We start from the raw sequence: 72089 nt of genomic DNA, 5'->3' as shown, positions 1-72089 counted from the left end.
GAATTTACCTGTTGAAATAAAAGGTCATATATTCATTACTTTAGAAGTCCAAATCCGAAAATAAATATTCTTCAAGACACAAAGTTCTTAGAAACTACCTCGTTAAGAAAATCTTATAGTTTCCCTGACCACCATAAGGGATTTGGATCTTCACATAGCATCTGTTTGGGTTACAGGAAGGGCATGCGTCAATCTAACCAATGTTTGTAAAGTGACCTAGTCTAACCTGTAAGAGATCTGATACCCTCTTGAAATGTGCCCTTACAAAAAGTAAGGTGGTAAAACGGATGATTCCTTAAATGGGCTAAAGGAAGCGAGCTGATGGGAAATAAAGAACTCTGTGACTGATGGTATCACAAGAATCAGGGTATTCTAGGTATCCAAACATCTTAGCTTGAGCTAAGATGTGCTAAGAGCACTACTAGAGCAGAGTCTCTGCCAAATTGACAGACAGATGCTCCTAATGTGCTGTCTGCCCGGGTCAAGACAGGCTCGGGAGCTAGGGCAGGACTGTGCCCGCAGTTGGAGAATGTGGACCTGGAAGAGGTAAGGCGGTGGTTAACAGCAGGGGATTGCTTAAACTCATTCGAATTGAGATAGGAGCTAGAAATAAGAGCATCGTCTCACTCATTACACACTTTTATATCCTTGTCGATAGTTTGTCTTTTAAAATTATGTGATTTGCTTTACAAAAGCTAAAGTTGTGCATTAAACTTTCTTAATTACTACCACTTAATTTTTCTGTTAAGTATAGACTTCACTTAGTGTAGCCACAAGACCAAATGTGTTCAAATTGTAGGGGATATGTCTTTGATTTTTTTTAAAGTTATTATTTTTCTTCAAGAGGAAAGATTAAACCAAGCCATATTTAGAAAATAAAGTCAGACATGGAGCACACAGTTATGAATGCAAGCAGCTGAAAAGGGAAAAGTCATTTTGGTTGAAAGGCTGGTGTTGAAGAGAAATATCTGCTAATGAGAAGCACAGTGTTTGGAGGCTGCATCCAGCTCACACACTTGCACGGGGAGAGCGAGGAACCAGGTTGCACAGCTATCTCCTCCTCTGGCCTTGCCACAAATTCCTGTCCCTTTAGAAAAGTCATTTCATTTCTGTGCACTCAGACTTTGCTAATATAAAATGAAAGGATTGGGATAGATTTTCTCTTTAGACGTCTTCCCACTCTAAATTTCCAACCTAAATTCGATGAAAATGAAAGCCTGGTCCATAGCCATAAAAGTGTACCAGGGGATTTAGATGACAGCCTAGCCAAAGCCTACATTATATTTGATTTCTTCAGTAGCATTGAGGCAACAGGAACATATGATGCACTCCTCATGGGACTTGTGATAGAAGTGACTCTTGTTCTTATGATGAAAATGACACTAATTTTTAATTCCATTTTACTGTCCTGGCTGTCACTTCTGTGTGCTCTTTAATGAAGTAATACATACTTAAACTTCACTCCTGAAATACAGAAGTCTTTCTAGTCCTTATTATAAATGTGCAAATGCTATGCTGACCAGTCTTATATTGTTGTGTTCTAGAGACCGTGTAATTGGTTTAATGATGACTGCCTGTGATCTTTGTTCTGTGACAAAACTGTGGCCCGTTACAAAATTGACGGCAAATGATATATATGCAGAATTCTGGGCTGAGGTATGTCCTTGATTCTTATATTGACATAGATAGTGAGGAGAAATTAAATGTATGGATAAATTGCTAGGAATACTTTAGTTGTTCATGTTGATAGTTATTTCAGAAAACTGTGGTGAATCACATACTGAAGGATTTAGCAGTTATGCAGATACAAAGAGAGAATGATCATTCTTTTACATATTACTTACATATGTGTCTAATTCTCTGAGCTCAACTGAAAGAGTTTAGGAACTTATTCACTGAACAGTGGTATAACATTTATCTTACTTAACAGCTGATCTTTTGTTCATTCATTCAATAAACATTACTGGCCATCTACTTTAGATAGGCACTGGACAAAGTACTCAGAGAGTCCCATGATACAGGATGTATCCACCTGCTGTTAAAAATTCAGGAGAATAATTGTTTTGCACCATAGACATTGAGAATATGTAAATATAACCAATAGCTCACCTGCAAATTATGTGTTCTGCAGAATGTGTGGAATATTCATTCATAATACTCCTGAAACAACACATAAATGACTTTTATTAACACCTTTTCTTGACTGACTTATCTAATTTATCAATAATGTGCATTGTACCACTCAATTTGCTTATGGAATTGTATGTAAGTAAGTAGAATATAATTCTCCAATCCAAATGAGTCACGAATATCTAGGCCTTTGCATATTCAAAAGTTACTCTATGAAGAAAGCTATAAATCTTTTGAGTACCTCTTCTGGTTTGAATAAATAAAAGTAAATTTGGAGGACAAAGCAGCTGATAATTCAGTCGTATATCTCATTCATACAGAAGAATGCATGTAAAACATAAACAGCAAATCATTCAGCCACAAGTTTAGGGGGAAAAGTTTATCACGTTGAATTATTTCATAATAATAAAGCCAAAGTATGTTTACTGTATGAGGATCACAGACCTTGAGTTGATTATACTCCTGGCATTGAGTTCTCCGGAATGCTTTATACATCGCATATGTGTAGTCTCGCATGAGCTTTTTCTTTATTTTATTGTGTATGTGTCAGAACCTAGTTACCATCAGACTTAAGTAGGAAGATTGATTTCGATGCACAGTTGACCCTTGAACAACACGAGTTTGAACTGTGTGGATCCACTTATATGTAGATATTTTTCAATAAATATATTGGAAGATTTTTTGGAGATTTATGACAAAAATACAGAACAAAATATCCTAGAAATATAAAAAAATTTAATTTAGGTATGCCATAAGTGCATAAGAGATATGTAGATGCTAGTCAATTTTATCATTTACTACCATAAAATACACAAAAATCTATGATAAGTTAAAATTTATCAAAACTTACATACACACTTGTAGACTGTGGAGAGAAATGTAAACAAACAGATGCCGTGTTCAATCGTAACTGCATAAAGTTAACTGTAGTACATATGGCAGTCCTGTAATAATTTTGCAGCAGCCTTCTTTTGCTGTTGTGGTGAGCTCAAGTGTTTCAAGTATCCACTTAAAATGCTGTGTTTAAAACACTCTGTGATGCTAATCGTCTCTGAGCAATTCGTCTCTCCAGTAAATTGTGTATCACAGTAAAAAGTGATCTCTTGTGGTTCTTGCATATTTTTCATTGTGTTTAGTACAATACCGTAAGTCCTCCGTAACACCATAGCACCTATACAGAGTTACACTAGGATGCTGGAAGTGCTCCCAAGAAGCAGAGAAAAGTCATGACATGACAAGAAAAAGTTGAGTTGCTTGATACGTTCCCTAGATTGAAGTCTGCAGCTGTGGTTGCTGACATTTTAACATAAATGAATCCCGTGTAAGGATCATTGCAAAAAAAGAAAAGGAAATTCATGAAGCCATCACTACAGCTGTGCCAGCAGGAGCAAAAACCTTGCACTGTTTGTGAAATATCTTTTTATCTCATACTAAAAATGCACGTTTTGTGTAGGTACAGGATTGCTATGAGAAAGGCATAACTATAGACTGTAATATGATTTCTATATTCTAGATGAATGTAGAAAACGTGCAGTCATTAAATGACAACTTAAAGCAAAAGGAAGGTGCAGGATTAAAAGCTGGAGAATTTAATGTCAAAATGTGACCGATATGTAATGGAGATGTTTTTCCTTTGTATTATTCACTGGTTATTCAGTCCACAGATAATGATTCAGCTCTCTGCACGCTCTTAGGTAAGCCTTCACCAACCTCAGTAGTCCACAGGAAGAAGCAGGAGTATATTCACCAAGTCCTGACAGTTGGTCCCAGTATCTATAAAGTTCTGTCTCTTCTCTCCATCCTCACGATCATTCCCCTCTTCAGATCATCACCAACTCGTGCCTTGAGTACTGCAACTTTCTGACTGAATTCGTTGCCATTACCTTTTAGAATTTGTGCAAAAGTAATTAATAATGTGGTCTTTGGTGCCAGGTTGCTTGAGATTAAAATTCCGCTTTGGCACTTGGTATTTAACCTCAGGCCAGTTTATGAGATAGGGATGATAATAATTTGGATTCCATCCGTACCCTGCTTCTGATTCTCTCGTTGTAATACAGACCAAAATCACGACCTCCGTGTGGAGAGCCCCACATGGCTGGCCCCCTGCCCAATGCCTGTGCAGGCGTATTCCCTGTCTCAGCCTCTAGCTGCCATTTAGGTCTTTGTTCCCTGCAGTCTCTGCCTGGAGGATGCTCCTGCCCTCTGCATTCTGTGAAAGCCTCAGATTGGCCCAGCCCTCCGTTAGAGGCGTGATCCGTAGCACTGGGTTCTTTTCCTTTTCAGCATTTTTGTTTCGAGTACATATTCAAATCATTGTTTGTTTAAAAAGCTGTTCCCTTGTTGGACTTGTCAAGTCTTTGAGAGCAAGGGACTTAGTATGTCTCACTCACTTTGGATAGAGAAGCAAAAAGTTTGAGACCACTGATTTTAAGTTTAAAGTGGTAACAATGGAATAGCAGCTATGCTTGAAGTGGCTTTGCTTTGTCGGGACAAGTGCTTTGGTCCTGTACATAAAAATACCTAATTATGGTTATAGTAGTTTGTTTGTAGACCCTATTTTAGCAAGTCTGGGAAGTTTCTAGGCTGTACTTCTGATTTCTAAAAACATGACTAACGTTATTAAAATAATAAAGAATATGAGGGAAGAGTGGGAAGTTAGGAAAAATATTAGGAAATCTTAAGGGAGAAGATTGTAACAAGTTTTACCTTTAACAAATAAATAAAAAGCAAGATAATTTCTAAAATCTTTAAAATGGGAACAACATATCCTAGAGTATTTCATGAGGATTAAATGAAATAATATTTACAAATTATTTAGCTCAGTGCCTGCATCATAGTGAAGGTTTAGTAACTATACCTATAACTGTAAGTGAATCTTCAGTAACTAACATAGTGAATCTTTAGTAACTATTACCTAGAATTGTAAATTAGATGATATGTGTAGTTTGTTGTACTGCATCTTTACTAGCACATTTTAGCCGACTGTTGTTGTTTATCTTCCTCTGTAAATATTCCTCTGGAAAGCCAAACTTCACTGAGTTCCATGCACTTGGAAGATCATTTGAAAGAGAGAAGGGCCTGGAGGTTATTCCATATCTTGTTATTGTTATTTCTCCTCACTGTTTACTGTATCTCCTCTTATTATAACATTTATTTACTAACTTCTGCAAAATGAAACCAGTAATGATGACTGGGTTTCTGGTAATTCAGTAGTGGAGAAAATCAGGATAAAGTACAAAATAATGATACATTAAGTTTTTCCTTATTTTGATATATTTTTCTTGGGTTAACAACCACAAACATTATTTGTTTTGAAGAAAATCAATGAATAAAGGGAATAATTCAATAATATCAAAATAGTATAGCAATTTGAAATTTGAGAAAGCATGATTTTCTCCCCATTCATCTTAGGGTGATGAAATGAAGAAATTGGGAATACAGCCCATTCCTATGATGGACAGAGACAAGAAGGATGAAGTCCCCCAAGGCCAGGTATGAATCATTAAAGTAAATTATAATTGCTAAAGCCAAATAGTTTAAGGTGGGCATAAAATCATACATAAATGGAAAGCATGTCATCATATATTAAGGGAATGGGTTATTCTGGGCAGATCTGGTGATTAATGTAGAAACTTCAGAAATTTATCTTACACGATTGAGAACTAGAAAAAGAAAAACTGTATACCCTGAATAATCATCTAGTCAAATGAGCCTTCACTTGCTAAGACACTCAGGAAAGTAGACTCTAAAAGAGTTTATACTCTTAATCTGGGTTTGACGGCCAACTCCAAACACTGATTTTGGTCCCAAGGCTAAAAGCCACAGTGAGGAATCCTGAGGGTCTGGCTGCCTTGTGGGCTGGAAGGACTTAGTGCTCCGAGGACAGAAGCTAGAACCACTTGAAACCTTCTCCATTTAGATGGAGTAAGACCAAGATTAGGAAATCTCTGTGGACTGAAAGAATTCATACTACCTTGGCCACGACTTCTTTCTACAGCTGCCATTGCAGTAAATAGGCTTTCTTTTCTGGCTTGAAATAGAGGGGGTGGATGAATTTGAATTGTTTTATTTTTAACAAGCAGAAAATATTTTGTCATTGGCTAAACAAAGATATTTTTGGAGAGTTACATTATCGATTTTGATTCAGGTTCATTTTTTTTTTGACAAATAATGCTTAGTATTTTAGTACATTTTGTGTTTTGTCTCAACATAAATTGACATTAATTATCCTCTTTTCAGGTCATACTACATAATTTATGTTTGCTTTTGAATGTTTTGAGAGGTCTTGTGCCTCGCTAGTTTTGCATGTGTGTATGTGTGGTGTAATGTATTTCTGAGAGTATGGCTTTCGTTAACTGTCTCATCTTCTAATGGCATAACAAGGAAGTTAGTTGTGGGCAAATAATTATGATACAGATAAGTTTAGAAAATGTTTCAAAAAGTCCACAGGATGGTGGTTTTTGATAAGTTCTCAAATTCCTCTACTTTATTTAAAATTGATTTATACAAAATTTAGGCAAGTCCACAGCTCACAGAGGGCACCAGCACAACAAAGAGGCTGAATGAATGGCCATCGCTTCCACTTATGTCCCTGGCTAGGTTTTCTGATGGCATGGTCGCTTTTCCCTCTTGATTTGAAACGGATCCTGAATATCTATCATGTTTACTGCAGGTGTATTTTGCAGTTTTTGTCGCATTTTACCACTGTTCATGGAATTTTCCCATACATGGAGTCACAGCTGTTAGTCATTCCTGTTTGGTGTCTGCTTTTCATACTGTATTTGAATTCTTTCCCATCTTGAGAGTAAATATATTTGCCTATATTTTCTTTAGTTTCTTCTTTATTACTTTACATTTGATTCATTAACTTGTTTGGAATGTATCTTGTTATGTTATTTAAGATAGGGATCTAAAATTTTTTTCCTTCCCAGTAGTTAACAGTCATCCCAACAGAATGCATGGCATAGCTGGAAATTTCTCATTGATGCTGTCAGCATATGGGTTTTGCTCTAGTGTTTTTAATTAAGATAATAGTTTGTTTTAGAATAGTTTGATTTCCATTTACAGCCTAACAAAGATTTAAAGAAAAATTTCTATGATCAGTTCATATTTTACCAGCCATATTGCTTCTAAATAGTTGATGACTGTGAAATTATTTGCCATAATAATGAAATACTCTAATTTCTAATATTAATATCTTTTCTGGGATCTTCTGCCCCGTGACATCTGTTAAATATTAGAATAAGGAAGTCTGTGCATGAGCCATAAAGTTAAAAATGGAAATAACACAGGCGCTATTCTAGTAAGAGTGCTGTGACGATAGACTTTATAGCAGGAGAAAGCAAAAAGGAACCACATACATTTGATCCTTCTGTATGCTTCGATGCATATCACTGAAGTTCAGTACTTTCGAGAAATTGGTAAGCTGTGATTTGGGGTCACCTCATCTAGAGAGCTATTTATCTTGTACATGATGCAGCCACTTGGCCAGTGACTTATGACTAGGCAAGCTGTGTTATCTGGCTAGTAGTCACATATCTTTTACGTCTGGCCTTTGGTAGGCCAGTCTTATTTGCACGGTGACCCAGAATTCCTACTAAAATATGCTTTATATATTGCTTAAAATATTACAGATTTTTAAACTTTGAAATGTGATATATGGAAAAAACAGTAAATGGGAAGAGCTATGATAAAACCAATGACACTTATTTTAGTTCAATAAGAGGGCTGGGAGGATGAGTAAAATATTGAGACACCACACAAGGCACCAAAGCCAAGAGTAGCAGACAAGCAGAAAGCACTGCTGCAAACCTGAGCACGAGGGCGGAAAGAGCCATATGTGCGAAAGAATACCAGGCTGTACGTTGAAGTGTCTGCAAGAAAGCACTAAAGGTGACCAGAGATAACACGGGACTTGAATGATCAACTGACTGATCTGTTAGCGGAGTGTCATTTAATGTACTTGAGTCTTAGATTTCAGTAGGTATTAACCTTTGTGATATGTTTTTAATCTTTATATTTCTAGAATCCATTTTAATGCATTTTAAAATACAGTCTATAATAGTATTCATGGAACCCAAATATCACATACAGCAAAACTAGAACATGTAATTTTATGATTAGGCCTCAGAAACAGAACATTCACTTAAGAAATATAAATATCACTAGAATTGCTCATGTGCACTTTTGTTTCTTGTCCGTGGTTTTCGCACGGAGGCAGCTTGGGTTCTACAATGCCGTGGCCATTCCCTGCTATACAACCCTTACCCAGATCCTCCCTCCCACGGAGCCTCTCCTGAAAGCATGCAGGTATGTACCTTGGTTCCAGCTGTAACAATATTGTTTCTAAAAACACTGAGATCTGTGTAGGATTTTTGTACTCCACTAGTGTGTTGTGGTCTGTGTGTTTGTCTAGGTGTGGAGTTGTGCTCAGGGGCTCGGGGCCTCCTTACCTGGCTTCCCCAGGGCCACGACTTCTCCGCTTTGGTTCAGTTCTCCTCAAAGACGAGCCTCAGGCACCTTGGGTGCTTGGGTAGCTTCTTCTGGCCACACTCTGAAGAGAGGGACAGTGGAACAGGCTGGGGGCTGGGGCCAGACACAGTCAGGGCCCAGATGACAGAGTGACTGGGAGGGCCTCTGTCTCGGTGTGGGAGACCCTTCTGGCTTTCTTAACGCCCACGTTCAGTCTGGGTGTGGTACCAGGTCTTTCTGTTAGAAAGGGCATGTGTGTGGTTCTCGCAAGGCCAGCTTGGTTTCCAGCCTTATGAGAGCTGCATCTGTGCTGAAGGGACCTTGTCCCTGGAGGTCCTCAGGCCTGGGATAGAAAGCCCTTGGCCAGGCTGCCTTATTCTGCTAAGGGACACGTGGAGTCAGTCCTGCAAGAGGGGCCCCTGGCTCTCATGACTCACACAGCCACAATATGTCCCTATGTAGTACACTATGTATATGTGGAGAGTGTCTGTTCATATCAAGTCCTTCATACACCAGAAAGGAGGAAGAAGTTTTTATTATTATTGTTATTTTGCAGAGGACCCGCCCAATGCTGTTTTTAAAAAGACAAGGCAGTGGTGTCTGTTGAGGATGCCTGTGCAGGAAGAGGCTGACTGGATCACACAGTTTGTTGTTTAAATGGAAGAAGGGGACCTTAAATTTTGCATAACCGCGCTTCCTCTTTAAGTCTTTTTCTCCTTCCAAAAAGACATTTAAGCATCGTTATCTCTTCTAGATTCATATTTCTCCCTATTCCATTCTTATCCTTTTTAAAGAGTGAACTCGGTTAAGAACCTTGGATATTTTTAAAGATTTTCATTTTACTTTATAAATTCCCTCTGAGGATGTCAAAGGGTTATAGCCAGCAGCTGTGCATGTGAGTCTTTTTTAGGTGAATTGGCTCCGGGCCATGTTTTAACTACTTAGCCATAGCTCTGCCTCGGGTGGGTTGGAGTGGATGCCCTGTGGGAGGACGGAGGACAGACAATGGCCAGAGTTTTACACAAAACTAGAAACTTAATATACTCTTATCTTCTGCTGTTGAAATTTTTTTTCTGCTTTTTTCAACAAAAGACCAATAGGCAATATTAACAATTTTATATATATAGTATTTAAGAAATGGTTTCTCCTTCCTCCCTGCTCCTGTGGAGATAGACTTAGCATCCCACCTTGTTTTGTTGAGCCTTAATTGACCTTAATCCCTGGTTAGTTTATTAAAATTTTACCTTATTACAAAGGCCTAAGTCATAATGGGCAATATGGAGTGTGAGGCCAGATCATTCTTGAGGGAATTAGGTTATAAAAGTGCATGCAAAATTAAAGAGAAAGTGGAATACCAGTGTAAATTCAAAGATGTTGTTTAAACAAATACTAAGCAATCTTCAAAAGTCCTTTCCTGTCCAGAAATCCTGTGTGTTTTATGCCAGGTACTTGGAAGCCAGGGCATGAGTGCTGGCTGCCTGTGCCCAGCACCGCAGGGAGCTATGGAGGCGCGTGCCCAGCACCGCAGGAAGCTATGGAGGCATGTGCCCAGCACCACAGGGAGCTGTGGAGGCGCGTGCCCAGCACCGTAAGGAGCTATGGAGGCGCGTGCCCAGCACCGCAGGGAGCTGTGGAGGCGCGTGCCCAGCACCGTAGGGAACTGTGGAGGCGCGTGCCCAGCACCGCAGGGAGCTGTGGAGGTGCCTTCCTTGTGGGGCTCTGAGAACACAGTGTCCACTGTGTGGGCAGCTCTGCCTCATTCCTGCTTCAGTATACTTGGCTGGACCACATGACTTCTTAAAGGCCATTTTAATCTTATTAACACTTAAAAAGTTTATGATGTATCATCGGTGTCCAAGGAAACATACCAAAATTAGTGTATGGCTTTTTCCAATATATCGGAAGTCTCTAGGGTCTGGAAAAATGATAACTTGATGATATGTTACAGAAGTTAAAGGGCCACACTTCTCAGTTATATTTTAGAGTTTTGTCTATCTGAATGTGTCTTAGCATGTTTGCTAAAAGAAATTTGAGAGAATTTTAAAACTGTGTCTCATAGGAGTTTTGTATTTCCCAATGCCAAGATTCCCATGTGACTTTACACAGGAATGTGGCTAAGAGTTCTGCCGGGGTAGCTGTGTGGAGTAAGATGGTTGTGCAGTGTTGACTGAGAGTTCTGCCGGGGTAGCCATGTGGAGTAAGATGGTTGTGCAGTGGTTGTGATCATGCAGTTAGAGAAGATTACGATGCCTGTGACACTTGAACTACCGACACTGAGAGAGAAAGATTAGAGGACTCGAGAAATGAGACTGCCTCAGTTGAGGACTTACCAGAGCACAAATACGGTTTTACTGTAACAAGAAAATTTCAGAAGTTTGTGCCAGGTGTAACTTAGGATGACTTTGTACATGTGACACACTGTTCAGAATAAGAACAAGTGTAAGATGATGAGGTTTAGGCCTCCTGGGAGACGCACTGTCGACATTTCTCAGTAGGAAGGTCCGTGTTGTCACCAAGTGTCCTAGTGCTCTGGGACCTCCTCCTTTGCACGATCCCGCATATTCCTCAGTAGTAAACCCTAGGGCTCTTTCCCTGTTCAACTTAATCCTTCTTTCTAAGAAAGGACGTTTGCTCAGCCCTAGCATTTCTGCTGCTTTCGCGGTCCAGAGCGGATGGACCAAGGTGCCCCTGACCCTCTGGCGCCTCTGAATCTCTTTCCTGAACAGCCATCACAGGAGCCTGCCTGGCCACGTCATGCTGGTAGCCATGTCGCAGGGCCCCACACAATGCCGTTGTGCAGAGCTATGCCACAGGACTGTTGGGTTAGTTTTCAAGACAAAGTCCAAAATCCTTTATTCGGCTTCTCCTGAAACTGCATCTTTTATCCCTAGGGATAATCTCAGTCAGTGGGAGAAGGTGATTCGAGGGGAGGAGACTGCAACCTGGATTTCATCCCCATCCGTGGCTCAGAAGGCAGCTGCGTCTGAAGATTGAGTACTGGTCACCCCGACACGCTGTCCCGTCCCACCTACAGATCCTCATCTTGCTTCTTTGACATTTTTTCCTTTTTTTGGGGGGGGGGGTGGGGGGAACCTACACCTGGTAACTGGAGTGCAAACCTCTTCAAGAAGGTAACATCAAGTAAATAAGTCAAGCAGAGGACTTCCTGCCAATCTCTTCTGTGAGGCATCATAGACACTGAGCACCAGGACCACCCCCATGTTCAGAAATCAGCTGGCCAAGTGACTCCATTTGACTTGCAAACCAGCCTTTTCTAATAGGCTAATATTGCTGAGGCCTTAAAGGAAGTGGACAAAAATTATTCAGAAGGGGTACTTTTCCATTGTATCTTTCTAATAAGGGTTTAAAATGGTACTATTATGGTATTGTACTTGGGCTTTAACATCAATGTTGCTTTGATGTTGTTGGGTATAAATAGGAATTTTTACACATTAGTATTGTGAATGGTGAATGTTCATGTACGACCTACTTGTAATTAACTTGAGTTGTAGTCCACAGCCTCAGGGCAAATGTCATTGAGGTTACAGAGTAAGAAATGATGGCAAAGCGTCAAACTCTTATTTCAGAGCTTCGTGAATTTAGTTAGACTAAACATAATTCTTTAAGTTCAAACTAAAGGGCTGAGATCAATCAATTTAACACTAAAAGAAGTAGACTTCCTGTCCTTTTGAGAAGAGATGAGGTATACGTTACAATAAATCTCAGAACTTCAAGTAGCAGTTCAAAAGATGTCAGTTTTTAAAATTGTTTTTGTTGTTGTCTTGGCAGTTTTACCGAACCCTTTGCATAAAGAACAAAATAAAAGCAAGGCATTGTAATTTTTTTAATGGACAAGTCTTATGGATATGAAGGGTACATTTTTCATAATGATTCCTTTATATTTTCACTTTACGTCATTGCAGAATTTTAGACTCTCATTCACCATGAAAAGTTTATTTTAAACATTGTTTAATTAAACTACCATACATTTCTCTTTTAAACATCAAACCATAAAATGTGTATTTTGTAATTTTACTCTGACCTGCTGCAGTCACCTCTCACTTATCTCTTTCCACATGCTGCACGGTCATATTTCATGAGCTTTCTGCCCATAGCACAGAAACAGAGCAGAAAGTAGTACAATCATATTGGACCTTCTTTCTGTTCTCTTTACTCTTCTCACCGATCAAATCACTCCATAGAAGCCTGTGGGTTTCGATGGTTTCTTCTATACAGCTTTTTGGTTGACCAGTATTACTATACAATGTAAGTGTTTTAAAAAATACAAAAGTAATAGTCTGCACCCCTTCCTACAAAGATTATAAAGCAGTCACTTCTGGCGCATATTAATAATTTAAAGATTTTTAACCTGAATTAGACAGAGACTCACTCAGGAAGTGACAGGTCAATCATAACAAATAACTTATTCACTTTTCATGTGGCAGGAAACTAGAATATCACTTTTAATAAAATGGAAAAATATGCTTCTACATATTTACTACCATAGGCATTTTGTTCATATGAGCCTGGTTTGTGCAAAATTAAATCAGAGGCTTCTACAACATGGTTTATTTATGTTGTAGCAGGGTTGGCTCTACATAAACACTGTTCTTATTTTAAAATTAACACTATGTGTTCAGTTTTCTTGTGGGCTTCTGAAAGTTGCCATCTTCCCTACGTGGAGCTCCATTTGCTATTTTCATTATACACTATGAGGTAAAATGTAATAACAAAAGAGAGAGAAATACCACTGTAGCTAGATAGATACACACACATATATATATGGATGGATGTAACATATGTAGAACACACACATAGATGTATATAGGATGCACACTCATGTATGTAAACGTATACATATGTGTATATATGATACACATACACATACACACACGAGAGACAGAAGGAAAGAGAGGAAGAGAGAAGCAAACATGTAGGAAAAAATATAAATCAGCCCCGTTCTCCCATTCTGTAAGAACAGTGATTTTTCTTGATGGAAAATGCATATCACTTGACGGTTGACAAGAAAGTGTCATTTTTGCGTTAGCGTATTCATATAATTGAATTTGAACAGGATATGTATTTTTCTGCATACAAATTTATGAAGCTGGAGTCTACCAAATACAGCTTTAGTCACAAAAGTTAATTTAGTTGTCTAATTTCACTTGGAGACTGAATTTCAGGAAGGGATATATTATTTAAGATCATTGTTTAATTACAAGAATTTTAAAAGAATGTATGAATTCTGTTTTTTAATATAGAAAATAATTATGGAGGTAGGAATCTCATGGCTACATTTACATTTTTAGGTTATTACAGAAAATTCTCTTAATTTGTTATAGTCAAGTGTATTATGTAATCTCTATTTAGAACAGTTTCCCAAAGGAATGTGATTGGATTTACTGGTTGGTTAATTTCTTGTGAAATACTGTCATCATAGAAGCACAGCTTGAACGAAAGACTGTATTCTGATATAAACTGTCAGTATTGCTTCTACCATGTGTAAGATTTACTTAGTAATCACAGAGTTACCTAAAATAAAAGGACCCGGGATGCAGTGATATTTAGTTAATGATTTGTTTTGGAAAACATGCAGTTAGGAGTATTTTTGTATTTTGTCAGATGTTTAGGAGACAGACTTTTGGGTTGTGTTTCTTGTCTTTTTCCCAGATCTTTTCTTAAAAGAACAGTGTGACACCAGAAGCCAAGAGATGGTTTTTACTAACAACAGCTTTGATGAATTCCTATCAAGGTCGTATTGTGTATTGTGCCAAATTTTCCACCCAGTATAAATTTAGTAACCCGCTATGAGCATATGTCGGATATTCAATTTGCAGACACTTATATTGGTTATGTTGGTTTATAATAGACAAGTTTTATGGTCATATGCAATTATTCCATTATCCTTTTGGACACAGTGAATATGTTTTGTAGCTAAAAACGTCCTTGGAAACATAAATGCCTGCCAATAACATGAAATATTGAATTCGGGTAATGTGAATTAATTAATTAGGAAAGGGTCAAAGGAAATACAATGGATGTGGAAACTAATTCTAAAAAATAGCCCTATTAATAGGGCAGAGACTCTGGTCCATTTCCCAGCTGTACTTCTCTCTAAGAGGTGTATGAAAAACCCATCTTGCCAAAGAGACCAAAATATTAGACACAATCGTTCCCATTCCTGACTCTTCAATGGAAAAGGAAGGTACAGATGTTTACAGTGGTGCCCCAGGTGACTCGTTCTCACCACAACAAAAGCAACTAATTGGAAACTAGATGTGTTCAATACTAGATTTCCTCTTTTTTGGCATGCTTTTTAGATTTTTTTTTCATTTTGTAAAATCTCAGTTAATTTTTCTTTATTGGTATATTTGTGTATACGAGACATGTTTGTACAGGATATAAATAGATGCATAAATCCTTAGATACCTGGGTTTTTTAATAGGTTTAGGTTTGGGTATTGTGTTTCTGGTCTTTTAACTCAAAATTAAGGTTTGAGCTTTAATAGGACTAAATTATTCACCTGCCTTGGCCTGTGCCTTTATTTTAAATACTGCAATTTTACTTCTTCATTCATGTATTTATTATTTTGCTTTTCTTGCTTAAGTATAATTGAAAATATTTACAGGAACGCACAATTCATTTTATCAAGTTGAATGAATAGGACCATTCTCTCCTCATCAGATTTCTGTCCTTTATTTGACTTCATTGACATATACCCTGGTGACTATAACCAGTGAACTGTTCAGAGAACTGTGACATTGGTTATGATGTGACTTTTGGGGGTTTCAGGTACCTAAGCATGATTTTGAAAATCACTTCTCTCTTTACATATTTCAAACATATGTTTGCTTTCTACACTTTGCAGATTTTATTTAGGATTTAATTCTTTAAAGACTATATTCATTTAGTCACTATAGTGGATCTCTTCTATTGCAAGTATTGATCTGATTTTTAAATTATGTAAAATGTAAATCAGCCAAGTATGTCATCCGTTATAGTTTCCCCATGCTTTCAGCGCATGGCCATGAGATTTTTACATGTGCATAAGTATTTAGCCAATACACATTTTGCTGACTTCTTTAACCATTTATATTGTTTAAATTAGTAATATCCAATGCAGTGCACACTTTTTTGTCTTTTTTCCAACGGAATATTTTGGTTGTCTGTAGCATTGGATGAATTTTATATGATAAAAATAGCAAGAAAAAATTGCAAAGTGTCAACGGTGTGCTGATTCTAAATTGAGAAGATAGAACGAAGAGAAAGACATTAATGTTACCCAAGAAACACATTTAACATCCGAAGAAGCAATGCTGTCCTCACTTGATGTTTCTCTTCTCGACCCGGCAATGGAGAGCAGGGCTTGCAAAGCCGTACAGAGCCTACCTGCTCTTTCCTGCAAGTGGGAGAAGACTAATCAATGGCACACAGGGCCAGGTGTGGCCCCGTGAGGCAAAGGATAATGTCACCTCAGGACCAAGGCGGAAACTTACAGCTGAATCCAGGGCTTAATAAGTAGGGAAGTCAGTTTACACATTTCAGTTTTCCTCTGATGTTTTTGAGGTACTGTGTATTTGCAGAAGTTTAAGTAGAAGGGTTTTGTTTCTATTGTAAGTTAAGTTCTAAAAGTGTATTATCTAATACTCTAGCCCAACTGAAATATTATATCATGGATGTTACAGCCTTTGTCTTTTTCTTTAGTCACCTTAATGCCCAGTCCTATGCTGTATCTCCAATAGCCTATATAAATAGGAATACTATTTTCCATATGATCTGTTGTATGGTGTATATGCTATGTGTTCATTTCGTGTGCAAGTTGAGAGTGTAATAGATTTACCCAGAGAAGGTGTTTCTATACAATGCCCCTACCTATTCGAAATTACATGCTTGCCCAACACACTGTGAAATAGTTACCAAAATTTGTACAAATGCAGCATCTTCATTCTTTCTGAGACGACAAGATGGCTTTCTTTACATGAACAAATGAACAAAAGAGGTCCTAGATCCATACGTAGCTAAGGCATCTAAGAGTTTGCTGTTGATAATCTTGCTGACCAAAAACTACTGGAGAGTAATACAGGTTATATGCCATCAAAAATACAATGCTCATAAAGAGCTGACTTGCAGAATCAATGAACCTGTGTCCAGAATTTTAATAGGCTCTCTATTGGAAGGAGAAAGAATTTCAAGTTAACAGTATCTAACCTTATCATAGTTGATGTTAGTAAATTTTAAAAAATGATTTTGTATGTATGACAAAAATCTTTGTAAAATGCGCAAGTGCAATAATTTAAAGAGGTCTTAACTTTGCATTTATAAATTATAAATATTGTACATGTGTGTAATTTTTTCATGTATTCATTTGCAGTCTTTGTATTTAAAAAACATTTACTGTTATGTTTGTATAATAGAACAGTAACCATTTATTATAATCTAGGCAAGTTGTAAATAAATTCATAATCCAAACAGCCAGTATATATGCATATATGAGTGTTATATTGCAAAATCTTTGTTTTACTTACATGGTTAAAGCAGCAAGAATTCTTTTGTTGATATGTAATTATACACATTATATATATATGTATGATACATGAAATATATTTAGAAATGTTCATAATTTTAATGGATATCCTTTGGTGTGAATAATTGAATACAGAGTTTTTAAAATATCTTTCACGTATATCACTTGCTCTCATTTGTGGGGAAGATAATAGACATTTCACAAAAGGTCATTTGAAAACACTCCAGGCCTTGTTTGCCTAGAAAACACCAAGTTTACATTGAATTAACATGTTGTGTTTGCTTCACCCATTTTCTAGCAGACAGCACAAGACAACATAAAATGTTAAATGTTAGGATTTACTAACTCTAAGTCCATTCTGTAATTTTAAAGATTCAGATACTGTGTAGGGAGCCCGTGGTGCTGCAGTGATGGCTTCAGTTTACTGAGCCAGCATCCCTGAGTGCCAACCCGCAGGCTCCCCCGGGAGCTTCCCTGGCTCTCGGAGTCTTTGCGGCAACAATACAAATGCACACTCACTAAAAGCACACCCTCCTGAAGAGAGAAGTGCTGGGCAAAACACAGTGGTGCGTGTGTGTTTATGTGCACATGTTAGGATTCTTTCTGCTATAGGAAAGAACACGTTCAGGCCTAAAACCTCACGTACTGTGTACACAGTGGTAAGTACACTCATGGTCTTATCTTTAAAACTGTGGGTAAAGAAATTATGTTTTCATTTTGACTATCTCTGCTTGCCATCAAATGAGTAGGCAAATGTGTGTAAGACCAAAAAGTTAAATTTTATTGCCTGATCCTCTCTAACCTTAAACATATCACAGCTAAATGTGAGAGGCCTAAACATATGAGTGTCCACAGCCTTGTGAATTAGAAGGAAAAGGAATTCTTCTCCAATACCAAATTCTTACTAATGGAATGCCCTCCAGATGCATAGCACTATACATATGGTAGACAGGATTTTTCTTATTCATTTCCTGTGAAACAAAATGCTGTGCTAAAAATAAATTTCATGAGCTAATATATCCATAAAGTTATTTAGTAATTCAAGTTGCAGATTGGCACTCTGTAAAGCTGATCTGAATTTGAATCCTCAACTGTGCATACCTTTGACTTTTCCATCAACTGTAATGCAACAGTGCTGAGGAGAGTAAAATTTCTCCACCACATGTATTTCCTAATGCAAGAAGAATCCTCAAAAGCAACACTTATCAAACAAACGTTTATTCAACAAGCATTTATTAGGCACTCAGTGTGTGGAAGGAAAGAACGGAAGGAGAAGAGATTAGAAGCAGAGGACGGGATGTCATGTTGCTGTAGGGTTGGCCCTCACACCTTCATCTTGCCAAAGACAAAGTCACTTAGCCATGGATTCCTGTGCACTTGTGCCTTTCCGTAAGTACTACTTTCATGATCATAGTTACTGCAGTGTGGAAGAGAAAGCACACATTTAAAGACCTGAAGATCTCAGATATTTCATTACAATTTTTAATTTCAAAAACCCGCAATTGATTCCATTCTCATAAGAGGAAACTAAGCTTGTTGAGACAGAAACCAAACGGAAGCATGCCCCTGCATGACTACAGCTTTTTCCTCTCCCACACCCTTTGCCCACTATCAGAAATAAAAAGACGCCTCCCACGGCAGATCTAGACGTTTCCTCAACAGTGAAGAGCAAAGGATAGTGACTAGAAAATAAAATCAGGAATTTATTTGAAATATCAGCTTCCAAATTCTTAGCTGGTAGTTGTATACATTCAGATAATGTCTAGCTTTTTTGATGTCTATGTCACTAATTAGAACTCCTGCTCAAAAGGATGACCTTACAGCATGGTAAGTAGTTATTAAAAAGAAAACAGATTCAAACATTTTAACATACAGAATGACTAAGGTACACAAACATATTCATATACACTAAGAAAATGTTTACCTGCTTTACTTTGCATTATCAAAAAAAGCAAAATATCAGACCACCGTGTTTCCTAAGTCTCCTGCATAACTGGATTATGCCTGTGAAATCAGGAATGTTAGGGATTGGACTCAGGAGTCATGGGTACAATCTCCCATCAGCCAATGCAAAATCCCTTGCTTGCCATTTCTGAGAGATGCTCCTTCAACAAACCACTCCTGAGTTGGAAAACATTCTACCGTGAGGCAAACCAGACCACTGGTTGACAGCTGTAGTTGCCGGGAAGTTCTGTCCAAAGTTGAGCTGAAACCTGTTGCTTTATGATTTTTATTCCAACATGCTAGTTCTGAGCTTGCAGCCACACAGAGAAGTCCACTTCCTTTGCACCTGACAATCTTTCAGTTAATTGAAGAAGGCTATCATGCCTCCTCATGCTGAACCTCATCTTTTTTAATTGCTTTAAAATATAAGTTGGCTAACGCGCCTGCTGTATTCTTGACATTCTCCCCTGAGAAAAGTGCCAGCAGCCTGCTACTGGGCCCTTCCTTACTACAGAATAACACGTTGCTGAAGTGCCTCAGCTGGCACTCAGGTGACCTCCTACCTCCCATGGCCTGTGGCTCAGTCCTGGGGAAGTCACACCATTCCTTGAGCATCCCATGTCCTTTAGAGAATGTCACATACAATTCTCTCTACTGGAGTGACTTCACTCTGATTTCTCTTTGGTCAGTTCATTCTTGAAAACATAAATTTGAGAATCTCCTCTACTCGAGAGCCTGTTTCTGCCAGTCAGTGATGTGCCCCCTGAATGTGCTCCCTTGACCCCCCTGCATGATGAAATGGGGCTGTGATGTGCACCCCGCCCTGGTGGAAATAATAGAGGTTAACATCTATTGAGCACTTTCTATTTGCAGGCACTCTTGAGTCCTACTCATCTGAACTCAATCTCACAACAATTCTATGACTTATGTGTAATAGGACCCTCTTTTAAAAATCAGAAAAATGAAATGCAGAGCGGTTCAGTAGCTGGTAAATGAGGATGTAGGGGTATGTGCCTGAGCCCACCGAGGTTCTGAGACTCCATCTGTAAGCTCTATGATGTCCTGAGATGCTCCTTGCTTCAGTGCCTGTTTGTAAAGGTTGCATCTTGACTAAAGTAAGGGCACATAAAACATTCAAGTTGTCCGTCAGGATCCTTGTCCCAAAGCATCGAGTTCCTCATGAGCAATGCTCCTCTTCAACTCCTTGCGTGGATGAGTGCAAGAGTAGGAAGTATAAGAGAAAGAAACAAATAGCATTCCACTTTTGCTTCTCAAAATATAATTTGGAAATTCATAGTAGATGAAGTATTGGGAGAAGTTTTCGTATTTACAAGCTAATAATCTGGCTTAAACAAGATGTTTTCAGGAGCCCCCAGGACTGAGGGTTGCCTGAACTGAGGAAGGAAGGAATGTGAGAAAGAAGGCAATTCACATCAGGCTGTCTCCAAAAAGAGGCCCAGCCCTGCTCTCACCCAAGGTGGGAACCGTGGGGATAGAAAGGCAGGGCAGAAAACCCCCAGAGCAGGTACACAGACTAACCCAGAGGGTCCTTGTGCTTGCTTTTGTCCTAGAGCTCAGAGCCCAAACATCATGAACAGTCCAACATGGTAGGGGACAGAAATGACCAGGAGCAGAGGTGACCAGGTGCACCAAGTCTGACAGTCAGCTCTGTGCGGGCAGTGGCCCCAAAAGGAACCAACTCATGGTTATGACATGGGGTCCAGTTCTCCATGGCCCCAATGCCATGGGTTTGAGGTCCAACGGGGTCACACTGCCTCAGTGAACACTGGCCCAGATAAGCACAGGCTGACTCAGAGTACATCAGTGAGGACAGATGGCAGAGGCCAGAGCCAGCGAGGGCCTTACAATGGCAGTCATGTGGGCAGCACAGCAGAGCAAGGGTCCTTACTTACTCCTGCTTTAGAGTCCACATTCAACCTCCAACCTCCCTGAACTCACACCCAAAACTCAGGCAGGAGAAGAATGTGGGAAAAGGCTTTTAAATGATTTAAAAACCTAAAGGAATTCAAGAAGCAGTGAGTTTAGAGAATGTGCCTGAACATGATGACCGAATTAAGTTTCTTGCATTAAATAAATTAGGAATTCAAAGCAAATTAGAGAAATTAGGAATTCAAGGCAAATTAAATAAAGTTCTAGAAAAGTAGTTAATTTTTTTTTACACTTGCATTCGAGACCAGTGAATTCTATATTTGCTATATAAGTGTAGCCAATTCTGCCTCTCCCATTCTTGGTTCTAGTAGCTGATTTATTTAATGTGAAGCTTGTGACTGGTGACTATGCAATGGGAATGACATAGAATTTACTGTAGAGTTAATATGTAAGTACATGCATTACAGTATTGAGTCACAACAAGGTGCTATTATTCATGTATTATCAGTGGCCAATTTTTCCTCAGTAAAGGAATTGCTAATTTTTTTTGTAAGAGTTGCTTTTCCTTCAGAAGAAAAGTGCTACACTTATCCAATGATTCAACAGCCTATTAACTTTGCATTAGTCTGTTTTCACGTTGCTAATAAAGACATACCCAAGACTGGGTAATTTATACAGGAAAGGGTTTAATGGACTCACAGTTCCATATGCCTGAGGAGGCCTCACAATCATGGCAGAATGCAAGGAAGAGCAAGTCACATCTTACATGGATGGCAGCAGGCAAAGAGAGAGCTTTTCCAGGGAACTCCTGTTTTTAAAACCATCAGATCTTCTGAGACTCATTCACTATCACAAGAACAGCACAGGAAAGACCTGCCCCCATAATTCAATCACCTCCCACCAGGTTCTTCCCACAACGCATGGGAATTGTGGGAGTTACAATTCAAGATGAGATTTGGGTGGGGACACAGCCAAACCATATCAACCTTCATGGTCCATTTGGATCTAACCAGGTGTATTAGCTTTCTCTTACTTTCTCTCTATATATATTGTCTGTGATCTCTGGAGAGAGAGAGAGTGAGATTTATTATAAAGAATTGGCTCACACAGTCACAGAGGCTGAGGAGTCTCATGATCTGCCATCTATGAACAGGAGCTCCAGGAAAGCTGCTGGAAGAATTTCTAATCTGAGTCCAAAGGCCTAAGAGTCAGAGAGCCAATGGTGTGATTTTCAGTCCAAGAGCCAGAAAAGAGTGATGTCTGAGCTGCAGCAGAGAGCCGATTGTCTGTCTCCTGTTCCTCCTTTTGTTCTATCAAGGCCTCCAACAGACTGGCTGGGGCCCAGTACATTGGGTGGCAACCTGCACTACTTGTTCTACCTGTTAGGGTCTGAGTGTTTGTGACCCCTTTGAAAAAGATTCATTTGCTGAACTGTTATCCCCAATGCGATGGTATTTGGAGGAGAAGCATTAGGAAGGTAATTATGTCATGGGAATACAGCTCATAAGAGCAGGTCAGAGAGATAGTTAACTCTATTTCTGTCATGTGAGGATACAGGGAGAAGTCAGATGTCTGCAATCCAGAAGTGGACCCTCCCTGGCACTAGACAATGATGGTATCCTGACCTCTGGCTTCCAGCCAATGGAGCCATGAAAAATGTATTTCTGTAATTGATGATCCACTCTGTTTATGGTATTTTTGTTACAGCAGTCTGAGCTGATAAAGACATTACTCATTCAAACATTAATCTCATCCAAAGACACCCTCACAGGCACACCCAGAATAATATTTAACCAAATCTCTGGGCACCCTGTAGCCCAGTCAAGCTGATGTGTGAAATTCACCATCACACCAGGGATGCCGCTCTCTTCTGCCAGGATACTTACTGTTATTCGTAAAATAATTTTCAATTCACAAAGTCTTCCTTAGACACATGGTCTTTAATAATGATGTCTGTTTTGTCTTTGTTTTTTTTCTTTTTTTTGGCTTCTTTTGCATTCCTCCAATGTGTTTAGCAGAAGCCCAGCTGCCCAATTTCCTTGCTTCATAGGAGGTGGCATTGTGTGCTGCAGCTCTGCCTGTGGGCCAGTTGCCTTCTTTTTTCTCTGCCTATCATTTCCTCAGCTGTGGGGAATACATAACAAGCCTCACTCTATCCCAGCCACCAGGCATCCAGCCATGCACAACAGGAATTTAAAACCCTGCTGTCAAAGAGTGTGTGCTCTTGAGTAGAAAGACAGATGATGAACATACAATAATTATGTAAACTGTCAGGTGATGGCAACAGCAATGAAAAAACATAAGGGAAGGGAAGGGACAAAGGCTGATGGACAGTGATAGACACCTGTGATGGATGAGATGGCATTTTAGCAGAAACCTGGCCCAAGTGACCGTAGGGTCTGCAACTACTTCTTAGCTATGACAACAATGCTACAAGCAACAAGAGAATAAATAAGACAAACTTCATTAAAATTAAAATCCTTTGTGAGTTAAAGGAACCCATCAAAAAGTAAAAAGCCAGCTCATAGATGGGGAGGAAATATCTACAAATCCTTTATGTGATAAAGGACTCATATCCAAAATATATACAGAGCTGTCACAGACATATAACCCCATTAAAAAAATTGACAAAGGGTTTGAATAGACCTTTCTCCAAAGAAGATACATAAATGGCCAGTAAACTCATGAAAAGGTGTTCAACATCATTAGTTATTGGAAAAATGCAAATCAAAACCACAGTGACATACCACTTCACACCCACTGGGATGGCTAAAATAAACAAGATAGACAATAACGAATTTGGTGAGGATGTGAAGTAATTACAACCCTTATACATCGTGGGGTTGCTAAATGGTGCAATCACTTTGGAAAAGTTTTTAACCTTTCCCTAAAATGTTAAAAATCGAGTTTCCACATAACCCAGCTCTTCCACTCCAGGCTATATACCCAAGATAAATAAAAACATATGTTCACACGTCCACACCAAAACCTCTGCAAGAATGTTCATACAGCATTACTCATGTAAAAAATGGAAAGAATCTAAGTGACCATTGGCTGAGTAAATGAACACTCAAAAGTGGCGTAGCCATACAATAGAACGTGATTTATAAAAAGCTGAATAATGGATACATGCCACCACATGGATGAATGTTCAGTGAAAGACGCCAGTCACAAAAGGCCACATTTATGTAAAATGTCCAGAATAGGCAAATTCATAGAGACACAAAAGTAGATGAATGGTTCCCAGGGCTGGGGCTGGGGGTGATTGCACAGGTGGAGGGGATTTTTTCTGGGGTGATGAGAATGTCCTAAAATTAGATAGTGGTGATGGCTACAAATCTCTGTGAATAGATCAGAAACCACAAATTGTACACTTTTAAAAGGGTGAATTTTATGATATGTTGAATACATTCTCAATAAAACTATGAAGACGAACAATGACTGTGATTGTTTATATTACATTAAAAAAGAAAATCCATGTTTATAATAACGTTCAAAATAGAAAGAAGGAATACATTCATTAGGTGGTTTTAGAGGTGACTACTACACCAATTCCTTACTTCAAAAGCAGTAATTATAGAATAAAATATTTCCTGATTTAGGAGATTACATACCAGATCGATGAGGGAAAACTGTTTTTCAGAATGACATTATGACACCTCAACAATATGGAAGAAATGATAGTCATCAATATGGAAGAAATGGACATTTACAAACTCCCTTGACTTAAGGATTCAGGCAAGGAGCATGAATGGAGGTGGCAGGTGCTCAGGGAACTGGGGAGTTTCATGAGTCATGTGTCACCCTGCATCCTCCCTGCTAATTGTAAAGGGGAAAGCTTACTGTTCCTTTAACAGGACACGGTGGCCGCCTACCCCCTCAGGAGCGAGCTGATCTAATTTTGCATCACTGATAGTGTTACCAGTGCAGGGTGTCCTGGTTCTTGCCTTCTTGAACAAAGAATTGATCAGAATGCACAAACAAAGCAAGGAAAGAATGAGGCAAAAGAAGCAGAGATTTATTGAAAATGACAGGGCATTCCACCATTCCACAGGGTGGGAGTGGGCCTGAGCACAGGGGCTTGGAAGCCCCATTACAGAATTGTTTTGGGTTTAAATACTTTCTAGAGGTTTCCACTGGTTTCCTGGTGTACACCTTATATAAATGAAGAGGACGAAGTAAAGCTACAAAGCCATTTATGTGGTGTACACCCTATGGAGAGGATATTTCCTGTCACAGTTAAGGGGGGGTGAACTGGCCTTATGTTCCCTGCCTCCAGACCCCATTCTCCTGCCTCAACAGTGGGAATAACAGATAACCACCTGTGAAGTGTTAGCAAACTATTCAACCTAATTATAACCAACTGAACCTCAGACCAAACTTCCATTTTATTGATTTAGAATCAATCAATATAATTTCAACCACAGCACAGAATGAAATAATCAGACAAATCCCCAAAGTAGACAGGGTATAAGACAACCAGGCTGGACTTTTAAAATTGTCAATATAATTTTTTTTTAAGTGTGACTGTTTCAGGTGAAAAGAGCAGGACTCTGTGACTATCATGAAAACCAGTACATCATGCACTGTAGATGGCTGGATTGTATGTATATAAAGAAAGTTGTTAAATGGGGGACAGACTGGATAAAGAAAATGTGGCACATATACACCGTGGAGTACTACACAGCCATAAAAACGAATGAAGTCCTGTCCTTTGCAGGGACATGGATGAAGCTGGAAACTATCGTTCTCAGCAAACTAACACAGGAACAGAAAACCAAACACTGCATGTTCTCAATCATAAGTGGGAGTTGAACAAGGAGAACACATGGACACAGGGAGGGGAACATCACACACCGGGGCCTGTCGGGGGGTGGGGGGCAAGGGGAGGGAGAGACTTAGAACAAATACCTAATGCGTGCGGGGCTTGAAACCTAGATGATGGGTTGATGGGTGCAGCAAACCGCCATGGCACATGTATACCTGTGTCACAAACATGCATGTTCTGCACATGCATCCCAGAACTTAAAGTATAACTAAAAAAATAAAAATAAATACAGGGGGTAATAACCAAATATATGGATTCTTATTTGAAAACACAGCTATAGAAGAAATTTTGTGGAAAGTGGGAACTGGGAATATTTGCTAGGTGTCTGCAGACAGAAGTCATGACTTGGTTTCTTCAGTAACCATGGTCTGTGGTTTTGAAAGAGAATGTCTTTACTTTAGTAGACCTGCTGAGTGCTGAATTATCTAGGGGTAAAGACTCATAACTTTACTACCAACTCAAAGAGTTCAGCATAAAATGTGGACGGAGAGACAGATAAGGAAGTCGGAGTATTAATTTTGTCACCTAGGTGGCAGGCATACGGTCGCTCACTCTGCTGCTTTTCCTTGGAAGAAGAGTACATGTGACTTGTACTGGGCATCTGCCATACTCTACAGTCCAGGTGGAGGAAAAATGTTCAATTCATTTTCAGATCTCAAGTCTGATGACTCCGTTTTTGCTAGGTGGTGGGAATTTTTATCCCACTTATCTCCAAGGACGTCCTTCAGTTCCTGGAAGACTCTCAGGTTTGTTCCAAGCATTCAAGGAAGGCGTCTCTGCATTCCTGAGAAGCTGCTCCTGGCCTGGGTCCTGATGACAGATACCCCGTGGAGGGCAGGCCAGCACAGCACCATTGCTGGGGCAGGAGTCCCCGTCCACCGTCCACACTGGTGTCCTCTTTCCGGGCTGGACTCCCCTCCCCTCCTCCCCTTCTCAAAGGCCACTGCGTCTCCTTTTCCCCCAGAGTAAATCCTTCAATACGGTCAATGACATTCAGTTTCCAAAACAAACACCAAGAACAAGAAAGGAGAATCATTCCAAATGCCTGCTTTCTGCCTGTGTCATAAACCCCTCTGGGATTCGGGAATGACAAGGGAAGCCCAGAGTGGACAAAGCAAAAATTACAATGGCTTTAAATTATCCTGTGCCACCCCCTCCCCAAAAACACTCAGTGTCGGTGCCATTGTATTTAGGGGAAGAGGGTGGAGAGAATAAACGTTAGGGTGTCTCCAGGCATGCTTCCAATCAGTTCTGTGCCTCTGAGGAGGTGGGGTGGGGTGGGGAGGAGGCTTGTGTAGACAAATGTGGGGAATGCTAGAAGGAAAGAATTGACGGAACCCTCCAGGTGTTGAGTGGCACTCTTCTCAGCACAGTGCAGGGCGGCCAGTGGAGGCTACTCTGGGTTGTGGTGCTGCATTGAGAAGGGAGCAAAGGGCTCAGAGAGATCAAGGAAGCACCCAAAGTCTCCCAGAGGCCATCCCTCCCCTGCCAGCCCAGAGGGTGGCCACTAACCAGGACTTCAGATCTCCCCCCTGACAGCTCACATTTCCTAACCTTAAGAATTTAAAAAGTCAACCATGTTTGTTCTTTTTAGACAACTTCTGGCTTTATTTTTTTTATTAAAGTAGCGATGTTCCCTCACCCTGGGTTCTACACACAGAAAATCCCTCTGTCTGCCGTACTGTTGGGAAAATCCCCGGGGGGAAAGACAAGCCTTGGCCACCCATCTACCCTGGAAGGGGGAGGTCTCCGCTCTCAAGGGCAGGGAACAACCCTCAGCCTCACTGGAAACGCTTGTGGAAGTGGGAAGCAGCGGACAGCTCCCAGGAAGGCGCCATTCATTCCATTCTAGCCCTTGTATTCAGGAACCAATAGGCCTCCCATTATTTCATTTTTAGAAATGTGAGCAACCATTTGTTACCAATGAAAATATCAGCAATATGAAACAAGAACCAGAAACAGTAAATAATCAGCAACTCCAAATATTTTGAAAAACAGTTGGTGGGAATCATGTCTTGTTTCCCCACAGATGCGGGTTTGATTGGAAAATCAGACAGACTCTGCAGCCAGACCATGCTGGGGTTCCTGTGTTTGTGCTGCGAGCTCACAGAGGTCACCCTGCATTTGCACTGGGTCAATTCCACTCCCTGGGGAAATTCAAAGGGCATCATATTAGGGCCTCTGGTTTCTGCAAAGCCAGGCTGGAGAGGGCCGTGTGCCCCACGGTCAGTGCCTCGACATCATCCCCCCGGGAGGCATATGGGCCTCACTTTTAGGTGTGTTTTCCTGAGAACTACGTTAACATCGGGATGACCGGAAAACATCTGGGGAACTGGACTACTCCACTTCTGGTTTGCTTTTACCTTCACCAGCAATGGGGAATTTCTTTCCCCCTTGTCTATGGCAAGAGTCACTTGGAGCAGGTCACACACACCTTTTACCTATTTCTTTAGTTTCAAATTTACTTCTATATGTATGTATATATGTATGTATGTATGTATGTATGTATGTATGTATGTATTGAGACAAGGTCTTGTTCTGTCACCCAGGCTGAAGTGAAGTGGTGCGATCTCGGCTCACTGCAACCTCCACCTCCCAGGCTCAAGCAATCTTCCTGCCTTAGCCTCCCAAGTAGTTGGGTACCACAGGCACACACCACCACACCTGGCTAATTTTTTTTTACTTTTGGTAGGGGTTTTGCCATGTTGCCCAGACTGCTTTTGAACTCCTGAGTTCAAGTGATCCACCTGCCTTGGCCCCCCAAAATGCTGGGATTATACGCGTGAGCCAACGCACCCAGCCCAGACACACCTTTTAGACACATACCAAGTCATGAAATCAAATGTCACCTGTTTCCCAGACTTTCAACATTTTTCACTCCACTGGCCCCATTCCCTCAACATGGGATCCCTCAAATCTCTCTAATCATAAACAAATCAGACCAATGAAATGCAAACAACAAAAAACAGACAACGATTTGAACCATCTCTGCCATCCCTAGCCAATGCTCTACCTCCAGTGTCAGGCCACACACGAGTTTTGGAAAAGGGGGGTCAGGTCTGCACCACATTCTCTAGTGTGATGCCAAGAATTCTCTTCCTCTGGCTCTTTGTCACCTCCTATGGAAGGCTGCAGTCAAAGAGCGCCACACTCTAATCCCCAGAACTGGTGAAGATATGAGGTCACTGGGCAGAGAAGATATGGGGCTGCAGCGGGGATCAGGGCTGCTGATCAGCTGGGCTTAAAATAGGAAGACGAGCCTGCACTATCTGGGCTGGAGCAGTACCATCACAGGGCTCCTTTTACAGAGAACAGGCCAAGTACAGTGGTTCACGCCTGTAATCCCAGCACTTTGGGAGGCTGAGGCAGGCGGATCCCCCAAGGTCAGGAGTTCGAGACGAGCCTGGCCAACATGGCGAAACCCTGTCTCTATTAAAAATACAAAAATTAGCCAGGTGTGCTGGTGGGTGCCTGTAATCCCAGCTACTTGGGAGCCTGAGGCAGGAGAACCGCTTGAACCTGGGAGGCAGAGGTTGCAGCAAGCCAAGATCGTGCCACTGTACTCCAGCCTGGGCAACAGAGTGAGACTCCATTGCAAAAAAAAAAAAAGGAGAAAACAGAGAGGCAGGAGGGTGTCTGGGATGTGAGAAAGACTCTCCCAGCCTCGCCGGCTTTGCAGATGGAGGAAGGGCCTAGGAGCCAGGAACCAGGTGGCCTCTAGATGCTGAAAAAGGCAAGGAAGGGGACTCTCCCCAGTAGCCTCCATGGAGGAAGCAGCCCTGCCCACTGCCCACACCTGGATTTTAGCCAGTGAGAGCCATTTCAGACTTTGGACTTCCAGCAATGTGAGAAAGTAAATTGATGTTTCTTTCAAGCTGCTAAGTCTGTGGTTATTTATAATGGTAGCCACAAGAAACAAACAGAGGCCTTCCCTGGTCATCTTACGTAAAATAGTTTAAGACTCACCACTGCACTTACAAAGTACTTTTGTAACACCTTAGGGATTTTTTTTTTTTCCTTCACAGTTTCATTGTAGATTTTCCTTCTCTCTTGACATCTGGTTGGCAACCTTGTATTGGCAAAGATCAGACAGTGTGGTGACATTGTGTTTGAAAGTGCCATCTGGTAATGAAGAGGTGGAGAAGCAGGCACTCTCATTACTGCTGGGATTGAGCAAACTGTAATAACCCTTCTGAGAACAATTTGATGCTCTTTCTCAACATCCCATGGGCACAAACTCGGCGACTCCACCCCAGGTGCTCAAGTTCTGTGTTTACCTACAGATTCACACACGCAGGAAGTGACTGGAGGACCAGGAGTGGCATTTAATAGCAGAAGAATGGAAAGAGCCTATATGTCCATCAGTGGTCTGTGGACGGAATAAATCACAGTAGAGCCACACGATGGAACACTGCCCAGCCACGTAAAAAGTCAGGTGCTCTTTATGCACTGGTACAGAATGATTTCCAAGAGAAAAAAGCAAGGTGGAGGAAGTGGGAGTGGCCCGCTGTCACGGTGGAAGAGAGAGGACGGAGAGATGGTGTGAGTGGATTTTCTTGTCTACACGGGCTGTCTGTGGGAAGTCGTATAAGCAGCTGGTCGATGGGTGGTCTCTGAAGAGAGTGAGCAGAGGGTATGGATGTGCTGGGGGCTTTTATGACCCACGTACCTCTCACTTAATGAGGGAATCATGATGTCTCCTGTCTTGACCCAAGATGCCCAAATCATTTTCACAGTTGAAAAAATAATGGAGCTTTTGGAAACAGGCGTAGGTGAGTGATAAACAACAGTTTGAAGATAAAGAAATGCAGTTTTTATGCACAAATGCCATTGAATGAAGTTTGTTTTACTTTCCACAGGAGGAAAGGGACTTGCTGGGGTGGTGGGGGTGGGGAAGGCATGTTAGGGAGCCCTTCAAGAGGTGTGTTCTGACTGCACCATTTCTTCATTGATTTTTCAAACTTCCAGAGTCTTATAGTTATTTTGCACTCAAACATGAAGCTATATTGCAGAAAATTACCTTTAGGGCAAAATCCAGGCTCCACAGGAGAAGCTTTGGGATAAGTGGTAATAGCCCACCTGTGCCACAGATAACAGTGCCGTGGGAGGCCCCCTCACAGAGAACGCAGGTGCAGCGAGAGCTTTGTGTTTCCTCCCCCTCGGCAGGCCGGCCAAGAGCTTCCTTGTGACAGACTCTGACCTGGATCTGTTGTGTGGAATACTGCCTTAGAGAGGTGTAGAGTCAATGCAAAGCTCTTGTTTATATGTGTTTTTGAGATGAGAAAAACGAGCATGTTGGTTTTCTGATAGAAATGTTCCTATAGAAAAGCAAAGATGAATGATGCAAGAGAGAGATGGCGAGAGTGAGAGAGAGGAGAGGAGAGGAGAGGAGAGGAGAGGAGGGGAGAGGAGAGGAAAAGAGAGACAGAGGAAAAACAGACCAATGAACCGGGGCCCTTGAAAAAGCAAGAGGGCAAGAGAGCCCAGGAGCAAAGCCCTTTGGCCTTGGATGGGTGAGAGGCTTTTCCCTGACACATCAAGAGGAGGGTGGAGAATTTGGAGTGTCACTGCCAGCCACCATTGCTTACGTGCCTAGAACTGGAGATGTCATTCTTGGCTCTTAGCACTGTTCCCTTCATTATCTATGAAGTATAGCAACAGTCATCTCTCTAGAAAGAAGTGATGATACCCCACTCTGTAAAACATTTTTCAGTGACTCTTGATGCCCTTCAGCCATCTTCAGGACCAAACTGAAACTCCCTCCTGACTCTGCCCCTGCCCCATCCAAGAATTCTCATCCCGCCCCCAACCTGCATCCTCCTGCCAGGCCAGCATTTGCTTTGCATTCTATCTAAAATTTCTTAAAAGCATCATTCAGTTTCTCCAGAGCTTAGGAAGCACAAAGATGTTTTAAGTTATTGCAAGTCAGTTCATTTTTGCACAGCAGATTCTAATAGCTGAAAAGCAGTCACTGGAATCACTTATTTGTGACCTCTTCCGTTTTGGAACCCATCAGTTCTTCTGACCGATGCTCCCCTACCCTCCCCCATGATTGACAAGGAACTCCTGCTTGCCCATCCTGCATGCCTGGAACAGCTGGTCTTTCTGGAAGCCTCCGCAGCCCATGAGATGAGAATCCTTCACTCCTTCCTCTGCCGGTCCACGCCCATCTCCACTGCTGCTCACATCACGCTGCATTTTACTCCCCAGTGGTCTCCTCTCCACCGAGCATTTTTAAAGTAGGGAATTAATTATGCATTTCTGCAGTCCTAGCAAAGAAACAATAGTAGACAAATATTTTTAATTTTTAATTTTTTTTTTTCTGGAATGAGGGGTAGGATGAAAGGACGGGTGGATGCATGGATTAGTTGTGATGGTAGAATGGCCTCACCCTTGGGTTGCATTCAGTGGCCAAGTGTTTTAAGATGTATTCAAGCGCTATCTGGAGTGGATAAGCAAAACAGCAGCCATAGTCACTGAAATATGTGCAGGCACAAATTGCCTGCTGAGTAGTTCTTGGCCATTTCTACATAGAAGTCTGGCCTCAAGGAAGATCCAGTGTGTTTCTGGCACATCAATTCATGACGCTGATAATGTTGTCATTAAGTATGTTTCTGCTTCAATTGCTTTGATGAAATATTTAGCAATAGGAGAGTCACAAGTGAGCTTTTAAGGCCTGATATTGATTTGATCATTGACTTTCTGATCTTGATAGCATATAAGTAAGGGGTGGATGAATTAATTTAATTGCATTTGTGTTCTGCCATAAGGGATGACTTGGGAGAAACTGAGGCCCTAAAAACAAATTATTTTCTTTTGATCAAAACCAATACTCTGCAATTCCACATAATGTCTGTGCTCCTTGCAGGAGTGAGGGTAGCACAGGCTGAACCCCAGAGCTGAGCAGCTCTCGCGGTGGGATGCATCCCTCATCACTGTCCTTCCCAAGGCCTGCAGAGGGGCCCTTTGTCCCTCCTGCCCGTCTGTGAAGGAAAAGTGGAGAACACCTATTGTCACCTCTCTGCCTGACTGCGCAGTGTGGAAGCGATGGACTATTTTAGAACTTATGAAACTGACTAGTTTACTAAAGGATTCTGAGCACAGAGTCTCATTTCTTCATCTCTAATTGTTGGTTATCTAAAAACCTGGACTGCTGCCCATGTGAGCCTATTTCATAACGAGCTGCAGGTGAGGGGCACACAGTGTTTCCTCTCCGGAGCCCATGTGAGCCTATTTCATAAGGAGCTGCAGGTGAAGGGCACACAGTGTTTCCTCTCGGGAGCCCATGTGAGCCTATTTCATAACGAGCTGCAGGTGAAGGGCACACAGTGTTTCCTCTCCGGAGCCCATACCTAGACATCCTTATGCAGCTTGGGCATCTTCAGGTCGACCTTTCTGTCGTAGTTAAGACGTCTAACTGCCATGCACATTCCAGAGAGACAAGCAGTAAACACTCCGGTGACCTTTTCACAGGTGGAATTCCAATGCACCTGGTGATGAAGCCACCTGAGCAGGTGAGGGTCCTGGCAGCTTCTTGGTTTCCAGAATGTTCACGTTTCAAGTATCTGTCCAGTGTTATGTTTGGAAGGGAAGGCGAGGCTTAAAGAAAGCGAGAGAATTGGCAGCTCTCCAGCGATTCCGGTTCTATGTCCAGCCTAAGACCTGCAGAGATGGGGGACTAGGTTAATGCCAGTGCTGACCGCCGCTTACAGGCTGGGGCAATTGTAGGCCTGGGGGGGAGGGGCCTGGTGGGTATAGCCTGCTTCCCAAGAAGATGTTGATAAGACGTTCCATGGCAAGGTGGTTTGGCCCTGTTTTTGGGGGGATGTGATAGAATGTTCCTGGTTTGGGGGGAATGTGATAGAATGTTCCTGGTTTGGGGGAATGTGATAGAATGCTCCTGGTTTGGGGGGAATGTGATGGAATGTTCCTTGGATCTTTGCCCAGCAGAGGATATGATGAGGATGTTCCTTCAGCTGGGGCTTTGCCGGGCAGGGGATAATAAGAAAGTCAGGTGGTTGGGCAGGATATTTCTCGTGGTCTGACCCCCGTGGAATATCTCACTTTGACCAGGGTCTGCAAAATGGGCCTGGGATTACAAAATGGTGCAGTTTGAACTAATAGGCAGCATCAGCAGAAACAAAGAATCAAAAAACACTGCGTGCCCACCTCATTCACAGTACCGTGTAATTCCATCCTCACAACCAGTAACACCTGCATCACTGTCTTTCTCATTTCAGAGCTGTAAGTAGTGAGGGTTGGTGTCAAAGTTACTTCTAAGAACCAGTAGAATCGCCCTTCCAGTACTCTCTTACTGGCTGCAAGACATATCAACAGAATTACAGTTTTCAAAGACAGAGGGTTTAGCTTTTCCCTCCCTTGGCACATGGGATCGCCTGAGGAGAGAGGATGGACTTTGCAGTCATACAGATGCACATTTACACATCTGTCAGTTCCACTCTCTGCTAACTGACCTTGGGCAAATTACCCCACAGGATTTCAACTCCCCACTAGAAAATACATAGATAATAATAAAAAGTGACTAAATGATCACTTCGTGACTGGCACCTACTCTGTGCTGGATCTCCAGGTACAGTTGGGTGAGTTACACACTGTCCGATCTGCACATTTCTATAGCAGATGCCTGAAGACCAGTTATCTTTTGCCCCCTGGGCTTTGGAGAGGAATTAGGGAATGCGAGGATACTTTGATATTTTTCAGATCACGAAAAGTGTTTCACTTTAAAAAGTAAAACAAGCAAGCCAACACCAATACTCCCTGTTCCAGAAGGCACAGAAGGGGGGAGGGGTTGGAGGGAGGTTCCGCAGCAGGGGCTGTGCCTGGTTGCTCAGCAGCGAAGGAAGCCAAGGAGGGCTTAGAATGTTTGTGGTTTCCACGGCGACAGCCCAGCCCAGGCAGCTGGAGGGAAGGAAGCGATGGCGGAGGAGCGGGAGCCTGAATGTAAGTGGCCTGGAGCGGCTCTTGCTGGCTTGTGAGATTTGCTTGATGTTCGGTTGTGGAGGGATGGGCTTCTGGAGACTGATTTGAAACGTGAAAATCTTTTTCTGGTGGCTGCACCCCGGCTCCAGGGTCACTAGGGCTGAGGACTGGGTTGGGGTTGTGCTGCCTCCTCAGGGAATCTGAAACCAGCGCGCAAAGCACAGAGGTGGGGGGTGAGGGCCGTGTGGGCGTGGGAGCCCGCGAGTATGGACCTGCGCGGAGCGACGCGCCGTGTGTTGGAGTCTCTGGAAGCCTGAAGAGGAGGAGGAGGAGGAGGAAGGACGAAGCGGCAGGTTGCAGGCTGTTCAGAGCGTGATTTTAAAAAGCCGCACTTCAGAGCATTCCCTGGCATGCTGCCTTTCCGCGCTCCTATAAATGGCCACAAAGCTCAGCGCGTCCACATTCATCAAGTTAGAAGTCCTTTATTTTGTCTCCGTGGCCCTGAAGGCTGGTGCTGTTAATGTGATTTTACGAATGGGAGTCTGTGGGGAGGTAAGCCCAGGTCTTTTGACTTCGAAGCCTTCGCTTTTCCCACCACCCACCATGTGCTGGGACTAAAACAGGACTACCGACTGATTCAGACGAAATCTGGGCAGAGAGAAAACTTGTTAGACTGACCAAAGCAATCTCAACAAGAAAATGATTTAAAAGAACTTTTGTTGTGTGATGTCAGAATGCATTTAGTGCCCTTCATGTACAGGTGAGTGGGCAGGTTGAGAGCATGGTCTTGGAGGCAGCTGACCATCTGACCACCTGAACCTCAGTTTCCTCGTCTGTAAAGGAGGATGGGATGGCGCCTACCTCCTGGGCTGTGGTGGGGATTGAATCAGCATGCCGCACACCGGCTGTGGAATAGACAGTGGGAGTCATTTTAAAAAGGGGTCTTTCAGTCCTTGGGGAGTTGTCTTTTCTCTTCTTTGTATACAGAGAGCTTCAGGCTGTCACCAGGCTGGACTCGAGGGTAGGGTCAGTTCTGCTGCTTTCTAGGGGATCTGGGGAAGAACCCCTTCCAGGCCCAGTGGACTTGCTGGCCTGACCCTGTCGCTTGCGGTGGGGGAATTGCCGGTTGTCAGCAGAGGCCCTGGCCCTAAGAAGTCTCCTTCCGTCTGGCCTGTGGCTTCCACCTGGGATCCAGCGAGCCTGGAAGCTTCCTTTCCTTGCAACCTCCCTGACCCCCTTTCTTCCACCTCTCCCTTCTGACTCCTGCCAGAGAAACTTCTGTGCTTTTAGGGGCTCATGTGATTAGATTAGAGCCCTGACCATCCAGACTAATCACTTTATTTTAAGGCCCATCACCTGAATTAAGCCGGTAAAGTCCCCTTTCCCTGACCTGGCGTCAGGGTGGCCAGCTCTGGGTCCCATCATTCTGCTTCCGAACGAAACATTTCACCCTGAGACAGAGTCCACGTGAGGCACGTGCTTCTCCCTTGGGCTCAGGTTCCCTCTAGCCCGGGGTCTACATCTCACTCCCTGTGGGATTTCCAGGTTCCTGGGGGCTCACATTTATCCCACCCCTGAAGCCTGAAGCACACAGTACAGCGTGGGGCAGACAACAGATGTTTATCCACGGGTTCAGGAAAGGCCAGATTGCAATCTCAGTGGAGTCTGAAAAGATTCTCCAGCTGGTAGGACGGACACAGGGGAGTGATGGATGCTCTTTGTGAGTGTTGCAATGAGTTCTCTGAGGGGAGCCCAGGACTTGAGGACAGACCCCCATTGGCCAGGCCTGTCCTGAGGGAGGCTCCTGCTCTCCACAGCAGGGAGCCTGTGGGTCTGGGCCTTTTGCTCTGTTCTTGGAAGTCTTTCCAGGAATACATTTCTTAGAATGTGCACTGACTTTAGGGTAGGGGCAGAGAAGGCAGAGGGCAAAAATGCAGAGGGAATATGAATGTTCTAGAACGAGACCAAGGAGAATTTCCATGGGATTCTCAGTTTCCCAGAGATCAGACAACATGGGACAGTGATTTAAATTTTTTTTTTTTTTTTGAGGTAGAGTCTCACTCTGTCATCCAGGCTGGAGTGCAGTGGTGCTATCTCGACTCACTGCAACCTCCACCTCCCGGGTTCAAGCGATTTTGGTGCCTCAGCCTCTGAGTATCTGCAATTACAGGCGCCCACCACCATGCCTGTCTAATTTCTGTATTTTTTATAGAGACAAGGTTTCGCCAGGTTGGCCAGGCTGGTCTCAAACTCCTGATCGCAAGTGATCCACCCGCCTTGGCCTCCCAAAGTGCTGGGATTACAGGCGTGAGTCACTGCACCCAGCCTGAGTTGTAATAATTTTGACATTAAAGACCTATTGTCCTATTCTGGGGTCGGTGGGGTGGGGGTGGGGGGATGGATACATTTCCAAAGAAATAAACAAATAAAAAACCTCTGTTTAAAAATGTTTAATACTAAATTTTGGCAATATGTATTAATTCAAATGTAGCCTAAGACCTATTACTACATGTTCCTATTCAATACATATTCAAAACTTGGTTTGGTTTTACTGACAGCAAATTTGTTTTCAGATCATTTGTAAAAGAGTCATAATTTCCAATAAATTCTTAAAACTTTCATTTTTTTGTTTGTTTTCTCTCTCAGGCAGAGAGGCAGGATACACACACACACACACACACACACACACAATGTTTTCAGATAGGAAATGATTAAAATATTTATTGCCATGATGGGGATTCATGGCATATATCACAAGAACGTGGCAGACAGAAGTTTCCACTTCTGTCTCCAGCAGGTCTTACTACAATCAAAAGAAAAAGCGTTTGAAGTGGGAAAATGATTGTGTCGATTGACTTGCTGGTGGCTTCAAATCCTTCTTGGAAATAAAATAAACAAAGGATAACACAACAGCAATGAAGTCGCCTCCTTCTTCCATCGTCCATAGAGTTGGTACAAGGTGCCTTTTAGAGCTTTAAGTGTTCATGCCTTTGACGAATTACAATGATTGTTGTCTTGGAGAATTTGTTCTGTTAATCATTTCTTAAGTGGCTGCTCTGAAGGACTAAGCTGATCAACAGCGGCGATTCTCTAGCATCCCTCTGCTGAAAATATTGGCTCCAGGATTCAGTCGCCTCTGTTGACTCAGAGAAGGATGGTTTTCTTCTCAATGGACAGAGGAAGTTTCTCTGAGGAGGGTATGGATGGGCCTGCTGCCCTTTGGCCATCACAGTACACAGGGTCCCAGAAAGAAACTCTCCTTCTTAGGTTAGAAAACAGCAAATGAAGGGGGCAAATCTGGGCTGCTCTTGTTCTATCTGAAGTGTTCAGTAACATGGTATCTGTACTATAGACCTGAAGCAAAAATGGGTAGAATTTATGGAGTATCTCTTCTAGGCCATGTGCCTCTTTGCCAAAAGTGGTTCCATCTGGGTGTCAATCAACAATTTGGATCGAGATGATGATTCTGATGTTGCAGAGGAGGGAACTGCGGTTCAACAGCCCTAGGGGTTGGCTCTGTGGGGATGGTGCAGGAAGGGGTGAATGTGCCATTGGTCATTGAGGGGTTTAGTCAGGGACTGCTGAGACATTTTAGCATTAAGTGAGAATGCCCCCCAAACCCTTTCTGTATTCCCCGGCATGTGAAATACATTAAAGAGGACATCTTTAAACATCATCATTAAGAATTATAATTAAGACTGTACACTTTTCTCTCAGAGCCTTTGCTGATATTGTAAGAAATACTCTGCCAAATCAAGATATTCTGTCTTGTTCTTATTGGCTTGGAGGGTCCTGAGCTTTCCGGGTGGCTTGCACATCCTGGGGGTCTGGGCTTCTGTCATCTGCAGCAGCACACTAGACCGGGCACGGGTGTCTTTGACTTTTAAGGGCAGGGACATGTACTCTGTTCATCTGCTTCTCTGTAGACCCTCTTTTGGGCAGGGGCTACCCCTCTCAGACAGTGTGCCAGCTGACTTACTGTGGAACTAAGAGCGATCCCTAAGAGCCTCCTTTTCTTTTCTGACCAGTGTACCTGAAGTGGAAGCACTGCGAGGCGCCAGGTGTGAAGACCCTGTGTAATCTGAAGAAACTTCTGAACCGCCTTCAGAAAGACCACCGGGAGGACGTCTACCTCTACATCTCTGGACACCTGAACCCCAACAAGCTCTACCGGCCTCCCGAGACGATCTTACAGCACTGGCCCAATGCCCACCGGCCCAAGGGGGAGCACGCCTCTGAGGTGGGAGAGCCGCCCGCAGGGAAGGTGGCGAGGATGAAGGAGGCCCTGGCCCACTTCACCATCCACACGGCGCTGGTCCCCAGTGAGGCCCAGGACACCCCGCTATTCAGGTACCTGAACCCCCAGGCCTCTCTTTCCCACACTTCAGAGGAGGAGTCCCTTCCAGTGGAGGCTGTCAGAGAGGGGAGGGAAGAAAAGAAAGGAGGCCCTCCCGGACGGGGCCCTCCGGGATGGCGCAGGAGGGAAGAACTCCGGCTGCCCGACTTGAAGGTGCTGCGGTACCAGGAGGCCGGGTCCAGAGGCACCAGGGACCGGCACCACTATGTCAGCTCCTACCTGGCTGGAGCCACCAACGCAGACAGGTACAGGATATTCCTGCGTTTCCAGAAGGAAGTACTCGCCAAGCAAGATCTCCTGAAGAATGACTTCACTGGGAGCAAGGCGGCCGCGGGCCACGAGAGAAAGCTGCAGCAGGTGAGGAGGGCGGCCCTGCGGTGGTCTCAGGAAGAGCCCTCAGGGCAGTGCTCTCGGTGCAGTGCTCTCAGGGCAGTGCTCTCGGGGCAGTGCTCTCGGTGCAGTGCTCTCAGGGCAGTGCTCTCGGTGCAGTGCTCTCGGTGCAGTGCTCTCAGGGCAGTGCTCTCGGTGCAGTGCTCTCAGGGCAGAGCTCTCGGTGCAGAGCTCTCGGTGCAGTGCTCTCAGGGCAGTGCTCTCGGGGCAGTGCTCTCAGGGCAGTGCTCTCAGTGCAGTGCTCTCGGGGCAGTGCTCTCGGTGCAGTGCTCTCGGGGCAGAGCGCCGGGACATCGCTCTCGGGGCAGTGTTCTTGGTACAGACCTCACGGTGCAGCGCTCTTGGCTCAGTGCTCTCTGTGCAGTGCTCTCAGTGCTGTGTTCTCAGTGCAGTGCTCTTGGTGCAGCATTCTGGGTGCAGTGCTCTGGGTCAGGGACAGCCACGACGGTGAGCTGAGGCTTGTCCTCTGAGGCTTCCCTGATACGTCCAGGCAGAATGCAGCACTGTACCAGGCGCCGAGAGCATTAGCACCTTCAATGGGGACAGTTTGGGTGAAATGAAGGAAGGTGCCTTCTGGGAACTGGTCAGCTGGGGGAGGCCCATCGCGGACGCATTGGAGGCCATGTGGCTGTAACAGTAAATCAGATGTTCGTAGGTCAGCAGAGGGGTCTGAGAGAGGGCTTGCCTGGCTGACGGTGGAAGAACGGTGAGGGCAGAGGGAGAGCTGATGGGCACTGTCACGCCCTGAGGTATGCCAGGCAGCACGTGTGTACAGAAAGTGCTGGTGTAAGGGGAAGATCTACATGGGCTGCCACCGACTCAGAGAACAGCTGACTGGAGGCATCACCTCCAAATGGGGATGATGCACGAAAGAGAAGAAAATAGCAGGCCCCCAGGAAGCAGCCAGGCCTTGGGGTTGGAAGAGAAAGGGCCCTGGGGGACTGTGGAGGCGGAGAGTGAATGCTTGAGCAGGGGGAGCAAGGGAGTCAATAAAGAAGAAAAGATTTTTTAAAAAATCCCGAATCTTGGGCGACCAGGGAAACAAAGAAGCTCAGCAACTGGTGGGAGGGATCAGAACCCCGAGACTGGCCCCCTGTGCCGCCCCGCCCACTCGCCAGGGTGATGGCAGCTGTGTCCTCCCTGACTCCTGAGAAATTTGGTTCTGGAAGAAAAATGAAGCCACCCTGAAATGGGCTGACTCTGTTTTTCCTCCAGGAGCTCCAGAAAATTTGCACGTGCAGCCCTCAGCAGTTCAACAGACTGCATGTCTTTGGAAAAGTCTTTGAAGATATTTGTAACAGTTCTTTGATATTTGGTGATCTCTTGAAAAAAGTTAAGGTAAGAAACATACATCTTCAGCGTAACAGTTGAGAAGCTTGCATGAGGTTCTGTGTACATGAATGATCTCCAGCCTCACTGAAATTCTGCTAGGTATCACAGGCCCCCTTCTACAGACAGGGACCACCACTCGCAGAGGCTTGAGGTCATCTGTCTGCAGGCACGTAAATTGTAAGGGGCCATGTGGAATCAACGCCCAGTTAGCTCATTCCTCAAACCCATATTTTCCCACTAAAGCTTCCTAATTATGCATAACTTTTTATAAATTGTACATAACTTAATTATAATTCTAATAGATTAATAATTTAACATTACATGTGTAATGTATGAATCCTTATGGAATTATAGGTTTGTTGTAATTTCATGATGAAAGTGATTTTTGGGTGCTGTGGCTCATGCCTGTAATCCCAGCACTTTGAGAGGCTGATGCAGGCAGATCACTTTAAGTCAGGAGTTCAAGACCAGCCTGGCCAACATGGTGAAACCCCATCTCTTCTAAAAATACAAAAATTAGCGGGCATGGTGGCACGTGCCTATAATCCCAGCTACTCAGAGGCTGAGGCAGGAGAATCACTTGAACTGGGAGGCAGAGGTTGCAAAAAAAAAAAAAATAAAAGGGACAATGACCTTCATATGGACCCTGAGTTGAGATTATGTAGCTTAAAGATCATGCTATTCTTTAATTTCCCTAATGACAAGGACTGCCTAACAGTGGAGACCTGATGGCCTGTTCTCCAGCAATGCCTCATTACTGGGAAACTCATCCTGGCAGGCCCGTAGGACCCAAATCCACAGAGCTTCTGCATGGCAGGAGATAATTTGTTGTATTTGTGTCAAGGTGTTTTATGACATTCTGAAGTGATCAATATTTTATATTTTATTGCATGGTATTTTATGATATTCTGAGGTAATCAATACTTAATGCTGAAAGATGCTTCGAAGATGGTGTGATTTTATCAATGTGAGCACATATACCATTTAATGCATTGTAGGAACATTTTATATTTTTCTGAAATGATCTAAATGAATGTTATTGACTTCCATATTATTTATACACATGAAATGCCTGTGCTGTGGCCTCCTCACAAGTGGCCAGTGGACTTTTTGTTTGTTTCTGTGCAGGATGAATATGAACGCTACATGGCAACGCTCCTGGAGTCCCAGCCTGCAGCACAGTACGAGGTGACGATCAATCGCAAAGAGCCTGAATAGAGCCTGATTATCCATAGCTTCGTATTTCATGAGCAGTGGAAACCTTTCTGAATCCAAGAAGCCCCATGTGTGCCCCATAATTTAGAATAGTTAATATATTTTTTGTTATAGATGAGCTTTATGCTGACTTAATAACATTATTGATAAAGAACTTTCCTTTCGATTGGCATAGCATTATTTATACTCCCAAACAAGCGACACAACTATCTATATATAAATTGGGAATATAAATGATTCTCTGCCAGTAATTTCCAAAAACCACTGTCCAGCCATTATCCTGGCGAAAACACTGAGAATGCATTGTGACGGCTGGATGCTGTAAGCTGACTCAAACCCCATGATGTCTTTGTTTAACGGGTGACAGCGTTCCAGGTGTTCCCTTCCAGGGTTGGGTTAAACATGTGATTGGTCAAATAAGAAAATATACTGCAGGAATAACTTTATCACTTATAAAACCTAAGAAAATCTAACACTGTAGCTAAGATAACTTTGGTATTTTGAATTTAATACACTTTAAAGATTAATTTTACTTCATAAATCAGGAAAGATAGTTGCTTCTTTTGTATATGAGCAAACGATCACAGCATTGCAAGGAGATCAGTTCTAGTTTGCTTCTTCATGTAAAATAAGATGTGAGTACCATTTTCTTTGTGCTGAGCCTTTTCATAACACAGAAGCAGCCTTTGTCTTTACAAGAATGAGCAAAGCCTCCAGTGGGGAATTTACCTTGTTCCTTACGTTTTGAGATTGAGTCAAAAAGTGGCATACGTCCCTATCTCGGTCAAATGTGAGCATGAAAAAATTCCCAGGCCAGCAGGGACCTGGATGCCTCTTTCTGTGTCTGAAACCCTGGCAGCCCATCCCCTAAGAAGCAGAGATCTCCGTTGCTCCCCATTTAAGCACAGCACTGCTTTACATCTGCGGATGGCAAGCACATTCACATGGCTTCTCATTCACATGGCTTCTCATTCACATAAAAGAAACGATTGCGGTACCACTGACAATGTGCCTCCAGGACTTTATCCAGCATGTCCTTCCCCCCACACAGGCCAACAGTGAAATTCCCTACCATCTTTCCATTTCTTAGAAAAATAAACTTCTAACATACTGAAAAAGGTATTTTACCGGGAACTTCACTGACGGGCCATCCCTCCCCTAATGGCCCTCCCTCCCTTAAATCCTCCCAATGTACCTATTTTAACTAGAATGTCTATGTTAACCCAGGGCACCTTGAAAATACATTAATGACAAATAAGAAAGGGAGTCCTCCCACCCTCCCTGTGTGCTTGTCTCACCTCATGCGCCTGGTCCTGCCTAGGCTGTTCGGGCTCAACTCAAGGCACTGGGGCAGAGGCCGGTGAAGACAGCGGACATGGATCTTGCCAGGGAAGAGCTGAGGATGCTCGTGAGAGCCACAAAAGCAGCACTGGAGCAGAATGACAGGTGAGGCATGAGGGACTGATCTGATCATGTTTAGATTCTCCTGTAACAAGATCTGAAACTGATGTGACAAGCCTACAGTTACATTGATTTCTGCGTTGCTGAAAACATGCTACTTTTGCTAATATCATGCCTGTCATCTGGCTACTTCTACAGGCCATCACCTATGTGACTAAGACATTCTGCTAAGTATGGTGTGTCCATGGGGGGAGTTTGGGCAGGTTTCTGAAGGAATCTCCTGTCTTTTTTGGTGGTCCCCTGAAGACAGACTGATAGGCGAGGGCTGCAGATCTAAGACATCTTATATGAATGCCCTTATTGTTTTTTAAGTTACAAAGCTCTTCTACTACAACCTCTCTGTATCATTTTCCAGGGTCAAATCACAATTGGATAGGGCATACTGTTTGTATGATTTGATAAGAGATTAAAGGAAATCCGCAATATCCAAAATATCTTCAAGAGCACAAAACAAGAAACAAAACCAAAAAACAAAATTTGGCTTCTAGTGTACCTAGAAGACAGAGAACTGTTGTATTCTTTCCTCTAATTTGTACTTTTTTTTTTTTCATAGAGCCTTGCTCTGTTGCCCAGGCTGGAGTACAGTGGGGTAATCTCAGTTCATTGCAATTTCCATCTCCCGGGTTCAAGCCTCCTGAGTAGCTGGGATTACAGGTGTGTACCATCACGCCCAGCTAATTTTTGTATTTTTAGTAGAGACAGGGTTTCACTGTGTTGGCCAGTCTGGTCTTGAACTCCTGACCTCAAGTGATCCACCCATCTCGGCCTCCCAAAGTGCTGGGATTACAGGCATGAGCTACCACACCTGGCCTCCAATTTGGTCTTGAGGTCTCTCTCACAAGGGTGGCTATGAACTCTAGCCCTCCCCTGATAAGGCTTTGTGGGGCCGGTGTAGGATCTTCTCAGGGTACCCTTCATGCGATGTGTCCTCATCCTGGCCTTCAGGCTTAATGTCCAAGTGTCTGACCTGTGACCAGATATTCCTCTCACAAGAAACCTGACTATACTGGCAGAAGCCCTCGTGGTGGTTGTCTGGTGTGTATCTAGTTTATTCCTACCAAGATAGCCAGTCTCTAGGAGAGCCCTGGCTGGTAAAAGGTGACATTAAAGTGTGTCCATCAGGTGAGGCACAGAGAAGGCCACAGAACAAAGCACATTAAATAGCAGATTTGTTACTTACAGATCCCAGAGAAAAGAAGGCAGCATACCTCTCAGGGGTGGTAGGAAGTGGGGAGCTGCCTGAAACACACTCGCTCCACCAGCAGGTAGGGGAGCAAGAGAGAGTGAGGACCGACGGACCAAGTCTTTTGTTTGGGTCTAGAGTGGGACCCAAGCAGGTTTTCCACAGGGAATTCTGATCAGTGGGTTTAGGGCAAGAAGGCACGAGTTCTGTGGGGTTGCACTGTGATGGAGAGTGGTTTCTGGGTCACTGCAGCATATTCTCATGGCCCATACAGGGTGTGGGGGTCAGTGGGTTGAGGAAAGTAGTTTTTATTTAACTGTCTCATAGTGGATGATCACTGGGAGGTGGTTGTTTAAGGCAGATAGCTGGACTGGCCATTTTGAGGCACTGGGAGGAGGAGAAGCATGAGAAATTATGTCAAGCAGTGGTGACTGAGCCCTGCTTCTGGAGTGAGAAAATTAAACTTCTGTTCAAAGTGAATGCCAAGGCAAAATAAAACAAACAAAAACCAAAAAACTGAATTCATTGCAAATGCATCCAAAATTTAAAAAGGACTGAAAATAGAAAAGAAAACATTCCATAGCTGTGAACCAGTTTCCATGTTCCTGCTGCAAAGCTTTGTTTGTGAGAGCAAGTGAGGTTTTGGGAAAGAGATCAGTGGAGCTAGAAGGAGGCCTAAACTTCTTCTAAAACCACTTCCAGAGATAGAATCCACGTACGCGAGAAAGCCACACAGCTGGACTGCTGGGCTGATGGCAGCATTGACTATGATGGCGGCGGTGGGGTGGGGTGGGGTGGGGTTACTTGGAAGAGGGTAGAAGTGAGAAGACAACTTTGAAATGGTAATAATACATGTGAGAAGGGGGTTAAAGGAAAGGGAGCAGCATCCTTTAGAAATGTCCAATGAAGGCAAAAGGGAGCAAGAAAGGAAAGTTTAGAAACTCATAAAAAGAGGAAAATCAAGGTGCACACAACCCTTCCGCATACTGTCCTTTCCCCCAAACAAGCAAGGTATCCAGGACTATCGAAGGAAACCAAAACACCACCAAAAAAAACAATAAATCAATAATAAAATAGCATAAATTGCCACACTGATGGAAAAGCATCCATGTGAATCAGCAATCTCACATACTACTCCAAATCACTAGTCCAGCCTGCAAAAATGCAGAGGCATAAACAATCTTTGTCTATACAAACTACTATGAGAAAAGAACAGAAAATGAGAATCCAAATGATTTACCTGATGAAAGTCCCTGCCTTACCAAGGAATGATAATAATAAAGTTGAACAAGAAGAAAACTGTAGCACAGCACTCCAAGCTAAATTACATGTTCCCAAAGAGCACTTCAGGACGTGAAAACAATCTTGAGTCATAAATTTAAAAACTAAGGAGAGAAACCAACAACAATAAAGAAGAAATAAACAAGATAAAAACCAAGGAAGCCTTTGGGAGGCCGAGGCGGGAGGATCACGAGGTTAGGAGATCAAGACCACGGTGAAACCCTGTCTCTACTAAAAATACAAAAAAATTAGGCGGGCGTGGTGGTGGGCGCCTGTAGTCCCGGCTACTCGGAGAGGCTGAGGCAGGAGAATGGCATGAACCTGGGAGGTGGAGCTTGCAGTGAGCTGAGATTGTGCCACTGCACCACTCCAGCCTGGGCAACAGAGTGAGACTCTGTCTCAAAAAAAAAACAAAAAACAAAAATAAAACCAAGGAAAAAAATGGTTTAAAAAAATAAAAATTATATCATAGGTCAAGACTAAATTCTGAAATACCCAAGGAAGAATAGTTTTGAATGAAAATATAATAAGGGGCATTGGGAAAAAGTAGAAAAATATTTAAAAGAATGTAAATGAGATACAGAAATAAAAAGTCAGAAAAAGTAGATGACATAGAGCAAATAATGTCCAATTCACGTATAATTAAAGTCCCTGAAGAAGAAAAACAAAGCAATAGAACAAAAACCTAAGTAATATTTAAAACTCTAATATGTAAAAATTTTCTGGAAATAAAATTTTCTTACTATATATATTGAAAAGACTTTCATCATTATTATTAATCCATTGAATCCCCAGTTTCTTAAATTTTTTTCTTTGAGACAGGGTCTTGCTCTGTTGCCCAGGCTGGAGTGTAGTGGCATGATCAAGGCTCACTGCAGCTTCAACCTCTCAGGCGCAAGGGATCCTCCCACTTCAGCCTCCCAAGTAGCTGGGACCATAGGCACCACACCTGACTAATTTTTGTATTTTTTTTAAGTAGAGCTGGGGTTTCACCATGTTGCCCAAGCTGGTCTCCACCTCCTAGGTTCAAGTGATCCACCTGCTTTGGCACTTCAAAGTGCTGGGATTACAGGCATGAGTCACCACGCCTGGCTCCGGTTTCTTAAAATAGAGGGTCATAATAACCACCCTATTTCTCTCTTAATCTGTGATGAAAAGAACTAATATATGTAAAAATCTTAAACTGTTAGGCCCTTTGTAGACATTTGGCATTAAATTACTTGCATGTTGATGTTTTAAATCACAGTGTTGTCCTCAAAATATGTAATACCTGTTAGACTCCTTTTTGTTTTCTCTTTAAATCTATAAAACATAAGATAGTTGATGTAGGTTACTCTGAACCAAGCAGAGGAAACAAAGAGGTTTTTTTCTCTTTTTTAAAGTTTCTTGTATTATTTACTTACTTACTTATTTATTTATTTATTTATTTATTTATTTATTTATTTATTTATTTATTTTTAAGAGACGGAGTCTGGCTCTGTCTCCCAGGCTGGAGTGCAGTGGCACGATCTTGGCTCACTGCAACCTCTGCCTCCCAGGTTCATGCCATTCTCCTGCCTCAGCCTCCCAAGTAGCTGGGACTACAGGCACCCACCACCATACCCAGCTAATTTTTTGTATTTTTAGTGGAGACGGGGTTTCACCGTGTTAGCCAGGATGGTCTCGGTCTTCTGACCTCGTGATCTACCCACCTCCGCCTCCCAAAGTGCTGGGATTACAGGCATGAGCCACCACGCCTGGCCTCTTGTATTTTACTTTTAATTTAAACATAGTGAAATTTGTAAATTGTATCTGTTGCACAGAATAATACTACACAGGAAAGATGCAGTGTATTTCAGCATCAGGAAAGTCTTTCCATAGCCCTTGACATGTTGTTTGCCTCTGAGTGTAAAATCCTACGTTTTTTTTTTATTTTATTTTTTAAATTTTTTTGCCTTCTTCCTTCTTAGCAATTCCATTAACAAAAAATACCAATAAATTCTACAGGAAGTCATTTATTTTAAATTAACTAACTCTTTAAAGGCTTATGCAATCTTGGTAAGAAAGTCTTATTCTGTTTAACTTGACTGATTTAGGCTGTCATTTAATAAATATCTTCAGAGTATCTGTTGTGTTAGAAAGTAAGCAGATCTATTTTAATTTCTCAACTATAGGAGACTTGTGGTGTAACACAGATAAAAGAAAAAAGATGTAATGGGGATCTAATATTTCCCTATTGTTTATCCTCACATTGTAGACTCAGAAGTGAACTGGAGATGGAGCTGGCATTGCTGCAGTCTGCAAAGGAACGATCAGGCAGGTGTCTGTATGATGTCCTTCCTTATGGGTGCTTTGCTGTGACCTTCATTATTCCAGCTGCTGCAGCCTGGCTGCCTGTCTGTCAACTCGGAAGATGCTGGTGCTCCCTCTGAGTTTTGTTGCGAGAATTCAGTGTGTTCACCCACATCACCCAAGATCACAGGGCCTGGCACATGGTGGTCACTGCCTGTTTGTTCTTCATCTTTTTATTATTACTTGTGAGGAAGAATATGCATTTCATGAGGAATTAATTACATTTTATGAATATTTTATGAAATAGATATTAACATTTTACGAAATAGATATTAAAATTATTTTGAATGTATACAATTTAGAATGCAATTAAATGATAAAAATAAGTTTAAGTATCTTGCTCATTAACCTTGACTGTTTTCCAACTTTAAATGAAATGCCATTTTCCCTCAGAGTCTGTTAAACACTCACTCATACTCTGTTTTTAGATACTTTTTTCTCAGTAGGATATGCTCACAGGCCTATCCTGTTTTAAATTCTTAATAGAGCTTGGCCTCAAAGATCCCTGCCAGAGTGCTTTTACCACCTTTTTCCCCCTTCTGCCTATTTCCTCTTTTCTACCTATGAGCAGCACCGGTGCTGTTAACACTGCTGGATGTCCTTGCACAGGTTTCTTGTCGCCTGATTTGCATCCCCTTGTCCTGCCTGTTCTCTGTCCCAGGCTGACTCTGCTTCTCCTTCCATCCCTTCTCAGGGCTCAGAGGTCACCTGCTTCCCTCCTTCTTCCAACATGTTGTTTGTTCTTTGTAGGGTTCCTCTCACAGACATGAAATAGGACCCATGCTTGGTGTTTTCTGTTTCCTTGCTTTCTCTTAAAACAGGCCCACGATTTAAAAACAAAACAAAAAAACAAAAAAGCAGAAACTTAAGGGCTTTACTGCTAGCCACTAATAAAAAAAATGGCAAAGATTAATAAAAATAAGATGCAGTGACTTAACTTTCCAGAACTCTAGTAATCTTTCTTCGTGTTTGATCCCAGCCCACTGTTCCCATCACTCTTTCACTGCGATGGAACAAACCTGGTGCCCCTGGTTCTTCCTGCTTTATTCTTTTCCCAAAGCTTTCTATCTCAGGAGCCTGCTCCTCCAATCATACACATTTGCTGTGGAATGTCCCCATTTTCATACCTCAGTCTTTCCCTATAATTATGTCTTCAGGGTAGAAAAGGGATGAGGTGGAGGTCACTTCTTTGGCTTGACACTCCTTTTTGCCTCTTTGAACTCAGCTGATGGTTTTGGGCTGAAACCTTCAGCTTAGGTTAAGGCGGAAAACAAATACTTTATTTTGTAGTTTCTTTCAGTTTGTGTAGAAGCTTAACTATGACCATTTCTATCCCCTTAGCTAGCTCATCATGTGCCTACTTAATTTCCCCAAATTTCAAAATTTAATGTCAAAGTTTCTCCTCTTCCAAATTTGGCAAAGTTGAATGATGGCAGTTGCTTCCATCTTGTTTACTATCTACAAGGAAGGGTTATTAATATTTCTAACTCCTTTGTTCCTATCAAAAAGTAGTAATTGTTTTTTTTCTCAAAAAATTAAGTCTCACCATTCTAATTAGTATATAACTGTGCTGATTGATGACAAATTGGCCTTATCAGTGGATCACTTGATGTCTCCATTTCCTTTCTGTACTCCTTAAATGTTGATATTCTTTGGATTCCAGCATCTCTTTGGAAGAGTTAACATTTTTTTAAATTTCAAATCTATTTTACCTGCTAAAAACCCTTCTTTTTTTTGCTTGAGATCTGTATATCCAAGTGCCTATTAGACGTGGCCTCTTGAGTGTCCCATAGGTATTTCAACATGTCCGAGATTAAACTCATCATCTCCTTCTCTAAATTGGCATCCCCCTGGCTATTTCAGTGGATGGTATCACCAAACACATGGAGATGAAAGCCATAAAACATGTGCCAGGCAACTTTCACTCTCCTACCCCTCAACCTCTTCCAACACAGCTTGAAATAAGTGGCCAAGTTGGGATTGAAACCAAGTTCTTTCTTACCTCCATGCTTCGTTGAACTCATTGTTTTCTTTCTAACTACAACTGAGCTAAAACCTAGGGCTTATTTTTTTTATTTTTATTTTTTTATTATACTTTAGGTTTTAGGGTACATGTGCACAATGTGCAGGTTTGTTACATAAGTATCCATGTGCCATGTTGATTTCCTGCACCCATTAACTCGTCATTTAGCATTAGGTGTATCTCCTAATGCTGTCCCTCCCCACTGCTCCCACCCCGCAACAGTCCCCTTGAGTGTGATGTTCCCCTTCCTGTGTCCATGAGTTCTCATTGTTCAATTCCCACCTATGAATGAGAACATGTGGTGTTTGGTTTTTTGTCCTCGTGATAGTTTACTGAGAATGATGTTTTCCAGTTTCATCCATGTCCCTACAAAGGACATGAACTCATCATTTTTTATGGCTGCATAGTATTCCATGGTGTATATGTGCCACATTTTCTTAACATTGCCTTCTCTACATTGCCAGATCTAGTCAATTACTATGGTCTGTTTTCTTTTTCTATTTCCTAAATAGTTTTTTTGTTGTTGTTGCTGTTCACTTCTCTTCATGCTGGGGGTGCTATTCTGATATGGGTTTGGCTCTGTGTCCCCACCCAAATCTCATCTTAAATTGTAGCTCCCATAATTCCTATGTGTTGTGGGATGGACCTGGTGGGAGATAATTGAATCATGAGGACAGTTTCCCCCATACTGTCCTCATGGTAGTGAATAAGTTTCACCAGATCTGATGGTTTTATCAGGGGTTTCCCCTTTTGCATATTTCTCATTCTGTCTTTGGCTGCTGCCATCCATGTAAGATGGACCTTCCTCCTCCTTGCCTTCTGCCATGATTGTGAGGCTTCCCCAGCCATGTGGAACTGTAAGTCCAATTAAATCTCTTTTGTTTGTAAATTGCCCAGTCTCAGGTATGTCTTTATCAGCAGCGTGAAACAGACCAATACATATCCTGACCTGATCAACCTGTGTGAATGATTGCCATAGCTTCCCAACAGGTCTTTCTGATTCTAGTCTTGTGCTGTCTGATCCACTTTCAGGACACAATTTCACTGGAGACAGTGATCATTGTCTGATTGTATCTCTCCCCATATCAAAAGCCCTCAACATCTTTGACTGATTTCTTAACATAGGTCACAAATCTCAGATCTGCCCCCCGTTTCCCTCCTAGCATTGTCCCTCAATGTCTAAATTCTGTCTTCTGCTCCCACCCAAAACCTTTCTGCTTGTCTAACTTCTCTTTATCCTTTGTGTTTCAACCTAGCCACACTTCTCTTGCAAAGTCATCCTTGAGCCTTCCTCATGCTGTGTCTGATGTTCTTGCTTTGTCTTACCGTTGCAACTTCTACTCTGCCACTGTCACTTTCTTGTTGTTTCTTGTTGGTCTGCACTGCTAAATCACACACTCTGGAAAAGGCTAATTCACCATTGAACCTTTCTACCTACCCCGGTGTCTGCACAAAAATGTGTTCAACAAATATGTATTGATTAGAGGAATGAATTAAAGGAGGAATACCCTCATTCTTGGGTCAGATTATTTTTATTGACATGCTTCGAGTTTGAATTATATTTTATAGTTATATATACTATAGCATACATAATATTGTTTATAATACATAATGCTATTAATAATAACTGAGATATTAAACATGGTAATACTTTGTTTTAAAAAATATTTCCAGAATCATCTGAGAAACATATAATTGATGAAAACCAACTTACTCTTATTGAGAAGGTTGAAAAGAAGAGGTGTGAAATACTCAGCAAGTGGGATGAGATACAAGCTCTGGAAAAAGAAATTAAAACAACTTTGGTTCATACTGGAATTTCAGATATCACTGAGAATAGGATTAAAAGCATAGAGGTATGCAACTTATTTATTTAAGTATTTACATTATTCTTTTGCTTGAAGACCTTGGCAAACACATGAAGTAATGTGATTTGGTAATAGGGTAAAAAAATCATAAAATTTGGCCCAAATATACTTTTTATTTCAAAATGTTTGTAGCAAATAATCATAATAATTAAGAGATCCATCAAAATAAGAAAAAAGGAAAGTGATAAAAAATTTTATAGATTTCTGTTAATAGCCAAAACCTAATTTTTTTTAGTAACGTGGACATACAGAGTGGAATAATAGCCATTGAAGACTCCAGAATGTGGGAGTGTGGAAGGGGGATGAGGGATGAAATACTACCTACTGGGTACACTGTACACTATTTGGGTGGTGGTACACTAAAGCCCACCATTACACATATATCCATGTAATACAACTGCACTCATACCCTTAAATCCATAAAAGTTAAAAAATTTAAAAACATACTTTTAAATTGTGTGGAATATAACTCAGTGTAACCTCCAGTTGTAGAGTATATAAGAAATACATGATTTTTTAACTGTGGTTCTATAGTTAAATATATTTTTCCAGCACTACTTGTATTCTCTTTAGCAGAATTATAGAGCATATAGAAAGGTGTTGGTGGTCCAACCTTTTTTATGAAAAAATTATCTCTTTCTCTTTTCCAATCATATGTTCGGATGTTCTTTTTTCTTTTTCTTTTTCTTTTTTTTTGGAGGGGGGACATGGCTGTGTGCCAATAAAACTTTATTTACAGAAACAGGTGCAGACTGGATTAGTTTTTTGACCCCTGTTTTAGAAGAAAATTATTTAAATATAGAGGAAACGCTGTGGTTTACTGTTGTAAGAATGAAATATTACTGGATGAAATGGATGAAATAATTGTACTGATTCTAGCCTTATTTTAACAGGCTAAGTTTTTACATTTATTTATTTTATTTTTTATTTTTTTCTATTTTAAGTTCCAGGGTACATGTGCAGGATGTGCAGGTTTGTTACACAGGTAAATGTATGCAATGGTGATTTGCTGCACCTATCATCCCGTCACCTAGGGATTAAGCCCAACATGCATTAGCTATTTTTCCTGATGTTTTACCTCCCTTCACCCCCCTGACAGCCCCCAGTGTGTGTTGTTCCCCTTCCTGTGTCCATGTATTTTCATTGTTCAGCTCCCACTTATAAGTGAGAACACGTGGTGTTTGGTTTTCTGTTCCTGCGTTAGTTAGCTGAGGGTAATGGCTTCCAGTTCCATCTGTGCCCCTGCAAAGGACATGCTCTCTTTCCTTTTTATGGCTGCATAGTATTCCATGGTGTATATGTACCACATTTTAAAAATCTAGTCTATCCTTGATGGGCATTTGGGTTCATTCCATGTCTTTGCTATTGTGAATAGTTCTGCAATGGACATATATGTGCATGTATCTTTATAATAGAATGATTTATATTCCTTTGGGTGTATACAAAAGGGATTTGGGTTTGCTGGGTCAAATGGTATTTTGAGTTCTAAATCTTTGAGGAATTGCTACACTGTCTTCCACAATGGTTGAATTAATTTACATTCCTACCAACAGCGTAAAAGCATTCCTGTTTCTCCACAACTTTGCCAGCATCTGTTGTTTCTTGACATTTTAATAATTGCCATTCTGACTGGTGTGAGATGGTATCTCATTGTGGTTTTGATTTGCATTTCTCTGATGATCAGTGATGTTGAGCTTTCTTTCATATGCTCGTTAGCCACATGTATGTCTTCTTTTGAGAAGTGTCTGTTCATGTCCTTTGCCCATTTTTTAATGGGGTTGTTTGTTTTTTCTTGTAAATTTGTTTAAGTTCCTTGTAGATTGTGAACATTAGACATTTGCCAGATAAATAGATTGCAGAAATTTTCCCCCATTCTGTGGGTTGTCTGTTTGCTCTGAGGATAGTTTCTTTTGCTGTGCAGAACTCTTTAGTTTAATTAGATCCCATTGCCAATTTTTGCTTTTGTTGCAATTGCTTTTTCATGTTTTCATCATGAAATCTTTGCCCATGCCTATATCCTGAATGGTATTGCTTAGATTTTCTTCTAGGGTTTTATAGTTTTGGGTTTTACATTTAAGTATTTAACCTATCTTGCTTTATTTTTTGTATAAGGTGTAAGGGAGGGGTCCAGTTTCATTTTTCTGCATATGGCTAGCCAGTTATCCCAGCACCATTTATTAAATAGGGAATCCTTTCCCCATTGCTTGTTTTTGTCAGGTTTGTCAAAGATCAGATAGTTGTAGGCGTACAATCTTATTTCTGAATTCTCTATTCTGTTCCATTGGTCTATATGTCTGTTTTTTGTACCAGTACCATGCTGTTTAGGTCACTGTAGCCTCGTAGTATAGTTTGAAGTCAGGCAGCATGATGCCTCCAGCTTGCTTCTTTTGGCTTAGTGTTGTGTTGGGTATAGGGGATCTTTTTTGTTTCCATATGAAATTTAAAATAGTTTTCTTTTCTAGTAATGTGGAGAATGTCAATGGTAGTTTAATGGGAATAGCATTGCATGTATAAACTACTTTGGGAAGTATTGCCATTTTCATGATATTGATTCTTCCTCTCCATGAGCATGGAATGTTTTTCCATTTATTTGTGTCCTCTCTGATTTCCTTGAGTAGTGGTTTGTAATTTTCCTTGAAGAGGTACTTCACTTCTCTTGTTGGCTATATTCCTAGATATTTTGTTCTCTTTATGGCAATTGTGAATGGGAGTTCATTCATAATTGGGCTCTCTGCTTGTCTGTTGTTGGTTTACAGGAATGCTTGCAATTTTTGCATATTGATTTTGTATCCTGAGACTTTGCTGAAGTTGCTTATCAGCTTAAGAAGCTTTGGGGCTGAGATGGTGGGATTTTCTAGATGTAGAATCATGTCATCTGTAAACAGAGACAATTCGACTTCCTCTCTTCCTATTTCAATGCCCTTTATTTCTTTCTCTTGCCTGATTGGCCTGGCTAGAACTCCCAATATTATGTTGAATAGGAGTGGTGAGCGAGGGCATTCTTATCTTGTGCATGCCAGTTTTAAAGAGGAATGCTTCCAGCTTTTGCCCAGTCAGTGTAATATTGGATGTGGGTTTGTCATAAATGGCTCTTACTATTTTGAGATATGTTCATCAATACCTAGTTTTTTGAGAGTTTTAAACATTCAGGGATGTTGAATTTTATAGAAGGCCTTTTCTGTGTCTATTCAGATAATCATGTGGTTTTTGTCTTTAGTTCTGTTTATGTGATAAATTTTACCGATTTTTGTATGTCAAACCAGTCTTGCATCTTGGGGGTGAAGCTGACTTGATTGTGGTGAATAAGCTTTTAGATGTGCTGCTGGATTCAGTTTGCCAGAATTTATTGAGGATTTTTGCATTAATGTTCATCAGAGGTATTGGCCTGAAGTTTTCCTTTTTTGTTATGTGTTTTCCAGGTTTTGGTACCAGGATGATGCGGGCCTCATAAAGTGAGTTAAGGAGTCCCTCCTTTTCAATTGTTTGGAAGCGTTTCAGAAGAAATGGTGCCAGTTCCTGTTTGTACCTCTGGTAGAATTCAGCTGTAAATCCATTTGGTCTGGGCTTTTTTTTTTTTTTTTTTTTAATTTGTGGACTATTTATTACTGCTTCAATTTCAGAACTCATTATTGGTCTATTCAGGGATTCAACTTCTTCCTGGTTCAGTCTTGGGAGGGTGCATGTGTCCAGAAATTTATCCATTTGTTCTAGATTTTCTAGTTTATTTGTATAGAGGTGTTTTAGCATTCTGTGTTGGTTGTTTGTATTTCTGTGGGGTCAGTGATGATATTCCCTTTATAATTTTTTATTTTGTCTATTTGATTCTTCTCTCTTTTCTTCTTTATTAATCTAGCTAGTGGTCTATTTATTTTATTAATTGTTTTTCGAAAAACCATCTCCTAGATTCACTGATTTTTTAAAGTTATTTTTGTGTCTCTATTTCCTTCAGTTCTGTCATGATCTTGGTTATTTCCTGTCTTCTGCTTGCTTTGGGGTTTGTTTGCACTTGGTTCTCTAGTTCTTTTAGTTGTGATGTTATATATTGATTTGAGATCTTTCTAGCTTTCTGATGTGGGCATTTAGTGCTATAAATTTCCCTCTTAACACTGCTTTAGCTGCATCCCAGAGATTCTGGTATGTTGTCTGTTCTTATTAGTTTCAAAGAGCTTCTTGATTTCTGCCTTAATTTTATTATTTATCCAGGAGTCATTCAGGAGCAGGTTGATCAATTTCCATGTAGTTGTGTGGTTTTGAGTGAGTTTCTTAATCTTGAGTTCTAATTTGATTGCATGTGGTCTGGGAGACTGTTTGTTATGATTTCAATTCTTTTGCATTTGCTGAGGACTGTTTTACTTCCAATTATGTGATTGATTTTAGAGTAAGTGCCATGTGGTACTGAGAAGAATGCATATTCTGTTGTTTTGGGATGGAGAGCTCTGTAGATCAGGTCCACTTGCTCTGAGCTGATTTCAAGTCATGAATATCTTTGTTAATTTTCTGTCTTGATGATCTGTTTAATATTGACGGTGGGGTGTTAAAGTCTCCCACTATTATTAGAGACTTTGTAGGTCCTGAGAACTTGTTTTATGAATCTAGGTGCTCCTATATTGGGTATGTATATATTTAGGATAGTTAGCTCTTCTTGTTCAATTGAACCCTTTACCATTATGTAATGCCACTCTTTGTATTTTTTTATGTTTGTTGGTTTAAAGTGTGTTTTGTCAGAAAGTAGGATTGCAACCCCTGCTCTTTATGATTTCCATTTGCTTGGTAAGTTATCCTCCACTCCTTTATTTTGAGCCTATGTGTGTCTTTGCATGTAAGATGGATCTATTGAATTCAGCCACTGATGGGTCTTGACTCTTTATCCAGCTTGCCATTATGTATCTTTTATTTGGGGCGTTTAGCCCATTTACATTTAAGGTTAATATTGTTATATGTGAATTTGATCCTGTCATCATGATGCTAGCCGGTTATTTTGCACACCTGCTAATGTAGTTGCTTCACAGTGTCATTGGTCTTTGTGTTTTTGTAGTGGCTGGTAATGGTTTTTCCTTTGCATGATTAGTGCTTCCTTCAGGAGCTCTTGCAAGGCAGGCCTGGTGGTGACAAATTCCCTCAGCATTTTCTTGTCTGAAAAGGATTTTATTTATCCTTTGCTTATGAAGCTTAGTTTGGTTGGTTATGAAATTCTGGGTTGCAAATTATTTTCCTTAAGAATCTTAAGTATTGACCCCCAATCTCTTCTGGCTTGTAAGGTTTCCACTGGGAGGCATGCTGTTAGTCTGATGGATTTCCCTTTGTAGGTGACCTGGCCTTTCTCTCTGGCTGCCCTTACATTTTTTTCCTGCATTTCAACCTTGGAGAATCTGATGATTATGTATATTGGCGTTAATCTTCTCATGCAGTATTTGACTGCAGTTCTCTGGATTTCCTGTATTTGAATGTTGGCCTGTCTTGCTAGGTTGGGGAAGTTCTCCTGGATGAAATACTGAAGTATGTTTTCAAACTTGGTTTCATTTTCCCCATCTCTTTCAAGTACCCCACTCAGTGGTAGTTTCAGTATTTTTACATAATCCCATAGTTCTCAGAGGTTTTTTTTTTATTCCTTTCATTCTTTTTTCTTTAATCTTGTCTGCCTTTCTTTTCTCAGCAAGATATTCTTCAAGCTCTGAGATTGAAGAATCTTGGTCTATTTGGCTATTGATACTGGTGGTTGCATTGTGAAGTTCTTGAGTTTTGTTTTTCAACTCCATCAGGTCATTTATGTTTCTCTCTAAACTGGTTATTCTGGATAACAGCTCCTATAATGTTTTATCATGGTTCTTAGTTTCTCTGCATTGGATTATAACATACTCCTTTAGCTCAGTGAAGTTCGTTATTGCCCACCTTCTGAAGTCTAATTCTGTCAGTTCATCCTTCTCAGCCTCAGCCCAGTTCTATGCCCTTGCTGGAGAGGTGTTGAGATCATTTGGAGGAGAAGAGGCACTCTGGTTTTTTGAGTTTTCAGCTATTTTGCATTAATTCTTTCTCATCTTCATGCACTTATCTATCTTTGATCTTTGAGGCTGCTGACCTTTGGATGGGGTTTTGGTGAGATCTCATTTGTTGATATTGTTGTTGTTGTTGCTTTCTGTTTGTTTGCTTTTTTAACAGGCCCCACTTCCATAGGGCTGCTGCGGTTTGCTGGGGGTCCACTTCAGACTGTATTCAGCTTGGTCCCTCTAGCACCTGGAGGTGTCAGAAATGGAGGCTGCAGAACAGCAAAGATTGCTGCCGACTCCTTCCTCTGGGAGCTTTGTCCCAGAGGAGCACCAACCTGATTACAACAGAAACGCTTTTGTATAAGGTGTCTAGCGAGCCCTGTTGGGAGGTCTCACCCAGTCAGGAGTGCTTAACGAAGCACTCTGGCTGCCCCTTGGTGGAGCAGGTGCACTGCGCTTAGGGGAATCCCCCTTGTGCAGACTGACTAGACTCTTCAGAGCCAGCAGACATTCTGTCCATAAACCCCTGCTTGGGACCCAAGACCCTGATGGTATGGGCTCACGAGGGGATCTTCTGATTTGTAGGTTGCACAGATCTGTGGAAAAAGCATGGTTTCCTGGGCAGGGTAACACAATCACTCACCGCCTCCCGTGGCTGGGAGTAGAAGGTCCCCCTGTGGCTCCCAGGTGGGCCATCTCTTTACCTTGCTTTTTCTTGCTCTCTGTGGGTCGTGACAACCCCCTACTCAGTCCCAATGAGAGAACATGGGTACTTCAGTTGAAGGTGTAGGATTCACTTGCCATTTTCATTCTTTTCTGTGGGAGCTGCTGACAGCAGCTGCTTCTAGTCGGCCATCTTGGCACCTCCCTGCAGATTTTCTTCGTGTTTTTTGTTTAGGGTTTGATCTCCTTTATTTCTTTCAGAAAATAAATGTCCTCAGGACAAGCATCAATTTATAATTGCATTTTAAAACGGTAATGGGTTCTAAATTTAAATATTAAAGCATGATATAATGTCAGAACAATGTAAACTATTCTTTCATAATTAAAACCTCTTTAGATAAATCAAATCTAAGAAATAGGAAACTCCCTATGAAAATTTCATATCACTAATTTATATTACTTTAACTACTTCTTGTTTATATTTGGTTGCTTAATTCAAATACTGGAAAATACAATAGAATTGCCATTGTTATTCTATTATGTAATTGGTATCTGATTCTAGATTTCAAATAGACCATTTCCACCCAGGAAAAAAAAAAGAGCTGAATGTATTGAGGATTTACAATGTATCAGACACTTTTATGAACATTTACAAAATATAATTTCGTTTAATTTGCAGCAACCCAAACAGCTAGCTGCTATTATTAATCCTCTTTTTGAAGTACAGAAATGAAGCACAAATATGCTAAGTAACTTGATTGAGGTCACAGTTAGCAAGCAGTAGACTTAGTATTGAAACTCCGTCTTGGTTCTTAATGATACCCCATTCAGCCTAACTGTTACAATTGCTAATACTTTTCAACATATGTAATATCTGAAAGAGCAAGTCTTTATACCCTCCGCCCATCATTATTTTGTTCACAATTATCCTGTATATTTTCATTATCACTATTGACTAATTTTTGAAGTTCTGATAATAATACTTTTGGTATTTTAAATTTATAAATGCATTTGGGAGAAAGTGACAGCTTTACAATATTAATACCCCTATCTGGGATTATTTTATACTTATTTAATTTATTTTTATAACTTGGTGAAAGATAATTGTGTTTGCTCTTATGAGTTTATGGGATGTATTACCATTATAACTGGTAATTTAAAAAATTCCCCTTACAGTTTATAATTGGTTATTGCTGATATATATGTGATTTATTGATATTTGTATTTTTATATTTTTCCAGCCCCTTAACAAATTCTATCATTAGTTCTGAAAAGTGAAGAACTCTTCACTTCTGGAATTTCTCTAAAATTTTCTGATATTTTGAAACATCAATTTCCTCCTCTCCTAGTTTTTTACCCAGAGGACCAGGATCTTTCCTTCTCATTAATTGTCCTTCATTTTATGCTTTGTTTCTTCATCTGTTTTTAAGTAGTGTGCTATTGAGTACTCTTGAAATTATAACATCATTCACATAATCTTGTTAAATAGAGAAAAATAGTTAACAAATATTTTAACCAAGTATATTGCTTTTAAAACAACTTCTCTTCCAGCATGAAGCTATAAAATTGGAAACAGAAAATATGATTTTAAAGAAGAAAATAAAAGTAAGTTTTTTTGTGTGTGAATCAATGTTTACCAATGAAAATATTTACTCTAGTGCCTGCTTGTCCTGTGTAATAAGCATGACCAACTGATCGTAATTCTTTGTAGGTTACTGAAAACCATGTGAAGCAGATCATAGGAAAGATCAGTGAAGAGAGGCAGGAGTAAGTATTGACATCATGATAAAAGAACTAGAGCAGTATCATGCTGTTCTCAAGATCAGTTATTTAAATCTAGATTAGACTAGACAGACCTTTGAAGGGTTCACACTCATGAATGCTTACATGAAATACACATGTTGCATTCTTTTCTGTGCTTTGGAATGCTCAGTCTAAGATTTAGACCTCAATCTGTGCACTTTATTTAGTCATATATAAATGAATTTATTGGATAAAGCTGGAGGTGAGGGTGAATTCACATGGGCAGGAATCAGGAACGTGGGAACACATGGCTTTATTTTCTCCAATTATATGGCTTTTAGTGACGTTAAATCTTTGAAAACTCCTATGCGTATATTACTCTGAAAATTCTAGTTTAAAAAGTAAGTAGCTGATTTATATCGTTTGTTTATAACTAAACTTAAAATATTGCTATAAACATTATTATTTACATTATAAGCTTATACTTCACACAGTTACTTTTCTTTGAGTTGGTACTATAGTTTGAATCTCAGAATTTGGTATTATTAAGAGCAATGGAAAACCATATGATGATTTAAATAGGGAAAGGCTTATTTGTATCAACAGGAAAAAGATTTTTAGGTGTAGGTGGCTTGGGCTCAATGACATCATTCAGGAAGTAGGGCTCCTCACCTTCCTTCCCTGCTTTCCTCTGAGTGTGGCAACTGCCTCCTCAGGGTCTCAATATGACTGCCTTCAGGTATTAACTGGGTCCACATTCCATGGATTAAGAAAGGGAAAGGTGAATGACAGATGGCAAAGAGCTTCTCATTTTGAGGCTTTCCATTTTATTCAGGAAGGACAGTTCTTTCCAGGTGCTCCCCCGCACATCTCATTGGCCAGCACCATGGACCAAGGTCACTCTCAGCTGTAAGAGAGGCCAGAACATAGAGCACCCCACTCTCCAGCTTATGGGGCAGAAAAAGCCATGGGAGAAAGGGATTGGATAGAGTCCTGAGCGAGCCATACAGGTGGATCTAAGATTTGTGGTTCCTTGTATCATGTTGGGTGTTCTTAAAAAGAGGGAATAGAGTTACAAATACAAAACTGGGGAAGCACCTCCCATGGCCTTGGCAATGAAAGTAAATGGACTCAAGTATATCATTACGTTCATGGTACACCTACTTCCCATGCCACACTATATGCTACAGGGGAATCCATCTATCTATTTAGAGAATCTGTTACATTCAAGGCCAAAACTCCCTCAAAATATCTGTTTTAAAAAAGTAAATTATTACAAAGTCTCATCTTGTCTGTTTTTGGGTAAATGTGTCTAAAATGCTTATTTTGAAATTTTATTTCATGCTTAATGTGTTTTTTTCTAACCTATGGTATTCATTTCTTATGTATTTTAAGGGTCCTTTGGAAATTTATCAAGGAATTTGTAAAATCAGAGGAAACAGAAGACAACACTCAAGCGGCTGAACAAACGGCCAGTGAAAATTCTTAACTTCCATGTATGTAGCATGGGTATTTGCAGACGCATATACATTCATAAAAATGCATTTCATTTCATCAGCTTTAATCTCTAGTACAATTAATGTGGTATATGTATCCTACTCAGGATACTGAAATACACACATGCATACACATGATTCGTTTCTACTGTTGCATACATATTTACAACAATCTAGTTCTTAACGTATGTTTTACTTTCATTTAATAATGTTCAACTGTGGAAAATACTTTTTAAGAATAAGGAATTCAGCACTGCTTGAATGCAGCTCAAATTTATTTATTTGCCAACACAGGTTTACATATATGCATTTAATGAAATTTGATAGTTAATTAATTCCATTTAATTAAATAATCTTTACTGATTGAAAATGATACGGTGCTCCAGAAACCTAACACTAGCATTGTGTTTTGTACTGCATCTATCTTGGCTGATTGTGATCCTGATGACAACGTTGTGACTTAGGATTTTTATTTATTCCCACTTTGCCTATGAACTAGTCTAAACATCTAGAGTAAATGCAAGCTTGATTTCTTTGGACAATCCTATATAGCGTGATTTTTCTTTTTTACTTTGAGACAGTCTTGCTCTGTCGCCCAGGCGGCACGATCTTGGCTCATTGTAACCTCTGCTTCCTCGGTTTAAGCAATTCCCCTGCCTCATTCAGCCTCCTGAGTAGCTGGGATCACAGGTGTGTGCCACCACACCCAGCTAATTTTTGTATTTTTAGTAGAGACATGGTTTCACCATGTTGGCCAGGCTGGTCTTGAACTCCTGACCTCAAGTGATCCTCCCACCTTAGCCTCCCAAAGTGCTGGGATTACAGGGGTGAGCCACCACGCCTGGTCTATAGGGTGATTTTGAAGATCAAATGTAAGTGGTAAAGTACACATATGAGGGATTCGATCCTAATTTGTAGAGTTTGAGGTGAGAGACATAGAGAGAAAGAGAGAGGGAGAGATTGGCTTTCTACAGATCAGGAGGTCATTGTCAGGGAGGTGTGCTCCTCAGATTCTGTTTAAGATCCATTAGTTCTTCCTGAGGAATGACTTGCTCTGCTTTTAGAGGTAAAATTGTGGCAGCTACTGAAAATGTTTCCCATATATAGAAATCAGCTGGACTTTATTAGCGTACGTGGAGTTCTCTGTGTTCCAGTTGCTTTCTATTGGTTATTCATGTCCACTGGGTACCATCTCTCTCATACAGGAAGGAGAACTGATATATGAAGTGCTGAATTGATTAGCTTCAACTACCTTGTAAACGATGGAGCTGGGATCTGAACCCAGGTTTGGCTGACCCAGTTACTAAACTTTTATCACCAAATCATGCTGCATCATTTACCTATATGACCAGGAGGGATATAGGAAAATGAATGTATGCATTGCCAAACAGTGGCATAAAGACCATTAGAACTAAAATCAAACAAACAGTGCTGAATTTATTAGCTTGCCAAACAGGAGAGAGCCGTATACTCAAGAGGTTCAGGGAGTTTCCAGTTTGAAAGAAAAGAGCTGGATATAGAGGGAAAAGGGGTGCATTATTCCATATTAACAGGGCTTTAGGCAAAAGGGGTGCATTATTCCATATTAACAGGACTTTGGGCAAAAAGGATGCGTTATTCCATATTAACAGGGCTTTATGCAAAAGGGGTATATTATTCTATATTAACAGGACTTTAGGCAAAGGGAGGACATTATTCCATATTAACAGGGCTTTGGGCAAAAGGGGTGTGTTATTCCATATTAACGGAGCTTTAGGCATTAAATTTGAAATGGATTTGTGGTGGAGGTGAGGGGGCTGGAAATTACTTTTTTTGCATTGGCTGTTATTCTGGCTAAAGTCACGAAAGCAGAGTTTTCCAAGAGATCTGAGGAGGGTTATAGTAAAGCTTTGTCGAGATCAAAGTCCTGTGGCAGGTGCTTTGATATGTGCGTTCTGGGAACTCATAAATTTTTCCTCTAAAAACAGATGCGTAATCCTACCATTTATTCATTTATTTATATACATTCATTATATTAACATTCAAGTATATTTCAGATTGCCAGTAGTTGGATGTATTGAAATTAAGAAGACATGGTTCCAATCCTTAGGAAGCTTAAAGTTTGTTGTACAGACCTGTGAGAATAACAACAGCAAAAAAGCATGAAGAATGCAGATAAGCAAACTTTTACCTACTGCCAGAAGAAATGTGACTTGATAAGGACATTTAGCGAAGTAATTTGACAACAAGCTGCGTGGATCACTGAGTATGTGTGTGGGTTCCCAATGTGGCCCAGCCCCCCTTGCACTTAAGCAGGACCATGTAGCTTGTTTGGGTCAATATGGGTTCGTTGTGATAACGCATTATAAGAAAGAGGGTGAGCTTATACAGACAGATCAGCTTATTTTTAAAAGGAAATAAAAAATACAGTCAGAAACTTGGATCTCTCAGTGTGAAAAAAACTGACTACATTTAGCCCACAGATTTAAGGGTTGAGATTTTTAAACACCTGTAATCTGATTAAATGTCTGAAAGAGTAGATTACAGGTGGGGACTTTCCATTAAAGCTCTGCAGCCTAGGGAGGGTGTCTTTGACTTAAAAGTGAGAGATGAGGGCCCGGCACAGTGGTTCATGCCTGTAATCTGAGCACTTTGGGAGGCTGAGGCAGGTGGATCACAAGGTCAGAAGTTTGAGACCAGCCTGTCCAACATGTGAAATCCCATCTCCACTAAAAATACAAAAAATAAATAAATAAATAAAAATCAGCTGGGTGTGGTGGCAGGTGCCTGTAATCCTAGCTACTTGAGAGGCTGAGGCAAGGAGAATTGCTTGAACCTGGGAGGTGGAGGTTGCAGTGAGCCAAGATTGCACCACCGCACTCCAGCCCAGTCGACAGTGCGAGAGTCTGTCTCAAACAAATAAACAAAAAAGAGTGAGAGATGAGAAATGGGAATGAGAAAGCAAAGAAAAAGATCTGAGAGCTTCGCTAAGTGAGCTGTGGACACACGGAGCTGACGGCGAGCAAAGAGGCTGGAAGGCTACTGAGTTTTCGAAGGACTTCTACTGCCAAGGAAATCAAGGTAGGAAAAGTCCATTATTGTTCAAAACCTAAAACAATCCTTGGTCCCCGACCTCCCGTGAGGATGAGGAGGAAGGAAGTTGAAGAATCTGTATGTCTCCGCGGCGCATTCCCCAAGGCCCGTTTCCATTTCAGATGGGTCCCCGGGGAGACAAAAGAAGCCCAGCCTAGGGACAAGGACAATGGAGAGGGGGCTTCATCCAGAGCCACATCAGGGCTTAATAACCAAGGAGCACTGACTGCTTCTTGCTGGGGGCCCCCGACAGTGTCTTCACGACAGGGCTTTAGAAATTTTACAGGCCAAGAACTGCTGTGTGGTGGGGGTGGGGTTAGTGGTGGTAGAGATAGAGGTTATGGTGCTGGTGCTGGTGTGTGTGTGTGTGTGTGTGTGTGTGTGTGTGTGTGTGTGTGTCTTACGGTGCTGGTGGAGATTACAGGTAGGGAGAGCAGGACTTGAAAGTAGAGATATCAGCTGGAGGAGAGAAGGAGTTGGTGGTACTGATTGTAAGTGGAGAGGAACAGAAATGAAAGACAGAGATAGAAGCTGGAAGGGGTCTGTGCGTGGTGGCTCATGCCTGTAATCTCAGCACTTTTGGAGGCCGAGGTGGGCAGATCACTTGAGCCCAGGAGTTTGAGACCAGCCTGGCCAACATGGTGAAACCCTGTCTTTACTAAAAATACAAAAATTAGCTGGGCGTGGTGGCAGACGCCTGTCATCCCAGCTATTTGGGAGGCTGAGGCAGGAGAATTGCTTGAACCTGAGAAGCAGAGGTTGCAGTGAGCCAAGATTGCACCATTACACCCCAGCCTGGATGACAGAGTGAGACTCTGTCTCAAAAAAAAAAAAAAAAAGAAGCAGGAAGGGAGAAGTTGCCGGGTGAGATAATAGTTGTCGGGAGGAGGAGTTGAAGGTGGAGAAGGAGTAGAAGGCAGAAAGAGCAGGACTCGCTGCTGGCTAGGGTCTGAAGTGTGAATGAGAGCATAAAATCAAGGGTGCCTTGGAGCTTTGTGTCTGAGCGCTGAATTGGAGCTGACTTTGGGAGGTGCTGATTTTAGGAGATGGTGGAGAGCATGGAGTGGGAGGGAATCATGAGCTTTTAGTTAATTTGTGAAGACGCTTAATGGTGCTTTGAAATGAAATTTTATCTCGCCATTTTAATTCAATATATTTGCTTATTAAATACTGATTGTCTTAAAATATGAAGCCAAGCCCAATTAACTCAAATCCCACTTTAAATGTAAATGTACTATACCAGGGACATAATCCATAACTCACTTAAAAATGGCGTACTATTAATGTTAACACTCGCATTTTAGGGTTGATCTCTTTGAAGTTCATACTTTAAAACAATGCTCTGTTTATGTGTGCAGTGGGACTCAGCATCTAATGCCATTTATATTCTCAAAAGGATCAGTTTGTTAAAACTACAGATGAACTTCTCCCAAACTACTGAAAGTGCTTCGGTGTCATAGAAATGCAAATACTATGTTCAATGGATTTAAATTTTTCTTCAAAACTGAGCAACTTAAAATATGTTAGCTATTTTTTCTTTCTTCAATGAATTTTCTGGCACATCGCAGATACACTACTCAATAACTATTTTTAATTGCCTGACTGCCCGTATGTGTCGTACCATTTGTTTTATGGGTTTTTCGTTTTAATTCTGTGTAGCTTGGCACATTTACATTGTGTAGCATTCAGCAAATACAAATAATTGAATTCTATGTGGAATAAGAGCAATTTAGACAATTGGATTTAAGTTTCTTAAGTAATCATAAATCTGTTTACCTGTGAGTAATATATCAGATGTGCAGTATTAGTTGCTATTTTATTTCTTTAAAACAACAAGAAAGATGAAATTTGTTCTGTTTATGATTTCAAAAGAAAGCTCATTTTTTTTCTAAGGTGCGTGCCTGCTTAGTGGGGCTGTGATGTACTTATGGATATGAAGGTTTTCACTCTACTAGATCAGACTGGTTGCCCAGCTTAGCTGCCTGGTGTACAACTGATTATATGTGTAATTCTGACCAGCCATCTGGTGAGTGGGTGTCAGCATTCATCAGGAGGAATAGGAGAGCTGTAATATATTCCTAGGTCTCAGAACTTTTAGAACTTCTTGGATGCATCTGGCTGGCTCTTCCCTCAGAAGAATCATGTCCTGATTTTACAGAGGAGAACGTTTTGGCCCAGCCATGGGGGGCTGAAGCCCCAGTGATCAAAGGTGGCCCAGCAAGGTGGACTCAAGTCCTTACTACTACTGAACATAAATCACATGTGTCCCCTGTGAGGGTCACAGGTGAAGGGGGTCATAGACAAAGGATGTCAGAGGAGGCCAGTGATGCAAACGAGAGGTCTTTTCACTTGTCCTTCGCTGAAGGGACACCTCCATGGCCCCACCTCAACTGTGCAGCCTCACTCTCCCCTACTGACCTTGCTTCTTACTTTGTGGAAGGTGAGCACTGAGGCCATCTGAGAGGAGTGCTCTTCCTGATGTGCCTTCTCTTCCACTCTCAGTAATCTGTCCCCATATTCATAGGGGCCCCCTGCCTTGCACTTTCCAAGTAACAGGATCATAATCGTGCAGTGCCATGCTCACGGCTCTAAAGACACTGCCAAGGTGCTATTATTATTCCAGTTCCACACACAAGGAAACCGAGGCCCAGGGAGATGAAGAACTTGCCTCAGGTTGTGGAACTTTGAGAGGCTGAGTGCAGCGCTCTGGTTCCAGGCAGCTGCTCCTAAGGACATCCTGTGTGGCCTCTGGAGCCCCAAGCCTCCTACTAAGGCAAATCTCTTCCCTAAATTCCTCATCCTATTGTCTCCTATTCAGAATCCTCCACTCGGCAGGTTAGTGTTTCCCTAGATCATGAGATTCTGCTTTTTCATTCATTCCTTCACATTGGAGTAACGATATCTAAATTTCTCCTATTAAAAATAAAAAGAGGCACAGAACATCTTTATGGTATCTTACCCTCTAGGGACAGATCTTCCTTTCAGAGCTAACCTTCTTTTCTGAGCCTTCGCTTTGGCAGTCTGTCAACAGAGAGCCGTGCACTCTAGGCTGAGACTGAGAGGAGACCGCAGGCACAGTGGGGGGTGGAACAGTGTGGGGTCCCCGGTTGGAGCTCATGCAGCTCGAGAGGCTACTGTGGAAGAGAAGCATGAAAAATATCGTTAGTATTATTTGCTCCACGAAACACAAGAAATGCCACGTTGCTCTGTTTTTAAATCAAATTAAATTTGGTTCTGAGCCGCACTCATATCCATCTGGTGGAAGGATAGCTCAGTTATTACTAGAGTTCCTCTCAGCTCCTCTCATAGATATACAAATCTTGGAGGTGACCTTTTTTTCTAGAAATTGACAAAATAATTTTAAAATTCACTTGGAAATGCAAAAAAAAAAAAAAAACAACAACAAAAAAAACAAGAATCAAGTATACACCCTACCCAACTTCAAAATATACCATAAAGTTAATCAATAGAGTGTGTTATTGGCAAAATGATAGATCCTCGAAACAGTAGAAAGTCCAGACATAGATTCGCCCACATGTGACTAACCATGTTTTGAAAACAGTGCTAAAGAGTTTGATGGGGAAAGAAAAATATTTTCTTCAACAAATGATCCTATAACTACTACTTATACATAGGAAAAGAGCCCCACTTCAAGCCCTCCCCTTATTCTCCCTCCTCCCCTAACCCTTCAGTCCTTCTCTGTCTTCTTCCTTTCCTCTCTCCTTCCCAGTTTTAATGCCTGTTTGTGCAAAGCATGCTCTTGGCTTTCCTCCGGTTATTTTTATTTGTATCTTTTCCTAGTCTTCTCCTTTCTGAAAGAGAGAGAGAGGAGAGACAGAAACAGAGAGATGAGAAAGAGACAGAGAGAGCAATGAGAGAAAAAGAGAGAGAGAGCCCCCTTATTTGCACCCTTGAGGCCATGATCCATGGACCATAGTCTCTTCCTTCAAAAGGTCCAGCATCCAGTGAGGAACAAATGCATATGGAAATTAGCAGAGTGGGCGTGGCGAGTGCTCTAGTGGAGTAAGTGTGAGTGCAGCATCATCTGGAAGGTTCAGCTCTACTGGACGGGACAAGAGAGGCTCCCAGAGAGACTAAAGCTCCTTCTGATGCCTTCTCCACCACCTTCATAGATCCTCAAGAATATTCTCCAGGATTCTCCTCTGTCTCCATATGATTCCTTGCACTAAAACCAATGATTTAAAGTCCCCACAGTCAGGGATAGTTTATCTATATTTGTAAATATAGCTATTTACTTTTAAAAGTAAACGATATTTTTTAGAGGAGTTTCGGGTTCACAGAAAAATTCAGTGGAAAGTACAGAGAATTCACATATATTCTCTACCCCCAGGTAAGCACAGCCTCCCTATCAATGTTCCCCACCAGAGTGGAACATTTGTTACAACTGATTAACCTACCGACATTGACACATTATCATCAGCCAAACTCCATAGTTTACATTGAGGTTCACTCTTTGTTGTATATTCTGTGGGTTTGAACAAATGTATAATGTCGTGTATCCTTCATGTTAGCATCAAACGGAAGAGTTTCATTGCCCTAGAAATCCTCTGTGCCGCACCTACTCACCTCTTCCTTTCTGCTAACCGCTAGTAACCACTTCTCTTTTCGCTCTTTTACCTCTTTGAGAATGTCATAGTTGGAATCATACAATATGTGGCCTTTTCAGATTGGCTTTTCTCGCTTAATTGCATGCACTTACTTTTCCTCCATGTGTTTTTATAGTATAATAGCTCATTTCTTTTTTATCGCTGAAAAATCTTCCATTGTCTGCATGTGCCACAGTTAATTTATCCATCCATCCACATATTGAAGGACATCTTGGTTGCTTCCGAGGTTTGACAATAATGAATAAAGTTGATGTAAACATTTTATGCAGGTTTTTGTGTGAACACAAACTTTTAATTCCTTTGGGTAAATGCCAAGAACTATGATTGCTGGATCATATGGTAAGAGTGTTTGTAAGAAACTGCCAGTCTCACAAAGTGGGTGTGCCATTTCTCATTACCATTAGCAATGAATGAGTGTTCCTGTTGCCTCACCTCCTCATCAGCATTTGATGTTGTCTTTTTTTTTTTTTTTTTACATTTTGGCCATTCTAATAGGTGTGCAGTGGTATTTCATTGTTCTTTTAATTTTAATTTGCAATCCCCTAAGAACATATAATGTTGAGCATCATTTCATATGCTTATTTGCCATCTGTATCTTCTTTGGTGAGACATCTGTTCAGATAATTGACTATTTTAAAATTGGGTGGTTCATTCCTTATTGTTGAATTTTAAGAGTTCTTTATATATTTTGGGTCACAGTCCTTCATCAGATATATCTTTTGCAAATATTTTCTCTCCGTCCATGTCTTAGCTCCTCATCCTCTCAATAGTTATTCACTTGTAACATAAAATTAAGCCATTTGAAAAATATTTGAAAATGGATTAAGCAACTAACATAGTTTCCACCTAGTCCCACACTGCTCTAGTTTAGAAACAAGGAAGTTGAGTTTTCCTGGATGGAGAAAGATAAACTTCAGAAGAAACATTATTTTCTGAGAGTGTGTATTTTAACACTATAAAAGTAACACCAACTCCTCTGAGAAATTTTGGAAAACACTCGACGATGTAAAAAAGTAGAAAAATGTCCATAATTCTGTCTACCTAGAAGCCGTCTGTATTCGTATTTTGGCATGTTTACTTATTCCTGCCAGTCTTTTCCTTTCTAGTATGTTAATACATTATTTTAGAAAAATAAAATATCTGGCCTTATTATCTGGCCATATTGAACAATAGTTTAATATGTTCCCATGTCAACTTTTCTCAATAATAAGCAATTGCTTAGCACCGCTTCTTGGATACTTCTTTCATCAGAATGAAAATATAGCTACTTGTAACATTATGCATGTATTTATTATATTTTAGAATATATGCATACATTACATATATGTATAGTGCATATATATGTGTGTCTATTGAAAAATGTTTTTGATCAGACCACATTTTAAACTTCTCTTCCATTTTTATACATTTGTGGATTTCTAAATCAAAGCCCTAATTTTACAGATTAAGAACAGAAAAGCAATTAGATGAAAGGATTTGTCCAAGGCTCCATAGCAAGTCAAAGGAATAATTAGAAATGAAATTGAGATGGTCTAATATTTCAGACCATTTGTTTAGCATATTTCCTATCTCTAAGAAGAAGTAGCATCCAATATTAACTCATTTTCCTTCCTTCCCTCCTTCCTTCCTTCCTTCCTTCCTTCCTTCCTTCCTTCCTTCCTCCCTTCCTTCCTTCCTTCTATCCTTCCTTCTTTCCTTCCTTCCTCTTTCCCTCTCTCCCTTCCTCCCTTCCTTCTCTCCTCCTTCTCCTTCTCCATCTCCTTCTCGAGACAGGGTCTCACTCCATTGTCCAGGCTAGAATTCAATGATACCATCATAGCTTACTGCAGCTTCAAATTCTTGTGCTCAAGTGATTCTCCCACCTTAATAAGTCCTTCTCTTTCAGAGCATCTACTGGGATGTGTGCATAGATAGACACAGGGAAACCTTGACCCAAATACTGTAGGTCCCTCTCCTGTCACTGTGTTGTGGGAAACAGAATAAGAACAAAAGAAATGAGCAGTTGGAGTTTAGTCAATGTTCATACTGTCACACTGGCCTTTAAGTAGATGAAAAAAGAAAAAATGTTCAAGGATAAAGCATTAATAGCAGAATAGAAGCATAATAACATCAAAAGGTTTTAGTTGATGTTTAAAATTGCATAGAATCTAAAAATATTCCTGAGCATTTAATATTTCATCTCAAGGGATAATTTATTAAGTCAAACATACCCAATATGTATTTCTTTCAGAGAACTGGGAACACAATATATAAATATATTTTCAATCGAAATGGTAATAAAAAACAAAATCATCAGAAGGAGTGAAATAATGATAACTTTAATCAAACACCATGA

At 41.2% G+C, this 72089-nt stretch overlaps 2 protein-coding genes and 1 long non-coding RNA gene across 12 annotated transcripts in view; 2 read left to right on the top strand and 1 right to left on the bottom strand.

Moving 5' to 3' along the window:
• The window catches only part of PDE10A (phosphodiesterase 10A), a 659574-nt gene extending 642318 nt beyond the window's left edge, over positions 1-17256 (top strand). For all 8 annotated transcript variants that reach the window (XM_032162216.2, XM_032162223.2, XM_032162202.2 and 5 more), the window contains 4 exons: positions 1545-1656; positions 5542-5622; positions 8351-8439; positions 11493-17256. In XM_032162216.2, the coding sequence (XP_032018107.1) occupies positions 1545-1656; positions 5542-5622; positions 8351-8439; positions 11493-11595 (385 nt within the window). In that variant the 3' untranslated portion in view covers positions 11596-17256. The remainder of the gene's footprint in view (positions 1-1544; positions 1657-5541; positions 5623-8350; positions 8440-11492) is intronic.
• Positions 17257-33307: 16051 nt separating this feature from the next.
• LOC131382876 (uncharacterized) lies at positions 33308-34492 on the bottom strand. Its single transcript, XR_009212493.1, has 3 exons — positions 34360-34492; positions 33957-34105; positions 33308-33449 (listed from the first exon to the last, which is right to left on the bottom strand). It is a non-coding gene; the product is annotated as an uncharacterized LOC131382876 (long non-coding RNA).
• Positions 34493-34691: 199 nt separating this feature from the next.
• CUNH6orf118 (chromosome unknown C6orf118 homolog) lies at positions 34692-64142 on the top strand. Of its 3 annotated transcripts, XM_058430877.1 has the most exons (11): positions 34692-34748; positions 38756-39441; positions 40690-40812; positions 41935-41994; positions 43343-43467; positions 48183-48241; positions 51975-52156; positions 60367-60420; positions 60527-60582; positions 61954-62054; positions 64091-64142. In XM_058430877.1, the coding sequence occupies exons 1-10, from the start codon at positions 34724-34726 to the stop codon at positions 62045-62047; spliced, it is 1464 nt and encodes a 487-aa protein (XP_058286860.1). In that variant the 5' UTR covers positions 34692-34723; the 3' UTR covers positions 62048-62054; positions 64091-64142. The 3 variants fall into 3 exon arrangements, with proteins under 3 accessions (XP_058286860.1, XP_058286858.1, XP_058286862.1); XM_058430875.1 differs by lacking the exon at positions 64091-64142 and having other exon boundaries at positions 61954-62112; XM_058430879.1 differs by lacking the exons at positions 60367-60420; positions 64091-64142 and having other exon boundaries at positions 61954-62112.
• The last annotated feature ends 7947 nt before the right edge of the window (positions 64143-72089 follow it).

This window comes from Hylobates moloch, unplaced genomic scaffold, assembly GCF_009828535.3.
Source record: "Hylobates moloch isolate HMO894 unplaced genomic scaffold, HMol_V3 SCAFFOLD_2, whole genome shotgun sequence".
Classification (NCBI taxonomy): Eukaryota; Metazoa; Chordata; class Mammalia; order Primates; family Hylobatidae; genus Hylobates; species Hylobates moloch.
This window is presented reverse-complemented; position numbering and strand designations above follow the sequence as displayed.

Excerpts from the sequence above, each read along its gene's own strand:
- CUNH6orf118 (XM_058430877.1), top strand. The coding sequence starts at position 34,724 with ATGGCGGAGGAGCGGGAGCCTGAAT. Across the intron at positions 34,749-38,755 it reads GGAGGAGCGGGAGCCTGAAT|TGTACCTGAAGTGGAAGCAC; the intron begins GTAAGTGGCCTG and ends TTTTCTGACCAG. Across the intron at positions 52,157-60,366 it reads ATAGGATTAAAAGCATAGAG|CATGAAGCTATAAAATTGGA; the intron begins GTATGCAACTTA and ends CTTCTCTTCCAG.